General features: G+C 43.3%; 1 protein-coding gene and 3 long non-coding RNA genes across 4 annotated transcripts in view; 1 reads left to right on the top strand and 3 right to left on the bottom strand.

Annotated features, from left to right (window-relative positions):
* Positions 1-24,010: 24,010 nt before the first annotated feature.
* RASD2 (RASD family member 2) lies at positions 24,011-32,992 on the bottom strand. Its single transcript, XM_013947600.2, has 3 exons — positions 32,339-32,992; positions 27,979-28,258; positions 24,011-26,411 (listed from the first exon to the last, which is right to left on the bottom strand). Exons 2-3 carry the CDS (start codon positions 28,247-28,249, stop codon positions 25,882-25,884), a joined length of 801 nt encoding a protein of 266 aa, XP_013803054.1. The 5' UTR covers positions 28,250-28,258; positions 32,339-32,992; the 3' UTR covers positions 24,011-25,881.
* On the top strand, positions 26,101-30,661 carry LOC136993889 (uncharacterized). The gene is made up of 3 exons (XR_010886152.1): positions 26,101-26,178; positions 26,317-26,485; positions 30,462-30,661. It is a non-coding gene; the product is annotated as an uncharacterized lncRNA (long non-coding RNA).
* Positions 32,993-33,200: 208 nt separating the features above from the next.
* On the bottom strand, positions 33,201-38,322 carry LOC136993890 (uncharacterized). Its single transcript, XR_010886153.1, has 3 exons — positions 38,258-38,322; positions 37,461-37,612; positions 33,201-33,647 (listed from the first exon to the last, which is right to left on the bottom strand). It is a non-coding gene; the product is annotated as an uncharacterized lncRNA (long non-coding RNA).
* Positions 38,323-70,786: 32,464 nt separating this feature from the next.
* Positions 70,787-71,845, bottom strand: part of LOC106488665 (uncharacterized) — a 12,853-nt gene continuing 11,794 nt past the window's right edge. Inside the window, exon 3 of the long non-coding RNA XR_001293265.2 lies at positions 70,787-71,086. This is a non-coding gene — a long non-coding RNA (uncharacterized lncRNA). The remainder of the gene's footprint in view (positions 71,087-71,845) is intronic.

The following is a 71,845-nucleotide window of genomic DNA, read 5'->3' as shown; positions in this document are numbered from 1 at the left end:
CAGATGCTGCATACAAAGCATAGTAGCGTAAAGACCTGAACTTGGAATGAAAAGCTCTGGAGGTTAATGCACAATGGTATCGCTTGGGACACTGCTAATCTTCTCACTTCCAAAGCAGAAGGCCCTGGACTGAGATCATAAAGGACTTAAATATCTAAAACAGGCTACTGACAGAACTGAGGTCCCTAAATCCTGTGTAATTCTTTACATGCTTACATTTTCATCGGTAACTGCTCCCCCTCTCCCCTCACCCCTTGATTTCTAACATTCTGCTTCTGCTATGCCCAGATCTTCCACCAAGTTGGATGGGTCCAAGCCATCTAATGCTCATCTGCCTAAATACATTTATGATCCTCAGGTGTGACCTTCCTCTGCCTGATCCATCAGAATCCAATCATACTTTGCCTACATCTGACCTCCAAAAAATGCAGTTACAGCCACTTCCATATGACAGTGTGGCTAGTGAAAGAGGCTGAGGTGCTCGACTTTTCTTACATACGTCACTGGGTTAGCTCTGACTCCTCCAGTCTTTCAAAAATGAGGTATGCCTTGCGATCCATTTTGGAAATGGCTTGCCTAACTTCAGAAGAGGTTTGAGTGATGAATCTCTGCCTGACTTGAGTGTCTATGTGCTAAGAGAGTAGGCTTTAAGAAACACAGCAGAGCTGCATTCATACTGGCTATACTTAGATAGCCCTCCCCACTCAACACACGGCTAGCCAAATCCTTTTTGAATCACCAGACTCTCTAGCAGCATGCTAGAGTCCTTGGGCAACTAGCTCAGCCTGCATACACTACTCCAGCACCCAGGAGTACCTAAAATTCAGCAGCAATAATTGTGATCATCCCAGCCTTCACAGTCTTTTGAGGCCATTGCTATCTTGTTCAGTGTACTCCCTCCCCTGAAGGAATCTCTTTGAAAGGTAAAATGGAGATGGGAGAGAGAAAATATCTCAGGAAGAGCAGGACAGTTCATTTCACTGCCTAGGATTAAGTGATATACTGCAGGCCATGAAAGACTTAATAGGGAACAAGCTGATCTAAGAACCTGTTATATGGTGTTCAGAGTTTTTTTGTTTTGTTTTTGTTTTTCCTGTGTTTGCAGCTTCCCTTCTGCCTCATTCGCAGTAACATCTGGCTCTACCCACACTCGCAACTCTCTATGGAAGAGAGCTAGCAATAAGAGAAAGAGGGTCTTCTTTCTTTATTGTTTTGTTTTGAGGATACCTTGCAGCTGTGCCTGGCTGGAAGGAATTTACAGATTGCATGCATGATGGTCAAGAAACATTTCCTTTGCTAATTTCATGATGTCCATGTTCATACACATAGTGCCTCACAGCTGAGTAGGCTTCAGTCCCAATGCTTCTAGCAGCATACAGTGGGGAAAAAATTGGTGAAAATGGAAACAATGATTTTTCTTTTCCACCTAAAATCAGGTTGGAGATAGATAGACAAATCTCCAGTCTCTGAACACTGCATCCATCTCAGCAGCAAAGGGGTTAATTAGTTTTGTGAAGAAAAGTGTGTTAGAGCCTCTCAACATTTAGAAATAGACCAAAGCAGAATAAGCAAGTGCTGCTGAGTGCATCATCCTTTCAAGCACTGGTGTTGGTGAGATAAGAGATAATATGTACTTGAGAGTATATATTGAGAGAGAGAGAGTGAGAGAACATACACCTCTTGTATCTTGAGGGCATGGCATCTTAGAAGTAAATTTAAGGAATAACCTTTCTCCAGGCATTTAATTTCACTCCTGTTGGGAGTGCTTAGCTTACTATTAATTCTGTGATGAGATTGTGTGGATGTGGGTGTGAGTGTGTGTATGTACGTACAGCACAAAGCCCAGAGATCCTATAGTTAGTACACTGAACTACATGTTTTGTTCCAGAGCCCCAAAGGTACACAGCCTCTCAACATTCATTAATTTCAGTGGGTACGAGGCTTTTCAAAGACCTGGATTCATACAGTAAATTTTTAGCCACAGGCTTGGGACCACGCATTTCATTCTGCTCATGATGCAGTAGAAACCTGAAAACCAGATTTGTGTGTATTCATCAGCTGCAGTATGAGCCCCTTTTATTAGTGCCTTTTGTGATAATAGCTGTGATCTATTTAAAGTGCTAAGCCTTCAAACTGCAATTCCCTGCAGCAGATGTAGTGGAAGCAGCTATCCATGGACATGAAGTAAAATGAACTCGTGTTGCTGCTCAAAGGTTGGGCTCCATCCCAATCAACAACAGTTACTCAACTGCTGCCACTTGAAGGTGGGCTTTAGTTCCTTCTTTGGTGCTTTGGGGCTTGGAGGGAAGTTAGGTTTCGTGGTGAAGCTGTGCTGCAATTTATATTCCCTGTTTCATATTTGTTCTCTTATATTTCTCCCCCTTAGAGGGTATTCAAGGAGAAGGAGACACTGCTGATCTCATGGCCTAGTTCTGCATCCTCAAAGACATCATGGCTAAATCCATGTGGCATGACTGCCAGGCTCAGTCCTAAGTTAACAGCAGCAAACTCATTCTCAACTCAGCAGTTGGTCCTTAAACATGAACTTTAAAGCTGCATGGGTGGGTAAATGTTGTGGGAAACCAGAGGGGCTCAGACAGCTCCTTTTATAGGAGAAACTGCTGAGATTTTTTTTTTTTTTTCTTTAACAACCTTGTATTTAACTCTTCTCCTCTGCTCTAGACTTACTGGTGTCAGTGCTGGCCAGGTGTAGGGTTTTTCTGCCTGGACAATAGCCTGGTGGGATACAATGGAGGGTTATTAAGAACTCTGGATAGTTAAAAGTTTGGCTACAAATTTCTATTTAAACCAAGGCTCATATCCATCCAAGTCATCCTCTGTTAGGCTCTTCCCATTGGGGTGGGAAAGGCACAAATGGAGGAAAGAGCAAAAGTAGTACTAGGTATGGACTCTGTGGAGGCAGACTGGTGTCCTCTGTGGTGTGTCCTAAACATGTCTCCGCTTCCCACTAGCTTGTCACTCTGCTATTCCACTCTGCCCGTCACATCAGTGTCTGAATGAAATCATCTCACCTCCAAACAAGAAGCAAGAAATAAAGCATTACAGTACTATATACGGTACTGAAGCATCATGACTGCAGTCCTTTTCCTGCAGGATATGTACAAGAGGAAAGATACGGCTGTTACAAGAACAAATATAATTTATGCCTGCCCAGGAGAGATGCCTGAAGAGCCTGTCTACCCTATGAAAGTCCTTTTAAATTTCCAAAGGAAAAAAAAATATGGCTGAGAATCAATTCTTTAAGCTCCTAGTTTATATATAGCAATAGTGGGGTATTTTTGTTGTTTGGGAGAGGAATGGGCTAGATGGGAAGAGAATAACCATTTTTCTCTTAAAGTAGCTATCTAGCTCTTAGCTAGTCCAAAGGCGCTTCTGTTGTCTTTTACCAAGCTTTGTGAGGCTAATTCCTGGAGACATGAGCTCCTGTCACTATGACATAGCCAGACTAAAGTGCCAGCTAGATTACCCGGGGACAGCTTTTCCCTTGCAGCCACGTTGCTGGTGTGTATGATGGTTGCTAGTAAAAGGGACCATGCAGTTCACAAACAAATGGTGAACATCCCAGACAGCTACAGAGAGGGAAACTGAGATCATTTGATGCTAAGCTGTCCTCCACTCCTTGAGTTGCAGACCATTGTCTCCGAAGAAAATTCCTTTTTACTGAGTAATTAATGCAAAACTACAGTACAGCCCAAACTAGTCGTCATGATTTCACTTGTTTTGTTTTGTTTTTTTCTGAAATATTTCTGAATAATTCAGATTTGGCCTCTGAGAGAGACAGGAATGAGAAACATATTTGCCCATCCAGGCTGCAGAGAAAGTCTAGGAGTGATGTACCAAACATTAGCCAAATAGCAGTCTGAGTCACACCTGGTACCATAGTACCACTGATTCAGGAAACAGTCCTCTGAGGAACTGAGCAATGAAAACCAACAGCTTATGAGAGAGAGAGAAAAAAAAAAGAGATTTAATTAACAATGACCTCATCTTTCTTCTCTTTGTTTCCTTGGGATGTTGTCACCTGCATTACTGGAGGAGACATTGTCTGGCTCAAGTACAAGAGATTTCTTGTATTCCCCAAAAATCCTGAAGTCCTTTTCAAATCAAGATATCCATGCTGTCAAGACTCTTTCTCCCACTCAGATAACTGTTGCTGCCAACATCCTAAGTGTGAGACAGCTGCTCACACTGCAACATCTAACCAGATCTTACACTGGAATAATTGGAGGGGGTGAGTTTTTTGGATCTTTAGGTTCAACCTGCTCCTTGACCACAGACAGCAATGGGCTGTTCAGATCTCCACCTACATATGACTGGCTTCATAATTTTATTATACAGCATCTTTCCTAGCCTCCTCAAGACACCATTTTTTTGTACAGGAAAGAAAACCTGTGCTTTCTCAATGAAGGACCTTCAATTTCTTTGAGGTATTGCCTTTATTATAATTGGTGGAGGGCTGACAGTGTGTTTGAACAAAGTACAAGAGAGCAAAAATGAACAGCCCCTACACCAGAGAGCTAGACAACCTTGCTGAGTCAGCTTGTTGCTGGCACTGAAGGCTGCACCATGGCCATTTCCCCCTAAGGCAGAAGCAATCTGATAGTTATGTTGCAAGAGCTTCACACCACATGAGTGTGAAATAAGGTTAAAATTAAATGCGATCAGGAAGGCTGTCATTCCTTAAGCTATCTGCCTGCTAGCTGCTGTAGGTTCACCTTTGCATTGAAACAACTGCTATAGAAAAACATATCCAATTTTTGTAGAGCAATTTCTTGTGTACCTCAAGAAGACTTGGGTGCAAGCATAGCTTTCCCAAAATGCAATTGCTGACTCCAGCCATTTCTCTTCTGGGTGTAACCTGCTCCAGGAAAAGCCATTTAAAACTCAGATGAAAGATAGTCTTTGGGTCATTTGCTTCCAATTACCATGTCCTGTTCCACAAGGTAATGTGACATTATTTCACTACATAACCACATACACCCAACACAGCTTTAAACTGTACAGAAGCAACATTGGTCAGACACAAAATGCACTCAAATCATATCTACCTGTCTTCATGCAATTCCTTTTGTGCGTTAGTGAAAGACAATACACTGTCTCTGCTGGGATAGGCACTGTGGCATAAAGGACTTGAAAGACTGATTCAACTAGGCAGGGAGTGCCAGAAGAAGAGGCAACTTGGAGGGATTACAGAACAGCCAGGGGAAGGAGATGAAGATTGTAACAACACTAAATTCAGTTGCTGATGAAAAAGGTATGACATACTGAGCATTAGTTTAATTATGAGCTCAGCTCAAAGTTTATGAAGGGAAATTCTTCAGCCATGCAGTACTGGAGGACAGACAAGTTGACGTCAGACCTTAGAGAAAACCTCTACTTCTTCCTAAAGAAGAAAAAAAGAATCTTTTATTCTAGTTTAAGATAGGAAGGGCCACCATAGCACTTCCAGTGATTGTCATTTGAGGTAACACAGTGAGGACAGACCACTGGATGTGGACAAAGCAGATGTGGAACAGCTGCTTATGTTATCAAAACATGTGGGTCACTATGGGATGTGAGAATTTCCAGGGTCAGGAAAAGAAAAGTATCCAAAGAGATCTGATGTCCCAAGACATGAGGCTCACACCTAGTCACACCAGGATGTGTAAATCTACTACTATACAGCACACCAAACACAAGTGTTCCTATGAATGTTCTTACCAAGATTTGTCCAGGGCACATTTGCATTGAAGCCACAAAGAACAAAAATAGAAAGTTCAAAGACTTTTTCTATGGGTATTTTTTGGAGTAAATGTTGCAATTTGTTTCATTCTCTCAGGTTTTAAGGAAAAGGTTTTATTTGGATTTGTAATGGGGAAGAAGAAGCAACAGAAGGACATGTATTTTCTCTAGAGGATAATACACCTGATGCCATGCCATATGGCAGCCCATATCACAGCATGGGCTAAGAGAATTGTAGCCTCTCAGAGGAGCTGAACCCCAGATTTGGATCTTGGGTTGACAGGATGCTGCTCTCTGGTCTAATGCAGTCTTTTCTTTGCCAGGAAAAGCAGTATCACTTGTGGAACATACAGGCAGGAGGGAATTTGCCTTCCTAAAGAATCTAAAGCAAACTTCTGAAGAGATCAGATTTTTTTCTTTGCCTCTCTTCTGTTTATTTCAGACTACACAAGAAATTCCTTTGCCAAATCTGACTTATCTACATTGTCATCTTTGAAGACAAGGACTAGGAAAAAGTCTGGATACCTGCACTTGCAAGGCACACCAGATATACTGAGACAGACATGAAAGTCCTGTGACAGGTGCTTAGTCATACATATGATGGTTGATTCCATCACAATAGACTTTTCATTGAGTAGACATAATGGGCAGAACGGTCACATTTACTGTCAAGGCAAACAGCGTCAAATTACTCTTTGGGAAGAGACATTTTCAAATGCAGGTGGTCTTACTCTCTCAGCCTTAACTCACTGCATTGAGTCCAGTGACTAAGAAGGTCAAGAACTATTCATTTAAAATGAAGTTATTAGACCTTTCTTTCAATTCCACTGGTGCATCGATACCTCAGAATTATGTTTAGAATAAAGCTTAACAACTCATTATTGTCATCTTTTCCTGGTCTTTGGAAACTTCATCATTCCCCTGAGTGTCAGCCAAGCACTCTGAAGTGAGATAGAAGGTAATGTCTGCCTGACTACCATCCGCAAACAGTGACTTTTATTTTGCTTTCCCTCTTGTTTTGACCAGAAATTCCATGCTAGACCACAGAAACATTCCCATAATGTGGCCAGGGCAAACTGCATGTAGACACAGACCTTGCCCCTATCTAATTTCACAATATAGAATTCACCCACCTGACATGCATAGCAAATGAGTGTTTACTCAGGTTTTTAGCTACCAGTACATCACTGAGCTTTCCCTATGAAGTGGTAAAGCAGCTTTCCTCAAAAAGTATCAGGTTTGACAAACTGACATATGCTGATATGAACCATTTTTTGCTGGAAAATTCCTCCCTAGTCCCCTGGGAAAGATAGGCCCCTGGGAACTGCGAGCCAAGCTTGGCCTCAGGAAGAGAAATGCAGTCCCGACGAGCAGGGAGCCCACGGGGGAGGCTGCCCCAGGAGCTGCTGCTGCTGTATTTGTACAGCTGCACTCTCATGGGTCAGAGCGCACTAATGGGACAAATGAACCTTTGCACCCTGAATATATGTGCTTCTGGCTGTATTGACACCCTTTATTGTAGGGAATTGCTTTTAACTGAGCTGTGGTGAGGTAACGATGACTTTTTTCTCCTGTGGTTAAAAAAGATGAAAAGTCCTTTCCCAAAGTTTCTGCACTTCCCCTCAGAAAAATCTAGTCCCTCAATGTAAGAATTTGCTTTTTATTTGGCTCCCCTTGCCACACAGAGCCTGGCCCTTCCCTCCTGCCCCCCCGGAGAGGGACAGTGGCCGGCCTGGAGGGGCCACGGCATGCAGGGTCCGGCCCGTGGCCCTGCCGCTGCATCAGTGGGTCTGCCCGCGGCCTCCTGCCTCTGGGGATGGGGTGGCCATCACGGGTGGGGAGGCACCACGAGGTGGCATCCACGGGCCTCACGCGCCCCGCCGACTGGTGCCGCAGGGAGGAAGCATGGCTGCCCGGTGCTGGGGGGGTCCTCGCTGCCGGGCCACACCGCCTGGCCCCTCTCTGGCCCCCTGTGGCTTTTCACATCAGAGGTGGCACAACCACACCAAGGTGTCGGTGTATCCCTTTCCCCATGTGCGCCGGTGCTTAAATGGAGCCAGCTCCTGCGGCCGCTGGCCTGTCACCACTTTTATTTTGTGTGTGTGTGTGTGGGGGGGGGGTTTGGCCTCTTCTATTTTTAATCTCTCTCAGAGACAGTCCCACGGGACAGTGCCTATGAAATGTGAAATGCTGTCCAGGCGAGGGGAGAAGCGGCTGCAAGCTTTGCTGTGCAAGCCCTGCTCCCAGCTGCTGAGGAAGAATGTGAGAAACTTGGTTTTGGCAGCAGTCATCATGAGAAAAAGCACTGCCCCCTTCCTCAGCTTCCCACCCCCTTCCTTCACGTTCATCCTGCCCTGCCTCTCTCCCGCTGCTGGCCCAGCAGACCTGCTGCTTTTCTTCTGCATACTGACTCGTGCAGAGCAGCTCTGTACTGAAACAGAAGCCCAGCAAGGATTTTAGGAGGCTGATTGACTTTCGGGTAATGTTCTTCGACCTGTTTGTCGACTCCTAAGCATTTCTGAACTGGCAGCGGTGCTGAATTTACTGGCAATGTGCTTTTTTCTTTCTTTTCTTTCAGGGTAGTCTACAGACCGATAGGTGTCCTCAGGCTGGAAACAACTGCAGGAGAGCATTCATATTGAGGGTCAGCAGGCCAGCCCCATGATCTCACACAGAAACCCAGAGGGGCTTGGATGAGCTTAACAGTGGCACAAATCCATATTTTACGTGGTGCAAAGGCGACTCTGCCCTCTCCTCCTCACCCTTCCTCTGGTCCCCTGCTGATGCCTCCAAGCCTCTGTCCTCTTCTCATTATATCATTGCCCTGTGAACTCTTGCTCAGTGCCACTCTGTAAGGTTGTGCCCAAAGTCCTGAGAAACCTTGCTTCTCTGGAGTACCAAGGCCCCCTTTTTTTTTTCAAGTGCATTTTGGAACTTCCAAACACCCCCCATCAAGTCTCACACACCTACTGCTTGCCACGCACTCTCCTGTGGCTGGATCTCTACGTCGTTCCCTTGCAGCACCATGCCTTTCTTGTGTGGGTCAGGCAGCTGGCTGGCTGTAACTGATGCCAGCTAGAGTGGGTGCATGGCTTCTCAGAGCAAGAGAGAGGCCTCTGTGCTGAGCTGAGTCACATGGTAGGACCCCAGTCAGAGGAGTGCCGCCTTCATCTGCAGTGAGGCCTTCCTCCTGCCATGGGACCTTGCTGTCCCAGGATGCCAACCCTCCTGCACTGAAGTCTGACGTATTGGGGGACTGAGGAGGAAAGAACTGAAATCCTGGTGAAATCTGATGCCAGACAGCTGAACAATGTGTGTCCAACATTGCTCTCTTCATCACAGCACTTCTGCAAAGCACACTTCTCCAGGAACCTTTTCAGTTCCTGCTCAAGGCCTGGGAAGGATAGCATTCCTCACTTCCCTCTGACTCAGCACTTACTGAAGAACCATAACCCAGAGACACTGAGGCTCAACAAGTCCAGAGAAAAGAAGTAGCACCCAAACATCCCAAGCAATCAGACCACTCCCAGCATGCACCCTGCTCCAAGCAGCTTTGCCTTCCTCATGCCGTATGTCCTGTTGTCTTCAGCATCTCCAAGGAATGATTATCGTGAGGTAGGGACTCTGCCTTTTTGGTTGTCTGCCCAATGCTATCTATCTCTGCAGGGATCTCTGCTGCAAGTAAGGATCTGCACTGTGAACTCTCAGCCTTGGTAATTTGATTTGATGGTGGGATTGTTGGATGTACTTCTTATGGGTGTAAATTAGATCATTGAACTGATCTCTTCTCATCTTAAAACTTTTGGCTTATCTTTATCATCCTTAACAGTACTGGAAGACTCACAGGGCCTGCTCTTGAGGTCTTCTGAGTCTCTGGAGCTTCCCTTAAAAACAGATCATAGCTCCACTGAATCACAACGGAACGAGAGAATTTTGGGCATAGAGATAGAGTGGAAAAAGTGATAGCTGTTCTGCTATTAAAAAAAAGCACAGAACAGCAGAGACTGTTCTTTCTAAGTAGGGGCTTTGGTGTATAGGAGTTTACTGACTCAGTTAAAAATAAAACAACCCAAAATTGACTGACATGAAGAGCCATTTAAAAAAAAAGAAAGTTTATAAACTGTAGGAGACAAAATGAGTTTTGGAAACATATTTTCCCTTAATTGGACATCTATTCCTGGATTGAGTCATTTGTGTATGGAATCCAGTTTTATGGCTTTTGTTTGACAGAGAAATGATCAGTTCCTCAAAGAGTGGGTCTCACATGAAAGAACCCCAGCACTACTTTAAAAAGGACCCCTGCCCTGACAGAGTTTTGTCAGCGATTTTGGAGGGCGCAGAATCAAGCTCCTTTATAATTTCTAGCTCTATGTCATCTGACAATGTCCTTTTGATGGTAGCAATGGTTTTGTGTGTTGTATTTAGAACCCCAGGGAGGGGGTGGACTCTTATGTGCTAGGCAGTGTATAAACCCACAATAAAAAGATATTCCCTGCCTCCAAGAGCAGTCTGGGAGTATAAGACAGAAAAGCAACAGGCTGCTTCTAGAAAAGCCTGAGGATATACAGGCTGGCAGAGGAGGGCCAGCATGGCACAGGAACTGTTGCTTTTACATGCCCTACAGCAAAAGCAAGTTGAGGTGGATCTGGTATAGGCAACACAGGCAGCTGTCTAGAGCAGCAGATTGCTAGAAAGACATCAGCCAGCCCTGATCTGACTGCTGACTTACTTCCACCAGAACCCTTGAAGGTTAGGCTGACTGGAGCTGCTGACAGTTTGGTGTGTGGAGGTGATGACTAATGTTGGGAAAAGTAGCTCCTGCACCCACTACTTCCTTTTCCCTGACTGCTGGAGCATCCACCCCAACCCTTAAGAGCTCTCCCCCAGCTGTCCATTTCTTTTATATCCTCTCTCCTTAACTCTTCCCTTCCCACAGCAAAATCTACCTTGTCCAGGCCCCTCTTCTGGGAGATGGCAGACTCAGATGACATGGCTCTTTTAAAAGCCCAGTCCAACAAGTTAGCAAGGCTCCCCCCAGCTTCAATCCCACTGCAGGCAGTGAAAGTGGTGGGTGCTCAGCACCAGTCAGTACCATGCTGACTGTTGTTTGACTTCCAGGTGTCTCTTGGGACTGAGCTAGCTGGTGTCCCCTTATCCCCCTTTTCAAACATTTCAAAGCCTCGCAGTGTCTATCTCAGCAGTATTAATAGCCTAGTTTTGCAGAAGGTGGAACTGATACTAAATGATTAAATCTCTGTGCTGTTTCATACAGGACTTTCCCTCCTCCTGCCCCGAAATTCCTTGCTCCAAGTGCACTGAATAACCACTAAGCAACAAAGATGTTTCTGTCTCACCCCAATCTGAGGCATAAATTCCTGATATTCATCTTCAATCAAATTCCATTTGGGAACCACCCCCAACCCCCTCCAAACTCTATAATATCCAAATAAATCCTTTCCCAGGTTGGGGACCACAGCTCCAATTTTCCATCATGCTCATGCTTTGGAGAGATTCCAGTCCAGATCATTGCACCTCAGCATCATTTCTAGCTACTGAGTGTCACATCTCTTTAGACCAATCTTTGGCAAAAGCCTTCTGTATAGAGCTTCCAAGATACTGACTGTCAACATGCAGACATGGAAATTAGCCTCCCACCTCCCTCCCATTCTCCTCCCTACCTCTGTATCTTACTGAAAAGTCTCTTGAACTCCTGCCATGTAGATCTAATCTCATAAAAACAATCTAGCTATCTCTGGCAAAAGGTTCTTGATCACTTGCCTTCACAGGGACCCCCTCCCCCCTGCCAAAGGAGCATAATTTCCCAGTATATTCCCCCAGCCCCTGACCTTGAACCAACTGATTGCCAAAACATTACACATGCTCCTAACTCAGCCTTCCTCCTTGGCTCTCCTTTGGTAAACTTGACCATTTATTTTTTACTAGCAACGAAAGCAGCCATGAGTTCTTCAATTGAAAGATGTTTTCCTGTCCTCCTCCCTCCAGCTACAAGGCATGAATCTTAGGCGGTATTTCACAGACTTGATTTGAAGCCAGTCTCTTACTGCTGGCAGAATCTGCCTCCGCGCCCTTCCTGCTCATTCAGTGAGTGACACTAATCAGTGGTGTGGGAGGTAGGGACAATATCAAGCACCAAGGTGACTGACAACTCGTTCAGAGTTTAGATGTACCCCAATAGATATGTGAGGATGAAACAGAGCAGATCTATCAATCTATTTATATAATTGCCCATTGCTGGCTTCAGTTCTGCATTGAAGCTAGTGGTTCACTGAGTGGAGAGGAATAAACAAGGCAAGTTTCCCCCTCCAAAAGCCCTATTTGGTGAAGTTTCTAGTTTTTATTTTTTTTGCTGTTAAATGAGCAAATGCCTCCATATTAATCACAATATGTAATCGACACAAAAAATCAAACCCTGCTGGGCTGGGAAAGATACGCTGAATTATCTCAGCAGGAGAGCTGGCACTAATTTACTGTTGTTTTGCTCCAAGTACTTCTGATGCAAAAGATGAATGGAATTGAAGGTTTGAAACTTGACTTGTTCAACTACATTTAGGCACTTTGTGTAGCATCAGCAGGACATTGTAAATTGGCATGAGACCCTTAAAGCATGGTTAGAGTCAGCAATCTAGCCTTGTAAGACCTGCCCTTGCTCCCTATTTTCTATTCCTTCTGACCACCCTTCTCTTTCTCCTCCCCACTGCTTTTTGGTTTTTGCCCCTCCAGAGAGCTAGATGTAGAAATGCACTGCTGTTTCTCTTCAGTCTCTGAAAAAAGGTGAGTTCCACAGACTGGTCTAGCTTATTTTCCAGTGGGCGAATGGACTTATTTTCCAGCGGGATGAATTTACCAGTGGGTCATTTTGCAAAGAGAGATAGAGCTGAAGTGAGCATCCAGGGCTCTGCTAATCAAAGAAATAGGAAGGATGATGTTGTTTCACACTACGAGCAGGTTACATCAGAGATACTTACATACCCTGTAACCTTTCCTTCCCTTCCCCTTGCATGGTACTATAGGCTACAGCTATGCTAGCAAATTAAATGTAGGATCTTTCTCTGGCACTGAAACCAACTGGAATGGAGAGGTCTGCATCCACTCTGTTAAAACTCATTACCCTCCAGAAGTGGGTGTCTGCTTGTAAGCTGCTTATTAAGAATTGTTCTTGGCCTGGGCTAACTCCCAGACCACTTGCAGGAATTGTCTGGGAGACTCCCCCTTATTCTGGGTCAAAATTGTGACTGGGAACATAAAAGCAACTTAACATGATGGATGATTCAATTCCAGAGTCCAGGATAATACCCTGTCACCATTTAGTTTATTAATATAGACAAGGTCAAGATATCTCTTGTCTGTGAATATTTGATTTTTTGAACCCTTTATGATATTTTGAACTCCTGTTTCCAATCCCTTTCTTCTGTGTCGGGTTGAGAGGTGACAATGGACCAGGGAAGAAGGAAAGATAGAAACAGCATATGCTGATCCCCCTTTACCTCTCAACCCTGATGGAAGGGAGGAGAAACCAGCAGCAGGTGGGAATCTCCCATATAATCTCTCCATCTCTGCTGGTCAGAGGCTCATGTTGCTCTACCTCCTAGCTGGAGAACACCCAGAGCCTGTAATTACCCAGATGGACATCCCTCTCTCCCTCCCCTCCCACTTTTTTTGGTTGCTTCCATTTCTTAGTCTCCTGCCTGAATGCACATTTACTGCTTCTGTGAAAAAACAAGAGTTGGGAAGCTGAGTTCCCCAGGTTAGGGGAGAAGTCAAGACTTCAGCCAATGATGAGACCTGTCCTTCCAGTAAATAACTTGGCACTTTTACCACTGTTCTACTTCTCTAGTTTTCTTGTCAAATATAAAAGAATGAGTCTTTGGAATATTAGTTTCTAGTGTCTTTGGCTAACTCTCAAAGATCCGAGTAGATTCACTGACATTTGTTCAGTGCCTCCTGCTTTTTGGGCTTGCTTCAGATTGCATGCTAATATGGGCTCATCTTGACAACACATGCTCACAGCTAATTTGGAGGTGCAGGCCTCTGTGATATCTTGCATGGATTGGTACTTTCACATCAACCCAGCAAGTTATAGGCCATTAATGCCCAACTACTAATGCTGGCCTGCTGTCAAATCCCAGGCCTCAGGAATAGCACCACTAGTCAGTTAGTTAAAGAAGATGTCTGACATAGCTATCTCCTTGGACTTTTTGAGGAAATACAAAGGCCCATACAGTTGAACATAAAGGCACTTGAACAGATTTAAAGTTGAGAGGGAAGGTGTGCTGTCACTGGCTAATTAACTTTAACTTGCTTGTCCAAAGTTAAGGTTCAGAGTTTTGGGAGTCCTCTGACCTTGCTGAATATGAACATATATCTCTATAAGTGGCTTGTTGTAAGCCCCTGCTTCATCATAAGTGCTTAGAGTGAGATGAATGCCACATAACCTTGCTTCCTCATATTCAGTCCCAGTCTAACACTAGAGGTGTTAATCTGTGTTTGCTTCCCAAAGTCTTCCTTGTTTCCTCAGGACTACCTCTGCCCAGGTTGAAATTAAAGCCTTTCTTTTCTCTTTTCTTTTCTTTTCTTTTCTTTTCTTTTCTTTTCTTTTCTACCTCCTTCTAAGAAAGAGAGAGTGAAACTTTGCAGATGACCTGAACCCTAGCTCAGGAGCACAGTGCTGGAATGCTTCTCCTGGGTCAGGGTGTCCGTTTTAACTGTAGCAGGCAATCATGTCACACAAGGTCCTTCCTAATGCGTCAGACTGCATCTTTAAAAATAGTCAGGCTCCTTGTCTCTGGCCTCTGGAGCAGAAGCAGAAAATGACACTTTTAAAACAATCTCAGAGAAACATTTCCTGTTCTCAGGACAGACCTACCCAGCAATGGGTCTGTCTGCTTTGCTTTTTCCAGCTTCTGCAAACTTGTCTGTACTTTCTCTTCTCTGCTCTCTCCAGATTTGAGAAAGCAAATAGACTCTAGCTGAAGATTAACCTTTGATGCCTCTTGGCTTGACCTTATTCAATATACTCAGCTGCTCCCTCTCTGCCCCTCCTGGCAAACAGGCAGGCAGAGGCAGTATATCTTACCAAAGAGCAGTTTCTGGCTAAGTGCCCATATTCAGCTGAAGTCATGTCAAGGCATAGGCCACTTTGACTTTTCCTGTCACAGCAGACAACTGTTGGACCAGCTGTCACAGAGCAAGCCTCTACAAAAACATTTCACTGTGTGGCAGTACATCACACTGGAATACATTCCTTTTCTCCATTCTTTAAAGAAACGTTTTTTCTCTGTTTTCTAATGAAAACTAGTAGGAAAGCAGAAGGGCCTCTCTCAGACAGTTCTTGTTTTATTGAGGAAACCTTCCCTATTTGAGCACCTCTCATGCAAAATCATTTATCTTTTCAGTTTTCTCTTTCGATGGAAATTTGCTTCAAAACAACATTTCTTTTTGATAAATCTCAGCCCTGAAATGCTCCCTCTTCAGGCAGGCAATTTGGATAAATCTGGGAAAGTGCTTAAGTAAGCCTAAATTCATCTCATTTTCAAAAGTCTATTCAGTCTATTCTAAAGTCTCATGCAATATCAGCAGAACTAAAGGGTCCTAAATTAATGAGGTGTTTTCAGAAATTTTCCTCTTTTGCAGAATTCTTTTCTGACAGGAGAAGATGCAGTGGGGAAGATGTCTCAAGTCCCAAGCAGAAGGAATGGAAAACATCCCTAAGGCTCCCCTCTCCACCAAGGGTGTTCACTTGTTATGCATCTGCTCACTGTCTAACACAGTGAAGGGTCCTGCTACAGCTGGATGCTCTCTGTCAGACAGGCTCTGCATCATCTGGGAAGGTTTTATCACCCATCTGAGGGCAGATCTTTCTCCCATGATTGTGCTGTGAAGGGAGGAAGAGGTTGTTTTAAGATACTGTGAACCGTCTTGCCAAAGCCTGTAGCAGAGGTATTCCTCTCTGGGTAGGTCAAGGACAACCAACAGCTCTTGCATGGGCTATAGAATTACAAAAGGGCAACTGAAGAGACCCTCCATCCTCTCCATGTTTTCTTCACTGCTTTCAACTTTAGATTCTGTGAGCAGCTAGAACTGTCTCCTGTTCCACAGGCTGTAGATCAGTGTGAACTTCAGAGGTAGGTAGATGTCCTGCCCTAGGAGTATATGATGCATTTCTTTTCTCTGAGAGCTGTGGGAGGTCCTGGAGTGGCTCACAGGCAGGACAGGAGTAGAGGTCTCCTGGGGCATCAGCTGGTCGCTAAGGACTGGAACACTCCACAGGCCTTTGCCATGACTTGGCAATGTCAGCACAGCTGCCTCACTTCCTTGTCCTGCCCAGATTTTTCAGTCAGCCCCACTGGCTGTCACAGGACACAGTTCCAGCCATAGGAACCATGTCTGAGCTGTCCGTGAGCCACAGCCTGTGTGTGGCTTACACAACCACAGGAGTCACCTACAAGGCATAAGGAATATGCCTCTACCTAAGACACCTCTTGGCAGAACTGCAAGAGGCCACATCTCAGGGCAAGAATCGGAAAGAATTTGCCCATCTCATGAACACTTTGGAGACTGTGTGTATCCGTTACATCCACTTTCACTGTTTCAGCAAGTCCAGCTGAGAGAAGAGCACTCCTAAATTGTACTAGGTCTTGGTGCTGCTATTGCCACAATGTAGTTGGTACAAGTTCTCTACAGAAATAATTAGCTTTCAGATGTAATTAGGAAAGTGACTGATTAATATCGCAAGTATTGAGCTTGAGCTTAAAGGTAGGACACTGATAGGAAACAGGTAAATGGCCATTACAGGATAAGACAGATGCTGTGAGGCACAAGATGGATATGACAGATGTAGTTAATGACTAAGATTCTGCCCTGGCCTTTGTGTACATTGGGACTGTCTATTTGTTGTGCATTTGTATATTGTCTAGTATAATTGGGTCCTGTTCTGTGGGCAGGGCTCCAAAATACAAATAAATACCACTATGACTAATGACAGACCTTGTGTAACTGCCCCAAACTCAACAAAAGTTGCATGCAGTCTGAGTCAGTGTCATTGTGTAAGGGGATAATTTCTGTTTTGGCAGTGTTGTGACCAGCTGAAATTGTTCTCTCTGATAATTGCCAATCTGGATTTCTCCCAGATGGCAGCATCTCATAAAGAGTATCTGAGAAGAGCTCCAGTCCGCTCTCTAATAAGGCTCCGCGAGAGAGCTGTTCATCCCTTTCACCCCTTATCCATTGCCTCAGGCAAGTTTCCTGTCAATTTGCAGAACATGCCATTGCTCTGTGTTTATTTTTCCTTTTTATTTTATTTCTTTTGAGAAACTTGTATTTATTAGCTTGGCAATGAGCCATCCAGCAAGGAACAAGCTGTCTTGTGACAGAAAGGATGAGACATTCTGCCTTGGACCAGCCAAAAGCAATGCCACTGATCTTCCCAATGTCATCCTCTAACCCCTCAGGTTATATTTATCAAGATTGTGTTTTCCTGAGGCACTCGGTTCTCCAACAGAGAGAGGATGAATGGGGAGCTTATGCTGTGTGCCCATCCAAAGGTCTCTGAACCAGAACTTGTCTGCAGCACACTATTGCTTAACACACAGGTATTCAGTGATTGAAGATCTGGGGGCAGCCAGTGTGTAATTTTAACCCCAAGGCTCCTGGAACTTGCCAGCTCAGCAGATGCTCAGGAGAAAGACCAGGATTGTAGGTGGTGCAGAAAGCAGGGATTATGCAAAATGTAATTGTTCTCCTGGCACGGCAGCAGCTCAGTTGCTGATTGAGGTGATATTTATTTCCATCTGCCTTTTCACCCTTTAACATGTTTATCCATCATTGCAGTACCCAAGTGCCTCGCAATCTAAAAGGTGTTTATCCTCTCTCAGCGATCCTATGAGTGTTATTGGCCCCATATTAGGGATGGGAAACCAAGATGATGATTTTTACAGAGTACAGAAATTGGTGGGAGTTACATTTCTAGGTGCTGTTAGATTTTTGACCTGAGGAGGAAAACACCTACCCTCGGTACCTAGCACCCATTTATTCTAGCAACTTGAAACCTAGCTATTGTTGAGGATTGAACCATTTACACAGAAGACCGTCAGAGGGAAGAGGAGTTTTTTAAGGCTTTACATAGACTTTGAGGAACTGGGTGGGATCTGTCACAGACCTGACATTATGAGTAGGGCCTGAAATGCAAGCCCCCACTCTCCACCTGGCAGTGCATTTCTTTGTTGCTTTGGTTCCCAATCTAACACAAGTCCCAGTTTAATAGAGTTGTGCTGTTTCAGATAAGGTTTCAGTGCATGAAGGACTTGTTTCTTGGAGCCTGAAATTTCCCTTTTCTTTTCATTTCATCCACTGACACAAACTTAGAGAGTTTTTATTCTTTTTATTTTTTTTTGTAACTTCAAAAATAGATTCAAGACATATTGCTGAAAACAATCTAAAATATTCAGTGTTTTCATGTGTGAGCTAGTGTTTAACATTAACTACTGAAAGCCAAGGACACTCTTGAACTATTATAGTCCATGTAAAATCCCTCCTCCAAGAGCCTGGAGGGGAAGAAGAATGGGCTGGGGAGAGAGAGCAGCCCCTTGCTTGGTTCTAGGTCAGAGTGATGGGAGGACACACAGTCAAATTGTAAATTTGTTTCATTTATATTCTTTTACTTTGCTACAAAAATGTTGTGAAACACAGTGACCTCATCCCTCCTTGTCTCCGTGTTCAATCTGAACTAATCATCTCAGCTATCCATCCCAGCCACAGTGTGGGATACGTTTGCATAAATCATTCATCAAATACTTCTGAATAATAAACAAACATGCAAGAGACAGTTCATGGATAATTCATTGAAGGAGCTGTTTGCTGCAAACAGTCAAGGGATCTTTGTGGAAATGATCTAAAAAGCAGGGCCTGACATAAGAAGTCCTGTCTATATTGTTATTGATCTGGCTGGAGGGGACCAGAGAACTACCAACCCTCCCTTAGGGGTCCAGGAGAGTGCAATGAGGGCAGGGCAGTCAGGAGATTTCTTTGAAGCAGACTTTGAATCAAGCTCCATCACAGAAGCGAGTGTGGGCATCAGAATAGCCTACTGGCTCAGCAAGTCCATTCCCCTGCCAACGACAAGTTATCTCCCATTGGACAGTATAAGTTTCAGTGTTTTTCCTAGTGTTTTCCTAACGGAAATGTCACTTTCATGACATCTCTTAGAAAATTTGCCAATAGATTGCACTGTTGTGGTCTGCCCTGCTCTTTAGCCTACTATTTCCCTCTTAATACTCTTGTTCCCACTGAGATGTTCCCACTGTCCAGCTCTAAACAGTGTGTTGTCTCAGTTGTCATCTCCACCTTTCAAAAACATCTAGGGGTTTTCAGGCCACAGCCTCTCTCAGACTTTGTTTACCTACATGGCACAGAATTATTCTTTTCAGACTTTTCTTAAGGCTTACTCAAGTCAAACCCTCTAGGCTCACAATTTTTTTTTTTTTTTTTTCTGGTGTTTGGCTTCCCTCCAAACTCTCAATAACTTTCTAGGAATGTGGTGCCTGGGACTCACGGCAGTTCTGCTTACTGTGGATGGCTGCTGATGATAGAGGCAAGGAAAGGTCTTAGTCTAATGTTTTCATGATAGCAACAGGAAGTGTTTCTCTGGAAAGTTTTAGGCTCTGACCCTACCAAATGGTGGTCTGTAAAGACACAGGGAAGAGAAAAGTCAGACAAGGCCTATAGCTCTAGCCAAATCTGAGTACTGAAGATGGGATTATAGCAGTTTGAGATGTGTATTCCTGTAGCCAGTTACTGTGCCAGGAGCAATGCCCCAGTTTACAATCGCTTTATGGAAATTACTTTCTTATCTATGGTAGCATTTCCATCCCACAGCTTTATCAGATATATTGAATGGTCTAGAATGTGGGTCTGGCTGGTCATGCCACAGAGACTGAAGGGTGGAGAACTTCCCATGAGGACTCAATGGTGAAAGATCTAGGGCAGATCCACTGTTTCTCTCCGCCCCGCAAATTCTCTGCTCTTTGCAAGTGCAGAGAAAAGACTGTTGCTATAGAGACCAGTGGGGAAATGTACATTATACTACGTTTTATATCTTTTTCTAAGGACACCCTTTAATCTGGGCCTGCCTTCATGTATTTTTACAGAAACAATAATGCTAACAAAAAACCCAAGAGTAGCAGTGATATCACATCAAATAATCGTCACTTACTTCTAAAGCACCTCTGCCTATAACCCTCTACTCTGGCCAAGGCACTGGGACATGGCTAGCAATATTAGCCACCTATATGGCATGTGAAAGGATGATAAAACTAAGACAGCAAAAGATGCAACAGGAGGCGGGGGGTGGGTCCTGCATAGGGATAAATAGAGGTTAATGCTTGAGGAAGGACAAAAACAGCTAAATAAAATGTCTTCAGATTTGACTTGTTGGCGGAGGAGGGTCCATTTCATAGCATACAGCACAGCTAGGACTCTGCCATGCTGTGGCATCTCACCATAGGATGTCCTCTGGGACATACTGCACATGTGGGTACCAGTGGAAGGTCTCTGAACCAGAGTGCCCATGACATCCTGAAGTGCTTCTCATGCTACTTAAAGGGCCAAAAGGCACCTGCCCTTTTATATCTCCAGCTGACTGGCAGACTTCACTGCTCCATCTTTCACCAAGACCTCACCTCAATAGCTTTCCTCTTCTTTACCCACCCTACTGCATATAGCTGTCCCACCTTGTTGAGCTCATTTCTGAAGCTCTTTTCTCTTCTGCTGTCATTTTTAAATTTATCCCACCATTTCCTACTTGTCTTTTGTGATGGTGACAAACCCTTTGGCCTCTCAGACAATCTGACCTACTGCATGCTGGGCTTTCAAGGAGACGATGGTCTTTGTGAGACTGCACCATGACAGGGCTGAAACCTTGTCTCCAGTGGCTACTAGCCTGATGGCAGCAGTTCTCCTGGGGATCCTTTAGAACAGAAGCCTATTTAGTCCTCTGGATGTCAAAACAGGCTTTCACTCTGCCTTTCCCACCCTCAATTTATCTTTTCCTTAATTCACCATGACCACTATTTCCTTCCTGATTTGTACTGACCCCGTGGCTCAATTAGATTTTCCTCATTATTTATAGTAGCTCCTAGAATGTGTTGAGTTGTAATTTCTTCAGGACTGTGTAGAGCAATGTTCAAAATAAATCTCAGCCCGGTCTTGTTCCAGGGCTGTGACTGATCCTAAGTCAGGTAGATGTACCTTCCTTGTCCTGGAAGTGAATACACCAAAAATGTCAGCAATGGATCACTAATGTTGGGTTTTATAGACTGTAGTGTAGAACAAGGTTGGAATAAAGCAACTTAATTATGCTGGGTCAGACCAACTAAAAGTATATGGTTTACAAACAAACCTGTCCGACTGCTCGCAGCGTCTTTGCAGGATGGATCTCTTGCTACCGACTTGTTCTCAGTCCAGTGCCTTTTAGTGGTTTCTTGGGTTACAAGAAGCTCTGTGCAGTCCTCCTGAATCCCCCATGGGGGGAAAGAATCACCTCTCTTTCCATTGCTTCTTTGGCCTGGCTGTGTGTCTGCTTTTTGCTCCTTTCAGGGTCTCCCAAACTCTGCTCATACTACAGTTCCCATAAAGCTCTTCTCTACTGTTTTACAGCCAGATATGTTCAGCAGTTAGCAGGGAAGAAACATTTCCCCTTTTCTCTGCTGCTTTACCTTGTGCACCCTGTGCAGACATACTGGTAGCCCTCCTCTTTGTTTTCCAGTCCCAGCCTTTTTCACTGGCTAATAGGCTTTTAATGGCTACTAGCTGTGAATAAACAACAGAGACACATACTGTCTGTTGCAGGGGCTGTAAGCACTTTTAGACCCCAAATAATATATGACTATTAATAGAATAACCGTAATGATATAATAAAAGCTAAACAATAAATATGAGAGTTTCTGTCCTCAGGAGCATGATAATCTTACTTAAAAAGCAATTATCATCAGTTACAAAATGCAGACAAAGGACTAGTATTACTTTAATAAGATTACCTGCTTTTTTTCATTTGTTTCTGCAGGTGACTGTAATGCTGCTTCATCTCACTCCCAGCCTGTTTCTCAGGTGCTTCTCCCCCTGAGCATGTGGTAGATCAAGTCAGGCCCTGGGAAGGACACTGAGGCTGGGGCTTACAGCCCTTCCTGCAGATCCAGTACATCTCCATTAGTACTCACTCCTTGCCCTTTGACCATGCCAACTCTTGCCCTCCTCACCCTCTGCACAGCGTTTAATTTTGGTGCCTGATGACTTTGTGCCCAACGTGGCAGAAAAGACAGGAACGGGAGGACATGGACAGATGAGGAAAGCTGATGTCTTTATGGAGATTGAAGGACAGTGGGGAAAATAATTGTAAGGTCAATGTTGTAAAACCAGAGCAGAATATTAGTGATTATGAAGGCACTTACGAAACTTAGCTTTATGCAGCATGCCAGAGAGAGCTGCTGTAGGCTCAATAATGCAGCACATTAGCTGTAGTGTGAGGAATTCTCCTCTAGCTTTCAGGAGCTTGGTAATCCAAGTGGTGGCCAGTGCTCATGCCTTTCTCTCTCCATTTTCACAGCCTCTGGCCTGGGTCTGTGTGGCACATGAGTCCCAGTGCTCGACCACGGGCACATTCAATAGTCATACCCATGGGTGGAGAGTCTGTAGGGAGGTGAACATGTGCTCAGGGGGATGGTAGGGAAGCAGAATGTTACAGCAGCATCTTGAGCAGAAAGTGTTTGTTTATTAGAATGCTATTAGATCAACAGGATCTAATTGGATGTGGATTTTTGCACCTGTTTTAAATTCATATTTCTCCTATTTGGCAAGCTGGCTGAAGAGGGAACTACTTGGTAGATAAATGAAGATGAGCACTAGCCTTGTAGCAGACTGCAGGGCATCTCTATCGGGATGCACTACCTTGGCCTGAGTGTGCATGCTGAATTTGATCGCTGGTGCTGCTCTGTTTCACCTCTGCTTTCCTACCAAATGTGGATGTGGTATTCCTACCCTCTCCAGGGAATCTTCACCAGGGCCAAGGCTCATGTCTTCCTCATATGAGCTACATAAGGAAGATTCATTCTTTCTCCTCTGGAGACAGAGGAAAGGCAAGTAGCGCAGTGTTAAGCTGCTGCATGATCCATATTGCTAAATGCTCAGGCTTTATGTCTCCTCTCCTGTCAGGATCTTCCCTGACAGCTTGAAACCCTCTACAGCTTACCAAGGCTGGGAGGGTGAGGCACAAAAGGGGGATTTGCTGGAAAAGACAGTCAAGTGTAATAGAAATGAACAAAACAACCCTAATAAAAGCAGTCCAGCAGATTACTCAGCTGACTGTCCAGTGACAAGACAAGAGGCATCAGGCACAGATTGAAACACCAGAAATTCTGTCTGAACATAACACTTTTTCTCTGTGATGTTTGTTGAATACTGGAACAGATTGCCCAGAGAGGCTGTGGAGCCTTCAGTCTTGGAGATATTCAAAACCCAACTGGCACGGTCTTGGACAACCTACTGTAGGTGACCCTGCTTGAGCAGGGTAGTTGGACCAGATGGTCTTCAGAGGTCCTTTCCAACTTCAACTATTCTGTGATTACTAGCCACATTAGGCTCATACTATGCCTACCCCTGGAAAGTGCCTCTTCATCTGCCCTGTATCCTCTGTCAGCACTTCTGTTCCATTTTGGTTTGAACAGGGTAGCCTGTCTTCCAGCTCCCAAGTCATTGCAAAGCAAAGCCCAGGTTAATGCCTTTCAATAGCAGACTGCCTTATGCAACCAAGGCTCACACAGCTGAGAAGTGCAGATGGTGAGATTGAAAGACTGATGACAGCAATGGTGATGTCTCTACAGAGATTGCATTAAATCCCAGCAGGGATGAGCACACTGGCCCTGTGTGGGAAGGAAAGAATTGTTGTCCTCTTGTGTCAGATGCAACATGGGAAGAGTAGCTTTCTGCTTCTGCTTGGGAATATATCTGTATATATATGTTGATATAGATAGATAAATATAAATATAAGTATATAGATATAGACATAGTTCTGTTCCAACAAGGGCAATGTCAAGCCTCTGGAGTCTGGAAGACAAAAAATACTCCTCCAGAACTTACTGTCTCATCAGGGCTCTCAACTCAGAACTCACCTGCTCAGCTGCACTTGCCCCCTTACAACAAAAAAACTAGGACTTTCTCCACTATTCTTGGAGACAGTAAAAACAAACCAGGACACGGCTAATAAATAAGACAAATTTAATCATAAACAGTGTACATATTTATAGATAGGGAGGGAGAAACAATTAGAAAGGTGTTGCCCTGGCACCAGGGATAAAAGAACAGTGTATTTTACCAGTCGATAGACAGTACCCGTGAAGAGTGGAGCTGACAAGTGATGATAAGATTTTGACTCTCAGAGGCTAATTTTCACAGACATTCATCATTCTTGGTTTCCTGTCAGATTACAGAATGAACTAGGTCACAGCTCTGACCAGGATACAGCAAGACAGATACAGCCAAGAAGAGAATTTGATGGTGAGGGAGGGATAAGAATATCTGAACACTCTTCTGAGGTATATATAACATATATGCTCTACTCTTAAGTACAGTCCAGGGGCCATGCTCTATCCACAGTTATGCATGCATGCCTCATTCCAGTCAGCGAGAGTGGCAAGCTCATATCTGAGAGAATATACTTGGCTTTAAGGGCATATAGAAGCCTAGCATACCGAGCAATAAAGCCAGAAGTAGGACAGGGAGAGACCTTAAGACAAGGAAGCCTGGACTGGACTGAGAAAAGGAAGAAGTAAATGGCAGTCCCAGGTTTATTTGGCCAGTTCACCCCTATTTAGACAGCCAGCACAAAGCTTCTGTTCTGAAGAACTTCTGTAGTGCAAAGGTTTCCACTGAGGCAACCTTTATCAGATATCAAGTAAAACCATGAACAAAATGACTAGATGTTAACAGAAGACATATAATGGAGCTGGTCCCAGATCAAGAGGCCACATCCATTCAGTTCTTAATTTTGAAGGAAAACCCAATCCTGCCTCTGAAATGGTCTAAGTCAACATGCGAATCTAGTCAGCCCCAGCTGTCACAGGCAGACAGAAGGAACGATTCCTCCAGTGGCCAGCAAGGCAAAGGGTGGCATTTGTACTACGATGTTCAGAGTTGGTATGGCTGCCGTGAGAAACAATACCACACCAGGCTTGCAAACCAGTCAAATGTATTGGCTTTTTACAGTACAATTTCACTTTCAATCAGTGTACATATTATTTAGATTTACAGCTGAAACACACCTTTTATTTCTAAAAATTAGACACTTTTCATTTCAAACACACTTGCCATCTGGTTTTGCTAGGAAACCACCCCCAGACAATAAAAAAACAAACCCAAACCAAAATCAATAATACAAAACAACATTCTTGTCAATGCCAAATTACAGCTGTCCCAGCAAACGTAAAAACAAGACCTTCTGAATGCAGGTTGCAGAATCATGTGTTTGTATACAGAGTCCACTCCCAATCTAGGAAACCTCAGTAAGATTGTTGTCCTTAGAAATGTAAGTCCCATTTTTTTAGAGGAGTGCTCCACGCATGCATGCAAAAACATACACAGATGCGCACACACACACACACACACACACGCACGCACACACATACACATCCTTGCTCAAGGAATCTCCTGCCCCACAGCTGCACCTCCAGTACTGCCCTATGGTATCTTTCTCTCTCTCAGCAAGAGCTGCACACTGGGGTAGCTGTTAATGCCTTTTGTGCATTATTGACCTACTGTCTTTGTAGGGATGAGGTTGAAATTTCTTTATTTCTCAAGTCTGTGTTCTTTAGACAAAAAGGACAATGAAGAGGAACTACTTTACAAAGACAAAGAAATGCAGTCACATATCGGGCATATGATTTTTCCCAGTCATTTACAAGAACAATATTATTTACATTCATGATTCAGTAGAACCCTCAGGAAGAGTTATCCTTTTGCCATGCTGGGCATTCTCGATTGGATGAACCCAGTGAGCCCATTCTGGGCTTCTGCAGACCGTTTTTCTTTAAGGCACTACATATGGATGACAACTTCAGAGAGACTGGCTAGCCGCCTTCACTGGATAGTGCATTTCTCCCTCTCCCTTGATTGACCTTCCCTGAGAACTTTTGATTTGATATATTTCAGATCGCTGTTAACACTTGGCCGGCGAGCAAAAGGAGAGATCATGCCATAGGCGTCCATCTCCTTGACTCGGCGCATTCGGAAGGATTTCTGTTGGAAAGTGTCACCATACTGGATGGAGATTTTTCTGTGGAGGGCAGGGCTCATCTCATGAGGTAGCTTGGCCATGCTGAAGAGGACATAGAACATCTCATCCACGTTGGTGTTCTTCTTGGCTGAAACTTCAAAGTAAGCACAATTTTCATCACTGGAGACGAGGTTCTCACCTTCGTCTGAACGCACCTTGCGGAAGATTTCACTGTGGTCATTCTTGTTGCCACAGATCACCATGGGGAGGTCAGCTGATTCCTTGGTCTTATTCTTCAGGCAGGATTTGACCTCAAGGATCTGTTTCTGGAGTCTCTTGACCTCGTCGAAGGATTCTCTATTGTCCAAGCTGAACACCAGAATGAAAACATCCCCTGCAAATGAAAAGGGAAACCATAAAGGTTTGTTCATCGCTGCCTTTGTCAGAGGAGCTAACTTTAAAAAAGCGGTAAGTTTGCTGCCATTGCCTCCCCCACATTTTTTCCTGTTTGGTCCTGTTTGTCTTTTGAATCTCTTCACTCTGAGGTACTTTAATCCCAGTTCTTCTTCTAATTCAACTCCCTCCTCCTTTCTGTAGTGTTGTGGAAATGACTTATGGCTGTGATGTTACTTCTAGCATATCCAAGTATGTGTTTCTAGGTTGCACTGGTCTTGCTGCTATTGCCTATTTATATTGTCGTTTGTAAGTTTCTACCTCAGCTCTGCAGCACTGCTTTTCTTTTTTATTCCTTTCATCTGTATCCCTCTCTAAAACACAGTGTGTTCTGATACTAAGAAGACTGGAGAACCAGTAGCCACTCAGCCTTGATCTTTTGATTGTACAAGACAAGAAGCAACACCTGAACAGAAGATTTACATGTAGTCAGTCCTGAATGCCTGAGTCAGGCTTGAGAGGTTTCCCAGTGTTCAGTGCTCTGCTGCCGTTTCATTTGCTCAAGAGAAACAGACCATGGAAAAAAAGAAATGTATAAATAACACAGATCCCCTGGCATTTCCTTTTGACATTTCCTGACTTACAATTCATTTTGCAAATATAAAATAACGCAAATCATTGCCTGTTGAATGGCATTCATGTAGAACGTGCTAAGAGAGCTTTCAGGGACAAAAGCTTGCATCCCCACACCAGAAATCAGCACTAGGACCCCATACAACACAGACTATAGCCTGGTCTGATGTGAACCTCATGTTTCACTGGCTAGTCAGAAGTGTAGATAGCAGGTCCGGAAAGTAGTTTTTTCGTGAGCTGTGGCTGAATACATCTCCACCGTCACTTTCACAGTTAAAGAATACATCACCTCACGACAGGAACTGCTTGGCAATGAGAACATTTAAAATAAGCCCACCATTTTCCCTTTTTCCTCTCTAATTAATTTGATTAACTATAGGCTAAGGAGAAAGGCTAAAAGTAGACACAACCTTAGAGTGATTTTTTCCACTGGAATTTCAAATCAAAGGAATCAAACTGGAACTTTTAAGAAAAAAATCTTTGAGCTTTTCCTGTTTTGAATTCCTTTTCTGTGCATTTTACATTTGCTTTTCACTGCTTGTGTCTTGTAATGACAGGCTTCTTTTGCCCCTTGCTGCTCTTTATGCCTATGAGGTTTTATTCAACCACTCATTTGTGACTGCAATAAGAAATACTCAATCAGGAGGAGATGGTAGCAGAGGAGGGAAATAAACTAGGTAGGAAATCCTGATTTCATAATTTCATTCAGTGAACTCCTTTGTGGGACCTACAACATCTGGAGCATCCCAGCCATGAAATAACTCTCAAGAGAGGTGTATGTTGCAACAACATCCAATGGTCCCTTTAGCTACCTCCCAAATGCTTCTTATCGCCAAAACCCAGTCATCTTAAGGCTACAGTTTTCAAGCTAATGTCTGTTGTTACTATCTTTCACTCATCATTCCCCATCTGCAAACCTTCCTCCACTTTCTTACCTGTCAGGATAGAAAGCCTCCTCATAGCAGGGAAAGGGTGATTCCCAGAGGTGTCCAGGATGTCCAGCTGATACATGTCTCCCCGAATGTTGTAGACCTTGCGGTGAAAATCCTCAATGGTGGGAGTGTACTGGTCCTCAAACCGGCCATTGAGAAAGCGTGAGACAATGGAGCTTTTGCCTACTCTGGAGGCTCCCAGGACTACCATGCGGTATGAGTTCTTGGCTGGCACATTCAGGGTGCAGTTTCCACTGGCCACAGTCTTCATCATTGCTTGCTCCTGAGACAGGAAATGGCAGAGTTGGAGGAAAGACCAGAAACTAGGTGGAGGACACAGCAGAGCAGCTCCTTAGCACAAGCTAGTCAAAGAGAACCCTGTATTTCTCCCTTGTGTAAAGCAGAATGCCTGGTCCTGGTTAGCAGATCAATGGTCCATAAAAAAATCTTTTCACTGGAAATGGCTTCATTTTTTCAGTCTTGTTTCCAGGGAGTGGTTTGTTTGTTTGTTTGTTTTTTAAAATCATATCAAAATGAAGACATTTACACTGAAAAGATTATGTTTTTGAATTGTATTTTGCTATTTTTGTTAAGCATTAAGGGCTAATTTTATCAGCTGTGCCTGAACTTGGGCACCAGGTTCCCTCTCACCATCTGTGTCACTTAGACATTACCAGATTTTACAGTAGAACTTGGTTGTCCTTTAGATGCATAAAGACAGAGGTCAGATCTCCCAATATGTTTCATCCACTGCAGCTGCCATTAAGACCTGGACCACTTTGGGTGCCTAAGTAGAAACTGTTTGTGATACTAATTTTCTGACACCAGCCAGAAATCAGACAGACTACAAGAATCACATTTGACATTAGTGGTAGCTAGACATCTCAGTGACTTTAAGTAAATGGTCTGTCCCACACAACCTATATTGCCAGTGCAGGGAACTGGAGGCACAAAATAGCATTGGCTGATGATAAATTCAAAGATCTTCACCTTCAATAACCTTTTGCAAACCAGATTTTAATCTAATTGTTTGGTTGGGAACTCCCTATGAACAAACTATCAGTATTTCAAATACCATTGCCTTGCAACAGAATAGCTGGCAGTGGACAGCTTTGCAGAAATGCCCATTTCATGGAAGGTTCAGTCTTTATACATATGCAGCTGTTCTAGGTATCACAGTTTTTGAGGGTGCTAAGTACAGGCAGAAGAAAAGAAGGACAGCCATGTAACCATCAGACAATACTTCCGACCCTTGACAAGTAAAATGAGTCTCAAGACCTTGGAGATCACATTTTGATGTAGTGCTCAGGTACAGGAGACTTTGATAGGAAAAGAAAAGATGAAATGAGGATTGCGCAGCCATTTTTCATGTACAAGTGCAAGTGCATTGTGCCCTGAAAGGAAAAATATTACTCCAGTGTGTGGAAAGCTAACTGTCAGATCAAAGCAAAGAAGGCACATTTTGGACAGAGTTTATTTTAGTTATTAGGATCTTATTAAAGAAAAATCAAGTTCCCACTATGTTGCTTATTTAACTTAGGTGTTGTTTATTTAATATTACAATTTGAGCACTCTGTGTACACTGGAAGATCATTTCTCAATCCAGACTTGGATTCCTGTTTTTCTCTTGAGCAAATTTTATCTCCCAAGCTTTTATGTAGCTGATACTTATCTGAGTCAAAAGCGTAAAATCTTTTACTTTGTTTAACACGTGCAAAGTACCAAAGCAGATACAGCCAGTGCTAAATAAAGAAGCCAGCATCCTTACAAGTGCTGTACTATAGCCCAAGGCAACAACAAAACATTATTATTTATTATTATTGCTATCATTTGCTGCACCCTGGCAGCATGTTCAGCCCCATATAAAGCACAGAAGAAAATGCAATGTTTTCTTTAGGGAAACTTTTACACTCTAAATTAAATTCAGAGGAGAGTACAGTACAATATTAGAGGCCAACAGTAATGTCAGATTGTAACTTCGCACGCACACACATACACACACACACACACACACACACACACACACAGAAGTACAGGCCTGGTACTATAGGTGAGAATGCTATAGCAGGATAGACAGCAAGGAGCATGCCCGGTATTTGGACTGGACTGTATGTTTTGTATAGGACAGAACACATCATTAGTGCAGAAATACCACATTTCATCTCTGAAACAATGCTGTCATGTCCACTGGCTCTGTCCTTTCCCCCATAGCCAGTCCAGTACTGTCTTGCTTCCATGGGCCAGTCAAGTGGTGACAGAGCTGCTCTGGGATAGTTCCTTAACTCCCTTGAGCTTTATTTAGCAGACAGAGAGAAGCAGGGAAATAGATTTTGTGAGAAAACCCTCGAACTTCTCTATGGCCCAGGTTCAGTATTTAAAAATGTGTCAGCTCTTCCAAGTGAGTTGAACTGGTATAGCTGCATGAGAGCAAGTGGACTATGTTGATTCACACCTGCTGAAGATCAGTTTTGTACAACTTGCTGCAGGAGCATCTGGGAGTGAACATGGATATGCTTTTTAAGCAAGCATCTTACCTGTCCTGTACAGAACCTGCACAATGGGGGGACCTGATCCTGTTCAGCACCTTTACAAGCCAGAATCCAACAAATTATACTACTGACTGACAGGTAAGCACCGAGCTGCGAACAATTACAGAAATACCCATCACACAGCAAAGGAGATGAACTGTGTCATTGCACCTGCTTGGAAGATTATTTTTGCACCTTTAATTCAGTCCCTCTAAGAGGCACTTCTGTCCTCTACCTTGAATTAAATTGCACTGTCTTGAATTTCAGTTAATGCCATTTTACAGTGAACACCTAGGAGAAAGACTTGACACCATCACTGATCCACAGATGGGGAAAGTAAGGCACAGGGAAGCTGGGGACCACCCAAGATCATACAAATAAGGACCATAAACAGACTCCGGGACTCCTATTGTACAAACTCTTTCTCCTTTCCACCTTTCTTCAGCCTTGCATTTCTGGTCACTAAATCACACTGCCTCCCATCCCCATTAAAAACAAAACCTTATTGACAGATGTGTGTTTGTTTCGGGACACTTTGCCCTAAAGATGTACATGCACTGAGGAGGAAGAAGGGGTGTGAAGGCATCCAAAGTTTAAGGTATTAAATAGCCACTTTATGCTGCCCTCATTCTGTCTGTCAAGGCATTCAGTCAAGAAGATTCCTGTACTTTCCTGACTGCATTTCATTTCACATGGAGTTAAAAGATGCTTTTCAGCACTTTGATTCCTAGAGTTGCTACTCATCTCATCACCTCTGCTGCAAATCTGACTCAAAGTGTGCTGTTGAACCAGGAGCTTAGTTTTGTATTTTGTGCTCTCTCTTCTTATCCCCCCGCTCCAGTTTCTCCCTAGTTGAATACAATCTTTCTTATTCCTTCCTCTGAAATGGAGAGAAATTTCAACTCTCATACCCGGGGTGGTGGGGGAAGCACAGGGGACTTGTGTTGCAAAAGATTAAAGACAGAAGAAAGGAAATAGAAAAGCACCACATGTTCATGTACTAAATAAAGTAAAATCAATCTGAAGAGAATGAGGAGACAAACAACCTCCAGCTGGCTTTAATCTACATCTTTTCCTTCCAGTTTGTTAAATGCTTAAGTATAAATTAATTCCCATTGGTACCTTTTGGTTTGTGTGCTGGCTTGATGGTAGAATCTTTACATTAGTATTTTATATCACAGAGATTTCAAAATGTCATAGAAATGCAGGCAATGAGCATTATCTCCACTTAATAAAGGAGAAGGCTCAGGCATACAGAGAGTGCTGAAACAGCTCTCCAAAATCAGCATTAAAACCCATTTCTTTTGATTCCCTGTGTCTCCTTCTACCTGCTAACCACTACGGCTTGGTTTGCAGACACACTTCAGACTGAATGACAATACACCTGCTTTTGCATGCTCTGAAGAGTGCTTGTCTAAATTGCAGTGAGGTGCTGACAAATTTGATCCTGAGCATCTAGAGAGAGATATCTAAGGAATAGATTCTTCATTCAACCTGCCTAAAGCTTTTATACCTTAATTTTCAATCCTCCCATAATGAGATGTCATGACATCTGGGTATGTTCCCTACCTGTCCCCATCCATTAGTAGCCTTTTGAAGCACCTCTCTTGTGCTCCACAGTTTTCACCTACTGTTTGTGTTTCTGCTTACCATCCCTATGTAATTCACTGCATCCAGCTAAAAAAGACATAGGCAGAAGCAAACTGTACCATACATAACGGACCTTCCACTTGTGTGTCACTGCTAGCATCCCCTGAATTTTCATGCACACAAATGTTACTCCTGTGGGATGTTTTTTTCTGACTGTTATCCCAAACTACATGCTACTTTCTTACCTCTCTTTCTTTGAAGAAGTCCTGGGTCTTGGTGTAGTCTGATGAAGCTGATGGTTTTAATCAGGGGTGGCTGCTGCTGTAAAAGGTTGTTGTTCTCTGTATCCCACGTTGCTGCTCTGGGCTTAGTTCTTTACCAATATTTTCTGGGACCTTAGCAGGATTGGGAAGGACTGCAGGACTGCAGGGGACGGTCCCCCATGGATAGTAATTACTGGATCAGGCGACTGACATGAGCTCAAGACGGGTTTCAGAACCAGTGATAGCTTTTCCCTCTGACGAGATGAGCTCTTCTCCTGACAGCCTCAGTTCAAGAGGAGATGCAGAGTGTCTCCCACTCCCACTGTCTTTTCTTGCAAGTTGTGCTTCTCAGGCTCCACTGGGTGAAAAGGGTCTCTGGAGCGACACCTAGTCGTACAGCGTTGTGGGTGCATCTGTCTGGCCCACCCTGCCTCTATGCTGCCTCAGACCCTATGGGGAAAAATCATGGGGGGCATGGAAGTTGTCTATGGCAGTGGGGCTAAACCTATGCTTCCCTGAGTCTTACCTGGCACTCCCCTGCCACTAGCTTGTTTTTTTCTGATCTGAGATTTGTTTAAAAATGTTCTCTTTCCAGGCGAAAAGGGGCTTTTCTTTACATTTGCCAGTTACGTGTTTCTTCTTCCCTCCCTGCCTTTCTCTCTCTCTTGCTCTCACTACTGGCAAATTGCAGATTTTCCTTCTGTAGGACTCACTGATAATTGGCTCAACTCCTCCCTTGTAGTCAGTGTCAGACAAGGGAAGGAGGGGTGCTGAGGGGGTGGGATTTTGTGCCTATTGAAAAATCTTTTCTTTTTTCCTTTAAACAGAAAGTTGATATGCATTCCAGACTGCAAATTCTCCATCTTTCCACAAGAGATGTGTACATATGTGTGTGGGGGGGATGAGTTAGTATATGTGTGTAACAGAGACAGAGACTTCATTTACTTTGCAAGCTGTAAATTCATAAGCTGTTCCTAAAAGCTCTTTACTTCTGTGCTAATATTTTCTGTTAGACAGAAGTGAACTGACTCATTTCCCGTGTAAGGGCTTTCTGTCCATAATTCCTGTAACTCTTTTGCCGTATGGAATATTTTCTCTTGTTCCCTCAACCTCCATGACATTATGTTAGGAATGCTGGTTGGCTTTGATCAAGAAATAAGGAAACTCTGTAATTCCTATTATTTTATTAATATTTAAATAAATAGAAAACTAAATTAGAGTTGGGTAATAATGTTTGGGTTTGGTGAAAAACAGTGAAGAAAAAGGTCAGACAAAGTGAAACTAGGGAGCACTGGTGGGGAGCAAAATAAAAGAAACAAAAAAAATAGGATGAATTCAGGGAGCTTGATTCAACTCCAAAGTAAATATTGTTTGCAATATATTTGACCATTTATTGACTCCAATTTTTCTTCTGTTTGAACTGAAGTTATAGTTTAGATCTACAAAGCTGTTTTGAAAGAAGATATCAAAGAATTTCAATTTGACAGTGTTGAAATTAACTATTTCAACATTTCCCACTTACAACTTTTAATCAGAAAAAAGAGGAAGAAAAATACTTTGAGATTTTGAAGATTCTTTGGCAATAAAAAAATAGAAAGGAGAATGATCTCCCTAATCCACATATAGTTTCAGGTCTCTCAAAATACTCTCTCTTTTTCTTTAAGCCAATTTACTCTTCTTTGAACAAAAAGATTCTTGCCACCACATCAGGAAGCGTGCCTCATCTTGAGACAACCCTCCCGCCTGGAATTCCTGCTATTTTACAAAGAACTCCTTACACTCTTTGCTTTTTTTCCTCCATGCAGCAAGATCACCTTCTCTGCACACCACAGCTCAGCCTCAAAGCACAGTGAGATTTCTGTTGTCATCCTCAGAATAACAGTTCCTTCCTTAGCCCATGTTCAGGCATTATGCATGAGCACAACTGTCTATGTCGAGTGCCTCTAGCTTTTATGTCTCCACTGCAGTATCTGCCTCTCCTCTGCCGGTGCTGCACAGTGGTGATCAGCAGCTGTTGACAAGGATGCCATGTCTGTCAGTATGCACATGTGCACATCTCTCTGTGCAGGCAGAAATTGAATGCCGCAATACAGGCTATGAGGTGGGTCCTGCTATAACAGAAGAGAGCTGTTTGTGAGAAGCAGCAGCTCCTACCAAGGTTATGCCTGAGCAGGAGGGGGATTTGGGACCCTCAGGCTAACAGAGGCAACACAACATTGATCACATTTAGGAAGCGACATCTCCTGGCTTTTCCCCAGTACAGACAGCTTTAAATTTGGGAAGGATGAGCATAGCTTGGCACAACACCATTGAAATAGTGCTGACTTCTTCCAAGGGTTACTGAAGGGAACTGGTGATGAGCCATAACCTGAGCTCAGCTTTTTTTAGAACACAATACTAGGACTCTTTCATCAGTTCCTGAATCTTTTCTCTTTGGCACAAAGTGGAGTAGCCATTTTATGGCTCAGACAATTTTTTGAAATAAGATATGATGTTTTTCATTGCTAAGTCATTGGTTCAGGCCAAACCTGGATCAGTATGGACCAAGAGCTGCCATCTTCTGGTGGCTGGTCAACTGTATATGCAGCTTATATTCAAACAGCAAGGGACCTGAATCCCAGTATCATTGCCATGGGAGTAATTGCTGCTGGCAGAATTAGCAAAGAGGTCAAGTCCTGTTGTGCTACAGAGAATAAACTCCACTTTCATCTGTATAGCTGAAATACAGAGTGCACAAGTTCTCTGCCAGAAAAAAAAAGAAATGTAGTCATCATAAAGACCATCTCATCTGCTTGGGATCTCAGCCTACTCAAGTCCTTTTATAAACCATGTTCAAAAGACTTGCCTAGCTGGCTTCACCAAGCCCACATTCACACTGAGCTATCTTCTCCAGCATTTAAATTAGCCAATCAAGTTCCTCAAGTTATATCAAAATAGGAATGTACTTGACTAGGCACCTTGGTTTTATTTGATCTTTCAGCAAATGGCTAGTAAAATAATAAATTACTGTTGAAGTAAGCCTTCGAAACATAATTGCCAACTATGACCCTTGAGACTGCTTGAGGGCTGTTGCTGTACTTTTTTTGTTTGCTTGCTGTGTTTTTCTGGTGTGTTTGCAGTTCAAGAGTTGACAAAAGACCAGGATTTCATGCCTTCTCTCAGTGCTCAGGAGACCAGAGATCAAAATTCCCTGCTTCTCCAAGACTCCTGAGGGACCCTTGTGGAGAAGTCAGTTTAATTCTTTTCTGTACCTGCCCCCATCTGAGAAGTAAGGATGACAGCACCTCTTTGTTTTTAGTGTTACAAAAGGAATAAATGGATCAGAGATGATGTGGTGCTCTCCTATTTTGATAAGGAAGGCCTTATAAGTACATTAGACATGTAAGTAGTGATCCAGATCATGAAGTCACAGAAGTGAGCAAAGAAACTAAAGTTACATTGAGTTGTAGTGCTGTGATATTGTTTTCTGTAAGTACAATTGCTGTCGTACCTCTGTGCATAGGCAGGTAGTTCCCAATGGAACGAGTCAAAGCCATTGTCAGATAACAGAAAATATTTCCCATCTTAGCATTTTTCTCTAGCTAGTCAGAGACTATCAACCTTTCTTAGAGCTTACAGATATTTAGCAATTTAAAAGCCAGTCATACAATGAATTACTCTTTGGAGGCATTTCCTTCTCCTACTCCCCAGTTTATAAAGAAAGCCTCAGCAAGTAGTCTAGATAGGGTTTTAGTTGGTTAATGCAATCACAGAGGATTACAGGCTGCAGCTGTAGAGAACCACCACTCCTATGAGGAGCTGTGCATACCCCTCTGGGTGACACTGGCCATGGCTTGTGGTGCAGTCCTGCAGGCTGGGCATCAAGTGTAAGAGAGACAAGAGAAATGGAACACGTGGCAGATGGCTAAACAGCATGTTTTATATGGGACTAACTGAAAGGAAGTGACTTTGCTCTATATACTGGATCAGAGGCAGAGACTCATTAACATGAGCTGTTGTCTCTGAGGCTGGCCTGCGGGTCCTGCTGGCTCATCCACAGGGCTGCCTTAGCTGCAGAAGATGTTGCAGGTGCAGCTGTTGCTGGTGGACTAGACAGCTGTGCTTATTTTGGCTTTGCTTAGACCATGGGTGAACAGAGAAGGAAGACCTGAGAGGGCAAGTCAAGGGAAGAGGGAGAGAGGTTTCAGGGAGAGGCTGTGTAGATTTACAGATGAACAGGGAGGGAGAAGGGAAAAATACTACTGACTTGCCTAGCGCCAGCTTCCTGGCTCCAAACACAGGTGAAGACCAAAAATGAAGTGACTTGCTCTCTGGTGGGACACACAAACTGGCAAGTGCCTCAGAGCAGACCCCTCAGAGGAGCTTCCTCCTCTCTGCAGAGAGGTGCAGCCTCCTCAGACCAAACTGACAGCCTTCTCATTGGGGTCATGGGGCCAACTCTCCTGGGCGGTGCACACACAGAGTGATCACCACAGCACCAGGATCTATGACTGCATGGGCTCATGGGGCAGTGCATCACTGTCATTAGTCTTTTACACCTTCTGCAGCCCCAGGTACTGGGCACGGCTGGAGACTGAAACTGACGTGATGGGCTGATGCAGCAGGACCAATCTGTTTCTCTCTGCCTTAAGGAAAATGACAGGAATGACAATCGCATGCCATTCAGCTTTGGTCAGAATTAGTTCAAGACAAAAGATGTTCCAAGGCTTTTGTCTCCTCTTCAAAAGCAAATGCAAGAGAGATTAAATATTTAAACCAGCTTTTCTCTCTCTTTTCCCATTCATTTTCATTCCCCTCATTACTCAGTAAAGCAGGCTCATTCTTCCACCCCCTCACCTTCCCTCCCTCCCTCCCTCCTACATTCATTCCTCCTGCTTGGTACCCCTCCCTTCAAGCAATGCTGAAAAGTTATTGTTCAGGAGTCAGTAAACTGCAGGTTCCAAGCCATATTCTGAACTGCAAGTAGATTAGCAGCCATGAGTATTACTGTCCCTGCATTGTCTTCACCCCCTGGCATTTAAACTTGGTGAAGGGGTCTCCGGTGGTCTTACAGTAATTGAGAAAATAAGTGATAATCATCAGTTATAAATGAGAACAGCAATACCTGGGATTCAGAGGCAGCTGGAGAAAGCACACATTTGAGGAAATGGTGGCCTGTCTTATATTCCTGGTCAATTCACAAAACTTGTTTATGACTTTGTGTAATTTCTCAGTGTCCCAGGGTGCAAAATGGGTTAATAATATTTACTCAGATCCCTGGAAAATGGAAAAGCAGTGTTATGAAGAACATCCAAGTCACCTGTTATTTGCTGTGTTTGCTATGAATCATTTTTTAATTACATTTTTAATGAAATATTTTTGAGAAGATTGCATTTCCAGTCTCCCTCCTTTCCTTTTGCCAATAAGAACACATCATGTCCAGGTTTCCTCAGCAGACACACATGCACCCTTTCATTCTTATCCCACTATTGAAACTTTTAAAAGCTTTCTCCATCTTTGCAAAATTACTAATAAGCAAAATTAAAGCTGAAAAAATATATTCAAAAAGCTTCAGGGTAGAACACACACAAAAAACCCCCACTGTTAAGTAATTTCTGTACCTTCAGTGATTACCAAGAGGGGCTGGTTTATAGTCTTCCAGGCCCTGATGGAGGAAAAGCGGCCCCCACCAAATCCATGTAGCCTATGATTCTGTTTGAATTGAAGGACAAGTCATGTACTCACCTGACAATGACTACAGAGTGCTGTATCAACCCTTAAGGAAGGAGTGGGTGTAGGTATAAATCACGACATTCAGTCTCTGTTCAGCATTCTATTTCTCTAGGTGCTCCTGGACCCTGTGTCCAGACAGATAGCTGTATGCCTAGGATGGAGTCAAGGTACATCTCTCCTGCCACTGACCTGGATCAATGATGCTGGTACGAAGGGGTCCATCCAGAAACTCTCTTCTGGCTGATACCGTCCCAGTGCTTCTAAAAGAGAGAGAGGGAAAATGATCCCTTTTTGGCCATTGCTATAGCTGTTTCCCCACTGCTGTTACTTGGCCTCCCAAGATATGCCCTCACTTTTCCCCTTTTACTATCTATCTGCTCTGTCTTTCTTACCTGCAATGAAGATGATTGTCACTAGGTGCCTGTGATGGGAATATGAAGAACTAAGGAGAGCAGAGGAGCAGGAGGAGTTGGGAAAAGATGAAGAGGACTGGGGAGGAGAGCACTGTAAGCCTTCACAGAAAAATCTCTGAAAAAAAGGATAATGAAAGCTCATTAGATACAGCTGAAAACAAAGACAAAACAAATGGCATAGAAACAAGAAGAGATGCATGAAAAATGCATGAAACATAGACTGACAAGCCAGAGCCCTCTGTAGCACACGTGATGCTGCCTGTGACCAGCAATTCTATTTTGGTTCCCATTAAGAAGTGGCTGTTATAGCCCAGGCAAATCTGACTCCTGTCACTATATGTGGGATCACCTTGGTCCATATAATCACACATGTTCGGAAGCCCTGCTTGCTTTGCAAGCTGAGGAACTGTACATGGTTGGGAGGCTGGTGAGGACAAAAAATTGCTACTCTAAGAATCTGGTTTCTCACACCTATCCCAACACCACCAACCCCTTCCATCTGTACTTGTCTCTCCAGGAAAGAGATGGAGGAAATTCCTCCATAAAACTTGAAGATCTTTACAGACAGGTCCTCCTAGCACAACTCCACCAATATCATAGTCTTTTTGTGCCTGGGAGACAGACTTCTCTAAATCCCACCTCTGTTCATTGAAGCCATGGTGTTGGACTGCACAACCACAAGCTAATTGCTTTGATGATTCCCTTGATCATCTTCCTGGAGTCAGAGCCTCAGGACGAAAACTTTCTAGTACTAAGATGTTTTCTTTGGCTGCCTCCCTGAAGCTGATAGGACTGGCTTTACATCTGCATGACTCCACACAGTTTTTATATGGTACTTGGTTTCACTGTGATTACTTACAGCAAGAACAACATGGGGATGATCCGTATGAATTAGGGCACTGTGTCCTCTGTACAGGGTTAATTACGACTGTGCCCTCCTCTTCCTACTGGACCAGTCCTATGCTAGAGTCTATGCAATTACAATAGCTGTTCTTTTCTTAATGTTCCTTTCATTAAGAAAATAAGGAATTTTGGGGGATTGAAAAAGGCCTCATTCCTTTGATTTGAGAGATATTATACACCTTTATTTATAAACAAAGGAAGTCAGTGAATGAGAATAATTCCAGGGAGAAGAATGGGTGAGAATGACAGATTGTTCTTTTATATTTCTTTTTGTTCTTTTTCTGTTTTCGCCTCTCAGAGGACTACAATCATGTACTCACGATTAAATCCATTATAATAATGGTAATACTATGTTCTCTTAGTGTAACTTTTACTAATATCTCCACATGCTCTGCAAATATCGGGGAAGCTAGGCTAGTCCCTCCTATGGAGCAGGAACATAAATATTTTATCAGTTTACAAATGGGAAAACTGAATGTTCAGAGAAGTTTAGGTGATTAGTCTAAGGTGACTCAGGGTGAGTTTCTCCAGATATGAGCTCCCCCTGCCCACTGCAGACTAACTGGAAACTGAGCAGCCATCATTAATGAGCTGCTGAGCCTGAGCTAATCAGCTCTGTTGAGAGATTATATAGCTTTTGGCCAGTTTGAAGCACAGGCAGAATGAGTTGTATCTGTATACAAAAGACTATGCAAATAATAGCCTCCAGGCAGCAAGCCTGGAAAGAAGAGTACTCATCTCCTCTTCCCCAATACTAGGCATTAGCTATATGGCCAGGAGGTGACACAGCACACAGAGACATAGGTATAACAAACACTCAGTGCAGAGTGCCAAAATCTTCCAGGGAGGTTTAGTTAATGGACATATTGAGAACCTCATCTGTGTCCTTGAAAAAAACAGAGCACAAAGCCACTTTGGCCCAGTTTTTGTAAGGGCAGTGTTGCCAGCTACAATTGCTGCACAAATATGTATCAGATCCTCAAAATCATGAAACTTACTTAAAAATTGCAAGATTAAAACAGAGAAGAGGAGCAAGAGAAAGAAGAAAGCTCTCAGGTTGCTGCAGGGTCAGATTTTTCTCTGCAGCTGAAAGGACTGGCATCTTACTTTTTAACTAAAAAACCCCCCCAAAACAGAGCTCTGACTAAAACTTCTGTATTTGCATGTATTTACTGACAGGGGCAAATTTCAATGGGCTCCTTTAAATAATATGAAATTGGAGAATTTTCCTGAATCAGCCTGGTTCCTCTATCTGCAAATCTGACGATGATCTGGAATCTGAGTCTGGGTAAACATACAGGTTCAGATTTTTCAGCGTCAGCTACAAATAGCTCTATTTGTATGGAGCCAATACTGCCACTGCCTACCTCCTTAAGGGCAAGTTTTCAAGGCGAGGACAATCCACCCTGAACTTTTGGCTTGATCCTCTGCACAGCATAAGCCCCGGAGTAACACCAGTCATTTCTTGCAACAAGCCTGTGTTCTCTGGTCAGGCTGGAGGCTGTGCTAGACTGGCACCCTAGTTTTAACAATATAAAAAGCTACTATTCTGATATGAAAGCATATCAAAGTCACTCTTACTCTGGTGTAAATGACTAAGCAAGCTGCTGAGCCACAGGAAATCAGACCCAAGGCATTTTCTATGTGTTTGTTCTGGCTGAAGGCTCAGAGAACGTGTACAGAAGTATAAATTTACCTATTACCTTCTCCATGACTCTATATGCTCCAAGCCTCTCTCCGTTCAAAGGAGCTTGTCCCTCTTCAGACAATTTCACAACAATCCAATTAGCAACAAAACTTTCTGTCTTCAGTGCCGGATGAGACTACCAGATTATTAGAGGCTCCCATTGGCTCTGACCTGTGCTTTACTTAAAAGCAGAGGGCAACTACATCTGTGAAATGAACAGAAGGGACACATTTAATTACTGGCAAACTAACCCATCAGGATTCCCACTCCTGATAGTGCTGGAGTATAGAGAAAAGGGCCTGTGATTTACATGGCAGGTGAAACAAAGAAAGGGAAGGGAAGAGAATAACTCCAAGAATTTTTTCACTGCTGGAAATCACTGCTAATTGGGATAGGATGCAAAAACTCAGTTGCTTCATCTGCCAGCCCTTTTCATGCAGTACGGACCTTACCCACTTTGCATTTTTGTTCTGTCTCAAGGATCTGACCCTTTTACTAAATTGTATAGTTCTATATATTGCCCTTTCTAAGGAAAGGGGAAGGGGAAGAACAAAAGGAGTTCAGATTTTTTCTTTATTGTGCCTGAAGGCAGTTTATAAGTACCTGGAAATAACAATTTCTCCTTATTAGTCTCTTCGAAAAGCACTTAATGCTATTTTAATCTCACAGAAAGGAAACCAGGCACAAAGGTTCATGCCACACTTGCAGTCCCTTTGGCTAGTGAGAGCACAGGCTCAATGCTGCCAGTGAGGACAGGAAAACAAATTCAGCAGTGAAGCTAACACACTTGGGATGCTGAAGTGAAACTGCTGAAAACTGTTCATGCTGGCATGGTGACTCTTTGGTGGCACAAGGGCAACAGGTGCATATGCCTCCCAGAGTCCTTCAATCTGTCCCACCAATGGAGCAAAACATTTGCTGTTGGTGGATCATTCCAGGGTGTGCTCCTGCTACTTCGGAACCATGACGTTGTACAGATGGGGAGACTGACGGGAAGAATTAGGGATGGAAGTTGGCATAGCAACCTCAGGCTCTGCAGTTTCAGGCTTATATAACCACAAGCAGGTTGGGAAGGTGTGAAAGGGCACTTCCCTCTTCTCACACGCACAAAGCCTCAACAAACCAACACTTCAAATCCTTGACGGTTAAGCAGAAATCAGAAGTCTGCCAGAGATAGGAAGGACCTCCAAAGCACCCTTCACCCTATCCTTGCCCATCAGGGGACACACAGGCCTGTCTTGAGAGAGGTTATTAGGTCAGTGTTCTTGGCCACCATCAGCATTCAAGCAAAGGTGCCTTGACTACAGAGTGCACTACTAAATAGGAATTATAACACCCTGACAGCTGTGCTGTAGACACTTAGTGGGCCTCAGAACACCTGCTCTTGCAAATCTCTGCACTCCAGACCCGAATCACTGAAACACAGTTCTGCAGCTCCAAGGGCACTGGCACAAAGACGAGAGCAAGTATGACAGTTTTTGCTCTCATTGCCAATAGGAAGCATGGAGGTTTTAAGCACTAACCATTTTCAGATGAACAGCAAAGAAGCTCTTTTCTCCGCCCATTAGAAGCAAAGGAGGAAGGTGAAGAGAAGCCAGGGGTTTTGTTTGCAGAATGAATCTCGAAGTGGCTCTTCCAGTATAGAGCGGCATATGGGGCTGATCAGAGGTCTGCTTTCACCAGTTGCCTTTGCTCATTGCATCCTCAGTTATGAGTTTTTCAGATACCACTATCAACTGTATCTGTCATGACAGACAAATTTTATTCCAGAATACTGAAAAGGACAAACAGGGAATAAATCTGATGTCCTCACTCTGTCTGAACTAATGTAAACTCTTGCCAGCAGGCAGAGCTTTAAAGTGGACAGACAGGCAGCTTGGTCAGATGTGCAAAAGGGCACTGCACTGAGCCTAGCATATGGCTGCTCAATATCCAGCGCAAATCCCTGTGATTTTATGATAAATCTCCTAACAGCTGATGAGATCAAGTCCTGGATTTGGATCTCTGTGATAAGAGAAAGAAATCTCAGCTTTCATTTAAAGCAGGAAAAGCAAAACAAACACAAACCAAAGTTTCTAGCCTTACTGCTTACAGAGAAAATTTGGAAGTATTGCTTAAATGAATCCTACAGAACCAAAGCCTCAGAAGTGGAGACAAGTTCTACTTATTTTCAATTAAATAATAAATATTAATAACTTGCAAGCCAGTCTCATGATTCTGGGAGAGGTGACTCATGCTTCAAAATGGTTGGTGAGGCAGTATCGACATTGCTGCAAATACCTTCAGTGTCTCATTAGCACCTAGTCAGAGGTGCTAGGACTTCTTACCTACCTGCCACATAAGCATAAAGCCTTGGCTGCCCAGGCCTTAACATTTTGATATCCCTCAGTGCCTTGGCCTGCCAAAGGTGCCCTGTTATGGTTCTCAATTAACATAGCCAAGCTTCTTTAAGTGTGGATCATCACAGGGTGTGAGGAGCATTTGGCCAGGCAAAGCTTAGCCGGTCACTACCTGCCCTGTGGCTAGACTGCTTTTTTCTTTACATAAATCATCTCTAGCTGGGTTCAGTTTTCCTGCACTCCAGGCACTGAGCTTCAGGGCATTTATTACATGGGTTGCTGGAGCAAAGCTAACTCTTACAAATTCTTTTGGAGTACTTCCAGGCATTTCTCATACTCTGGACAGGAGAGAGCAGGGAGAGGTGACAGAGGGAGATGTCAAGCTCATCCAGGCTATTCTGAAGGTATATGTCCACATGTGCATATGAGAAGTGGAGCAGTTACACAAGCTGTCTTGGATGTCCATTAACAGCTGTTAAAAAAAAAGTGCCTGAAAGTCCACCAGAGATACCAGCTAAAGAGAGACTTGAGACGAAACATAAGCAAGACCACCACAAATTCAGCTTGCGGTGATGGGCAGGGGAGGTGGAGGGCAAGGTCTTGTCTCACAGTAGCAGAAGAGGTCGTTCCAGTACCTTGGACTTCCCCTGCCCAGACTTCTGTCTCACAGCCAACCTGCGCATGGTCATAGCTCACAGGACTGGTGAAAAAGGATCTGTGAAGGGAAGGGAGAGGAGGGACAGTCACACCATGCACCACCACCTCCAGAGGGGATCATATCACAAGAAAGGTTGAGAACACAAGTCATGTCCCACCTCATCCCATCACCGCTGAACAGAAGATGAGTACGGGCAGAGGCAGGCCACACCATTTTCTTCCATTGCACGAAAGAACTTGGGAAAGGGAGAATGTTCCTCCTAGTGTAAGGTGACTCCAAAATGCCTTTGAATGTGGCCGTAGCTTAAAGGTGAAACCTAGGCCTCTTCATCTTTGACCCCTGTAGACCAAACAAAAAAAAAGGAAAATAAAGAAAAATAATGATGGCTGCTGGGCCATCACAACTGACAGACTTGAGCTCTCACTGTCAGAGGGTAGCTGCTAGAGCCTGCCCAGAGTAAACCCAGCCTCACAGGACTTACAGGAAGGGAGAGAGCTATGATCTTTTCACTAGCACCTGGGCTAGCTAAACCTTGTAGGCAGGCAAGCCTGCACTGACAGGTCCTAGGTTCAATGTCTTGGGTCTGTAAACTCCCTACAGTCTACTTTTTCGATCACCCCCAGGTTATGACACTAAGGTGAAAATCATGGGTAGCCATGAGAATGAAATGGCAGGTACTGTCACTCTCCTCTGGTTATTGCTGAAGGTAGCTAGGCAAACCTAAGACTGCAGCATGTCACTCCTGACTCCAGCAAGATCATACAAAGCCATAAATAGTTAAGAAATACATAGCAATCCAGTTTTTAACTCTTGCTTAAGCTAAAGGTTTTGTATTCCATAGCTGTCCTATTGCTGTTGTATAGAGAGGTCCTGGAATACCACATACAACCAAATATGGGGCTGGAGATATCCCTCAGTTTTATTCAAACTGTCGGATTATGTTACCACATTGAGACAATAGCCACCTTCCTAACCAATTAGGATCTCACCAGAGAGACAGTACAAAGAGGATGTATTGCCTCTCAGGGCTGTGATAGAGACCAATGCATAATTCAGGCTATGTTTGCATTTAGTTCTCTGGCTGATATACATAGACATACATCAGCCAAGACTGATTTGCTGCCTGCTATTTCTCTCAAGTGTCTCTTTAGCCACTGTTGCTTTGTGTTTCTTCCTGCTGTGGCAACAGCAACAAGCCTATCCCAGTATACGGATACAGTTATGAAGTCAAATCCTGTGTTTTTGAGAGAGTTACAGGAGACACTGTAAGCTCCTTTTCACAATGCTTCATTGCTGTTAGGAAGAAAGTGCCAGCTCTGAAGAGGAAGTTGTCAGTGAATAAATTTTAAAATGGGCTGAACGGCTCTTCCACAGGGCACCTTGCTGGGGTGACACAGGAACCTGTGGAGAACTGGCTTGCTGTTCTCTTCCCCTGCATCTACTGCCCTGAAATCTCTCTGCTTACACAGGGATTTACAAGCACTCAGTGCCAGCCATTTTCCTAAATTTGGCCTGATTGCCAAAGCAGCCTTCAGAAGAGAGGACAGCCAAATTCTTTCACATCTCTGCTGCTTTTTGTTCTCTGCCATTGTTAGGAATAGTAAAAGACGATCACGGATACAGTGCTCAGGCTTGATGGAGTTGTAGTCAGTGGCTGTGGGGAATGGTTGGCGCTCTTGCTGTGAGATCTTTAAGGACCTCTGTAAAACAAGAAGGTCCCAGACTGTGGTCTGACAGCACTATTGTCTTGCTAAACCATTCTTTGTGGTCCCTCTTTGGTTAACAGGATGCCTATGAGCATACACTTAACAGAGTCCTGTTTGATAGGACAGCATAGCATTTTTTCTTTGTAGGCTTTGTTTCCAGTAGGACTTGGGGATAGGGAGGGGGGAAGTTAGGAATATTTCCCCTACTTCATGCTCTTCTGCTGCCTTCCTCCACCCAAAATTTTCCTCTCACCTCCCCAGAGTAGACCCTGGCCAGTCCCATTCAAAACTAGGCACTAGTCAACTTGGTGTAAGGCTCTTCTCCCAGCACTCATTGTATCAAGCTGGCTACTGCAGACAGCAAGCGTCAGAAGGAGAACAACCTCATTAACAGAAATGGATTTTTCTCTCCACACAGATGGGCAGTGAATATTTTTAAACACAGTCTCAACAAGATGTGCTAATTGGTATCACTGTAACCCTATGATCCTTTCCTGTAAGCAAGCTAAAGAACAGGTGGATATTATTATGAAACTCTAGGGAGATAGATGTCTGTGTAGTGGAGTGGACACACCTGGCCCTTCTCCAGTACTTGAAAAGACCCCAACAAAGCAACGGATTTCAGAAAATCCATCCTGGAGTCACAAGTAACCCTGAGATGTGCGAACCAATGCAAGTTCAAAGGCATCCACCATGGCTGCATCAGCAGTGTAAAGAAAGAAGGTACATGTAGAGAAGAAGACAGTAAGGTCAAGTTTTAGAAAATGCTAATTGTTGAAAACAATAAAAAGGACAGATGCTCCATGGGATGGAGAAATGCAACAGTGGATAAAGAGCTACATGAGAGAAATAGCGGGCAGCAAATTGGTCTGGGCTGTGCAGTCCATGGATATCAGCCAGAAAACTAAGCACAAACAATTTGGCCTTCATTGGTTTCTCTCACAGCCTTGAAAGGCAATACCTACTCTTTATGTGACTCTGGCTGGCCATCTCTTGGAATAATGAACTCATGTGTGGTCCTTTCTCTACCAGAAAGATTTTGGGGAATGCTGGAGTGTTTTGTGACTCTTTAGACCGCTGTCTTCTCACAGAGGGCCGTGTCTGTCTGTCCTCTCATCACACCGGGGAGTCCACCCACAACAATCTGCACAGGGAGAAATTTGCTTTCAAAATCCCTATTTTGCCTTATTTAGAGGAGGAACTGAACTTGGACCCCTGGAGTGTGACCTTACCTGATCCCTGATAATTCAGAGCTGAGGGCCCTAAATTCTTTTGAGGCTACTCCTCTTTGCACAAATAATTTGGTCCTGTTGAAAGCAGGGATACCAGTACAACTCTTCCACAGACCCTAACACAATTCCTTTGTTTTTGTGTCTCTGGCCTATTGAGTTGCTCATGTGGGTCCAATGAGAATCTCTGTGGTACCTCAGTAAAACAAGGAATTAAACAGCTTTATATATGTGTTACTCATAATGACTTCCTTATAAGATGGTAGATAAGCTCCTTTATGATGTCAGTGACTAAAACAAGAGCATCTCCTACCTCAGATACAGATAGGTGTTTCTGCCCAAATCAAAGGCAAATGAAGGCAGAGAGGCTTTGTCTATTACTGTTTTGTGAAAGTCTGAGCATCAGACACAGCCTAAACAAATGCAGGGAGAATGGTCCTAAAGAAAGCCTAGAGAAAGAGCCCTTTGTGCTAAATATGTTCTTCAAAAGATTTTTGGACCCAAGAGGAAAGAAATTGTCCCCACCCATTTGATGCCTGCTGTGTGCAGGGCAGCAGGATTTTGTTCCTTCTTGGTAAACATACAGGATTGTGTTAAAAATCCCTAAATACATTAACAATTTCTTTGGCTGATGAAAATTGTCCAGACACCCCAGCTTTGACTGACCCCTTTGGTTAAACAGGGATAACAGCTGTATATCTATCCCTCTGTAAGTGGTAAGACCTTCCCACATGGGAGACACCTTAGATGGGGAGATTAATAGAAGATATAACCACAATCCACAAACACCCCAGGGATGCAGACATCAAGGAAAAGGGAGAACTGTTTGGCATGAATTTAAGAACAGAATATTTAGTCTGATGCCATTGTTACCGGTGACACCATGGTAGTCTCTGGATGCTGGGATCTGGCTGGCTTTGGGCTAACCTTCAAGGGAAGTGGTGAAAACTTCATCACCTATTGTCGCTTTTAGAATTTGACTGACTCAGACACCGGGAAGTGTCTCAGACTGTAGGGAAGAGTCCTCTTTGGCACGTAGTTCAATTCCATGTCTCAGAGCCTTTTGCATCTCTAGGCCTCTGTAGGAACATGCCATCACAAAGAACACAAGCTTTTCTGACCCCTAAATAACCCAAATAGCATGCACAGCCCTGACTTTCATGAAGAACACTGTGACAGAATCCCAGCAGTCCTCTCAGAACAAGCTGCTGCACATCTCAGCCTTCAGCTATAGCACTGCAGGGAACTCTCACAAGCACTGATTTCCAGGCCTGGTCTGCCAGGGGTCTGTTACAAAGGCAGTTGGGAGGCAATGAGGATAAATAAGGAATGTACTGCTTAAAATGGGAAACTGCCCATCTGACTATCTCTTGGAAGAATTTTCTCTGCTTCTAAAAGCTGACCCTATGCATCTCCCTTCCTGCGTTGAGGTCTGGATCTATTCTTGGTGTTACTGGAAGAATATTGCAGGAGGCTGAGCGATTATGTATGATGCTGTCAGTCACAAACAAAAGGGGTGCATGCCCTTCTCCCAGGGCAGGAGACAACAGTGAGGTGAGGGTGGGAAAGTGTCAGTCAACATTTGCCTCCCTCTGCAATGTTGGCCTCACAGTCCTCCAGCAGAAGGAATGCTAATCATTTGGGTGAGCTGGTTATTCTGCCTCTCTCAAGCTGTTTGATAGCAGTAATTAAAATTGCATTTCTTTATGGGGCAAATTGTGTGGTTGTTGCATCTTAGGAGCTGGAACATTTTGGAGGCAGAGTTCAGAACAGGCTCTGTTAGCTGAAGGAGGCTGCAGCTGGAAAGAGGCTGGAGAGGCCACACTGACAGCAAAGTGGGGACAGACAGTATTCATGTAGTACAGACCCTCCTACCATGCAAACTCAATTAGTTTTTTGGTGTGTTTTGACTTTTCATGCTACAGATAAATTATATTCTTGGTCCAACTAGAGTTATAGCTGTTAAAGCCTAGAGCACGACAGGCTGTTTAGGTTTTGAAAAATGTGACATTTTGCAGCTAAAAGCTTTTTCAAGAGTAAGCAGCATTATTCTCTTTTCTTGGCTGGGTGTTTTCCTTCAACATAAACGATAGATGTTTGCTCTCTCTGGCTGGACCCTTGGCTCACACCAGGGTCTGGGCAACTGGCAGTAAATGATTAGGTTCCCATGGCTTAGCAACCCAGTCTTCTCAGATCACCATGTGAGTGCCCCAGCCTATTACAAAGCAAGGTTGCACCCTTATTAAGCCATGCACCTAAGGTAAAACAGTCCCTGTGGAAACACATACAGAATGTGGTCAAAAATCCCCTAGGTGCCCCATTCCCCGATGGGCTGTGGCTCCCATTCATTTCCTGCCTACTCATTCCACCTCCCCAGTACTTGTTATTGCCACATATGGATATGTTTCTCTTCTTCTCTCCTCTCTTCTTATTCACCTCTCCCCGCGCTGCACCTACATGCGCATCTATCCACACTCTTTCCCCTTACAGGAAATTGCTGAGTCTGTCAGCATAGGGAAAACCTTTGGTGGGCCCCAGATGAGTCTGTCAGCGGCAATTCCTTTTACAATTTTAGCATTTAAAAACAAACTGGGGACATTCCTAAACAAAAATATTCACTGGACAGCATAAATGCTGAAAGTGTGCTTTCCCTGAACCCAGTTACCTCCCCTCCTTTCTCTGAAAAGCAGCATTATGCTTTACAGTCCTAAGCTCTTCAAAAACACCTCCACCTCAGAAAGGCTGGAAATAATTGACGGTTGTGACGCTAGCTGGTGTCTCAGTACAATAGATTGGAGAAATATCACTAGGAAAGGGTTGTTTTGGTAAGTTATGTAACAGTGCACACAGCACTGGAAAAGCTGCAGAATAGTGTGTGAGAGTTAAAATGGCTAAAAAAGACCATCCATGTAGACATGGGTGACAGAGCTCAGCTCAGTGTTGGGAATAATGTCACCTTAATAAACAGGTGGATTTAACCGAAGCCACTAACTGCCAAAATGGCCTCAAGCCCAGCTCCAACATGTGTCTAAAAGGCCATGAGTGCATTGCTGCCTGAGCTGTGGCCTCTCCAGAGTCTTGAAAACAAAGTGCCATAATACAGAGAAATAGGCATCCTCATCACAGAGCTGATCCAGTCTGGAGAGGGCTGAGAGTGATCTATGGCAGCAGTTACTGACCAGTGTTCCCATGTGGTGGGCTAATAACTTTTCTGTGTAGAACCCACACTTCTGCTGTAATAACTATCCACTTTGCAAAACCTTGTGTGTCTGCTGCCAAGGTTGTTTCCAGGCCCTGCTTAACCTGCTCCTTCCAGCTTGTACTTCAGCCAGCACCTAACTAGAAATGAGTGTGAAGTGCATGGAAAATGAGGCTGAACCAGTCACAGGGCAGAGTCTGTTTTAAGGGCACAGTCTGATAGAGAAATCCCAGTGGCTCCATGGGTGGACACACACCAACAGAGCTGCAATCTCTGACTCTGACTGTTCCCTGGCTCACACCAGCTGTAGCATGTGATACTTTGTTCTTAGCCTCTTTCTGTGTGGTTCATGTGAGAAACAGTAATTTGCAGAACTCTTGATTATGTGTTCAATTCCAAACTGGCAGTATTCCTTCACACTGTGGCACCCACTGAAAGAATATCCTTCTCTCATCTTACCTAAGTGGATTTTTATTTTGCTGGCAAATCACAAATGAATGTTTGATAGCAGGCAGCTATCAGTTTATCACCAGGTATGCTCATCCTCATGAACACCATGCCTCTTCCTCTTCCTCCTCTGGCACTGTATCCCTCTGGCAGGAGTGGTTGCTGTGAGGGACAGATAGCTGGAGGACAGTTAGCTGTTATAAGGACACCCATTTCCACCTGCCACTGCTCAAGAACATGTGCAGAGGAGTCAGTCCTTGATCACCTGTTTGAGCAGGCACTGGAAAATTGTCAGATATAACTGGCTGGAGAGCCCTGCCATGCAGACTTCCCCTTTACAAGCTGTTAAAAGACAGCAGGTCTCTGACTGACCTCAGAGCTCCTGGTAATGGCCCTCAGGCTAACACCCACTGAAGCAAGGGGATTCCTCTCACACCAGAGCTGTGTGAGGTCTCCCAGGCTTTCTCCCTCTTCTCCTTTAAAAGCTCAAGATATAAAACCAAACTGGACTAGAGCTATCTGTGGCCAAGGAGAACAGTGCTTTAAATAATTGCATTCTGCTTTCTTTACCCTACACTCAACCCAGCGCTACCATCCCTTTTACTTCCAGCTCTATCTGAGGTCCAGGGACTGGATTTTGAAGTCCTCCTGATGGTCTCTCCATTCTCTGTGATAGCTAGTCCAAGTTTGTAGTCATTGCCTTTAAAATGCCCAATCACACTTCATGCTCCATTTATTCCTTATCTCCTATCTGGCCCTTTCATGATAGCAAGGCTCAGGTTGTTAATACTTCTGCTGTTCACAAACACCTCTGTCTATGCTGACCCTTCTGCACCAGAAAGAACTTCCTCTTCTCCTCACCAAGGACTCTTTCCTCTGTTTTCACTAGAAGAGAAATCTGTGGGCCAATAGTGGGTCTATCAGTTGGAGGAGTCAGTAGGGCTGACTGAATTTTAATAAAAATAATATATATCTGTACGTGTGCATCCATTAACATAGCATATATACTACCACAGTGCCATAATTATTGCCATGGTGAGCAGCAAGAGGAAACATCATTACAGACTACTGACAAGTGTATTTCCTTAGCTGGAGGTGAATCTGGTTCAAGACTCTGCTTCTAGGCCTGGTTATGTATTTTCCAATAGTGAGATATGGGATAAAATTGCCCAGGAACTCCTCTGAGCTTTCCCTGCCATTTACAAGATCCTTGAGACAGACATTGGTCCTTGTCCTAGCTGGTATGGGTCATGGTACTTCCTAAATCATAGGAACAGCTAGTGGATCCCTGCAAACAGTACTTTTCTGTAGATACAGGCTCACAGCAAGATCTTGACTTTTGGAAGAGAATGGAAATCAAATCCTTTAAAATGTATCTGCTCTGAAGATTAAATCATATTCAGTTCAGCCTATTTGTATATTTAGAACATTTTTTTGGCACAGATATGGATGCAATTCTCATTTCGTTTACACAGCTGCAAATCCCCATCAGAGTTAAAAAGAGAGGGTAGAGTCAGATCCTGTTAATCTACCCTGGAAGAGATATTCAAACTTGCAATTCACAGTTTACTCTGGACTTTAACTACAAAGGACTAAGAGGCTTTTTCCTCTTAGAAGCCAGACACAAGACCTATGGACAGACTAACATGGCTTACTTATAGAATTTAGTTCTGTCCTCAGCTGTACGTGATACGGGTACCAACAAATGGTGGGGAATTAGCTACCCAGTGGTGAAGGATTGCTGTGGTTTCCATCTGGCACAGTCTAAGCAGTACAAAAGCCTTGTATGGACTTTACAACCTGGCATCATTGTCATAGCCTGGCTCATAATTAGGTCTTTGTATTGGTACATTAGACAGTCCAAAAATACTATTCTGCAAGGAGGGTTTAAGCAAACAACTTTTTGGAAGAGCCATATCAACAGACACATGGAACCATCTGAGACACTGGTTGGAGTCCTTTCAGAGAGTGCCATTTACACTTTCTTAAAGACAATTTGAAGGAGATTCAAAACTGCCACTTAGATCCCAGTCCTAAGTGGGATGTGGGAGTCGGCCAGGCCTCAGCAGTTTCTTTCTCTTCCTTACTGAAAAAGCCTGTTAGATGTAATTTCTCCTCTCTATACTTATTACTAGTAGACCAGCCTATTCTTTTAAGGTTTTTCTACTGAAAACACAGGACCAAAATATGGCATCTCTATATGGTTGCAAAATACATTAGCCATCTTTAACAGGAACATGGATGTAAAGTTAAACATTAAAGATAGGATAAAAATATGCTGCATTTCTGAGACTTCTGGCTTCCTTAAAATGTTTTCCACATGCACAAAGCTGTATACATTAATAAAAATATCTGGGATATTTACACCTCTTGATGGAAGCCTGGATCCAGATTCCAAGATCTTCCTGGGAGCCTTCAGACTTGGATTTGTTTTTTGACAATGAAAATAAATACCTGGGGCTGATGGATGGAATAGTTCTGTTCAGTGCTGGTGTAATTCTGAGAACTGTGTGTGCATGTGTGAGGGAGACAGGACTCAGCATTTTCCAAACACTGCACAGAACACTGACTTTGTGCAAAGGATGCTTTAGCATACAGCTCATTCCCAGTGGGAGAAGGGTATGGTGGGGGAATCATCCACTAAGGCAACATTAACGTAATAGTTACCACCTCTTGGAACAACGTTGACTTAGTCAATCTGTGCTGCTTTCTCAGCACTGGTATAAGCACTAATAGCTGTCCTGTGCAGGGATCAGGGCTAGACCCTGAACTGGAGGTTATTGCCTCAGTAGCACCAAGGGCAACATCAGAGGCAGGAAAAAAAGTCACATCAGTTTTTAATATTTAGAGGCATTTCAAACCCAGACTCCATCTCTCAGGCTGCGAGACGTCAACAAGCGGGCAGTCTGCCTTTTTTGGCTGTGAACTCTTTTGCAGCCTGGAGCAGCAGTAGGAGCAGGGTGATTCTGGGTCAGCTCTCTGGACTCCACTGGAGAGGACAAGAGAGGGCATGTCTGTATTGCCTATAACTTAGCTCCCTGCCTTGCTCTTCAGTCCTGGTCATGGGATCATCCACACTGCATATATATTAACTCATTCCTGGCCTCTTTTTTGGAATGAACAAACCAGCTGCTTCTGAGACAAAAGTTGGGTGTCCTTCTATGGATATTTCACTTTGCCCTTTAGACAGCATGGGGGACACTGCACCTGGTTTGGCTTCCTCAGCCTTATACAACCCTCCAATAATGTCTCCACAGGCACTGCATGCTCACACATCCCTTATGCTACATTCCAAGGCATGCAACATATGCACCTGGCATGGGGCTATAAAGGATACTCTTGTGGGCTGTAGTGCAGCCCTCATAATTTCAGACTCCAAAACTAGGGGTGGGAGGAGAGACTGAACACAATAGGAGTAATAAATGCATCTTTGGTGTACATGGGTCCCTGAGGAGGCTCCAGGCCAAGGGCTAAGTAATGCAGATGCAGCCAGAGCACTTTAGCGCAGGTAGCTCTCAGCAAGACAGATGCAACTCACATCGTATTACATGGCCAGGGGACAAGGAGCTCTCCTTGAGATGGATAACTTCACAGTGTAGCCATAGCCTTGTTCTGCCAAGGGCACTTTTATGTCGCTTTCTTTGACCTAGCATGCTGAGTGACTGGTGTGAGCCTTGAGGGAATCCGTGGGCATTCTTCCCAGCCCCCACAGCAGTTTATGCACCTTCCAAATTTGCTGGAATTACTTTTGACCTGATGCCCTCAGCAACTGATAACCAGTGTTCTTCCACGAAACTTGGTGATGAGATACTATGAAGTTCTCTTCTGAAACCCATTTACCAGAGGAAAGCACAAAGATGAGGAGTTTCCAAGTCAAAAATTCCTTCTTTAGGAATCTAATGATACCTATAAAGGCATGAAATAATAGCCTTTCATTAGGCCCTCCTAACTGCTACTTATTTCCCTGGAGAAATTGGCTATTTACAACTTTGCTGATTCTTCTATACTCTCACTTCCAAACAAATGGAGGTTGTTATTTTGGGGCTGTTTTCAAAAACACCCATATGGGAAGAACATAAGTTGCTTTCAGAACAAAAATAAGTTGTGGTTATGAGCATGCTTTAAAATGCAGTCAGTTCCTATCTGCCTCTTGCAGTGGTATTTGAGCATCTTGAACTTTGCTGCGTTTACCCATCTTTGTGAGGTGGAGAGGAGGACAACACTATAGTGGGGGTACTTAGGTAGGTTATTTGAATTGTTTGTCTGAAGCAGCCACTGCATAAAGTGAAGGAGCAGGGCTGAGAGTCCAGGCAATCCGCCTTTTGAGGTGGGACTGTAGCTACAGGCTCAAGACATCCTGCTACTGTTGCTCCCCTTTCCTGGCAAATTGAATCTTGAATTCTTTTGTTTTTTGCAAAGAAGCAGAAGTTTTTTAGGAGAGGAAGAAAGTATGGAACTTGAAGTTGCCTCCACTACTGGATAAAAGGGGATCAGCCCTTGTACTGTAACAGAGAATTGATCCCAGCTTTGTTTTGGATAAAGAACAGCTCTGGTGTCTCACTCCAAGGAGCCATGATGTGAGTTTATATTTGACTTAGATGCATCCCAGCAGTCCTGGCAGCAAAGCACCTGAGAGGGACAGGATTTAGCCATACCTCTCTTTGCAGTCATATATTGGCTAATTTAGGCACTGTCTTGCTCAGTTCATGAGGAAACAAACTGCAAGACCTAATTCTTCCAATGAATTGCTTAGGCATCTAACTCAGGGTGGACCAACTGGGCAGCTATGCCCTCCCCTCCTACAGCATCTGTCTGTAGTATCTTCTGCATCTTTCTCCTTCCCTCTCCTCTTGCAAGAGCTGCCAGTTGTACCCTGCTATACACTAGCCAGCTGCCTTTGCGGCTGCAAAGGCTAGCACTGGCCTTAAAGATCTGGGCTGTTGCCTCCAGGGAATGAGAAGGGTTAAGGGCCAAGGTTTAGAAATTATAGTTTTCAGGAAATATAAACTACTTCACTTTTTAAAAACTGGCTGAACTGGTTAATTACTGGGAACAAGAATTTACTGAAGTGATGGATCAGTTTTTGACATTTGAAGTCCCTTTTGCAGCTGAATAAAATTTTCTTTATTTTTGTTTCCAGTTTACATCAGTCAAGCAGTTAATGCAATCAAATCTAAGAAATGGAATAGACATTGAAAAAGGGAAGATTTTTTCCTCTTCCAAGCTTTGACTAACAATTAGACTGAGATCTACCACTTCTAAAATCCTGATCAACACCAAGGGGAAAATGAGTTCCATTCATTATATGATATTTTCTTTGCTAAACAAACCATATGATTTTTAAAAAATATTTCAATAAGCAACTTCTAGCTAGTGCATGTAATGTAGTTTTACATAGCTAGTAATATAGCTAATAATATCAGCTTAAATGTTAGTTTTTTGGATTCTCAGCTATTTCCTAATTTTTATCTAAATGTTCTTTACATAAATTATGAATAAAAACTTAACTATGTGGAGAACTGTGAATGGCAGTTCCAATATATTACCATAATAAACATTAAAAAAGAATAAATGCATGTTGAGCTATATCATTGTTTAAACATGTGCACAGATTACCCTCTTGGTTAGCAAAAGGCAGTAACTTACTCATTCTTCAGAGCACAACTGGTCGCAAATCAACAGATCTTACTGTTTACAAGTGAAAAAGAAACAACTTCTCTTTTTTCCAGAGAAGCAATTTAAAAGCAGAAGTGCAAAAAAAATTAATAATAATATTAAATTTTCTTGTTTGCTAACTTTAACCATAGCTAAGGGGAGGTGATCTTAAAATCACTTTCATTTCACCCAGTTGCCCTTGAGAGTGGCAAACTGGCATTTCTGAGGGGAGTTATCAAATATGATCTTGTTATTTGGTCTTCCACCTGTTACAAAGCACGGATAGACAGGTCCTTGTGTTGAAGCAAGATTGAGATTGTGTGTCCTCTGGCTCAGCCATCTTTAACCTTGTGTGTACCATGTTGGCATTGTGCTCTGTAGAATCATGTTCTTGCTAGGGAGATTCAAATGTGTGTGTTTGTCTGGATTCTGGAGCCCAGTTAAAGGAATGTAAGAATTGTACAGCTTGTGTGCATGATCTTTATGTGTGGTCCTTTCTTGTTATGCTGAGCAGTTGTCTCTGTAAGAATCACTCAATAACGTCCCGTCCAGCTTTGCTCTGTACACTACAGTTCAGTACGCTGTGGACTAAAAATACCTTTCCAAGTACAGCAACCGTATGATGCAGTGATTAATGTTCCTTGATCACATAGCCAAGTAAGTAAGAAAGATTGATTGTCTTGTCTTCCCATGTTGCTATAGCTCTGGGTTGAGTGATGGGCGATTCCTGGCTCTTCTCTTCTAGCTTCTCCCTTGGAGACTCTGCTTGCCAACCTGTCTGCCCAGGGCCTGTGTTTCAAAAAGCTGCCTGTGCTCAGCCTGACCTCTTGCTACTTCCACCAGCTCTTGCCACTGATGGGCCTTCCTGTACAGGTCTTCCTTCCTAATGGGTCTTCCTTCCACAGGCTCCTAAAAGGCCTTGGCTAAAAGTCCCCGGGTCAATGTCAAACATGGAATTTTTTCAATATCTGAGAAAGTCACTGCTGACTTGACTTCAGCTGTCACTTGCTGGTTTTGTAACCCTGGCTCCTCATCTTAGACATGAGCAGTGTTTTCTCCAGCCCCCAGTGAATATGTATTTCATCAGCAGTGTGGATGTGGAAAGCTCATTCATGCTCTCTAGGTAAGGATGCTTCCTTAGAGCTATCTTGCAGATGGATACAGTGTCCTAAACTGCGAATACACTCTGGGGCACTGTAAAAAGAATTTGAAGAGGAATATTTACACCTACTCAAAAATTCTGTGCTCTTCCTCTCCTAATATACACTGCCAGAAAAAAAGTAAAGTGCCTTATAATAATAACTACAAACCAGGCTCAGCTAAGTCAAACCAATATTTTAAGATGTGCAGTGCAAGCATACATCTGGCTGACGCTGCACCAGAGAAGACAAATCAGGGTTATCATAGGTGCAGTTTTCTCAGGGCATGCCCTTTTCTTCAGCCCTCAGAGTGGCATCTGGGCAGTATGAGTAAAACCTCTGCACGGGTTAAGGAAATGCCTGTCAGAAGTGCATCCAGGGCTCTGCAACCATGGGGAAAGGCAGCAGAAAGGCTGGTATCTGCAAACTACCATGGTAAATGCAGGCAGGGCACAAAAGGCAGGCAAGTTAAAGGCCTCAAGGGCAGGAGATGTGGGGCAGGCTATCCCAGCAGGCTTCAGTGGACCCCACTCTTCATCTCAATTCTCTGCTTTGCCTCCATTCCCAGCAGAGATATCAGCACTTTCCAACCTTGCAGGAGCACTGGGGAGCTAAGCACACAGAAGACTGAAGTCTTCAGATACCTCAGAAAGGGGAGCTACAGAAATCCCTCAGAAAGATAGATAAGTGTTCTCATAAATTAGTCAGTATCTAAATATAGTAGCTCAGCCCTTGCTGAATGACATATAATCAGACCTTACCTTAATGCTGTATTGTATTGTTATACTTCATTATCAAGAATAATCATCACATAGGTATGATTAATATACCAATAACAACATAGTGTGTTATAAAGGTATCTTTTTTGTTTTTTTCCAGAGGCAACAGATATGGGTGTATGAGGTGGTGAAAACATCCTTTAAAGGCAGGCTTCAAACTTTCTCAAAAATGAATCATCTGGGGGGGGGTCAAAAGATTGCTAAAAATGTGTCTTTTACAAACATCTAAGATAGCTGCAGTTCACTTACTTGCTTTTTAGATGGAGACAGTTGTTCTTTCAGTTTTCTGCATTTTGCGGGGGGAGGGAATTGGCCAAAAGGATACTGGTTTTGAAATTATAATTCTTGAAAATGTGAAGGGTCTGCTGAAAAAACCACAAGACTCAATGACTCAGTGATCACAAGAACCTTTCCAAGAAGTTATCTGATATTCTTATATTTCATAAAATATTTCATGGCATCATAACAGAAAAAAAAGAGGCTTTACAAGATATCTGAAAAAAGCAGAGCTTCTTAAGATTTTTTTTGACTCCCCAAAATAGTTTTGAAGAACAACAGCATCTTTGTAGGAACACAGGCCTGGGAGACCCCACTAACTCCCTTGTCATAGACAAGCATATTGTAATATACCTTTCACAAACTGTCCTAGCTCCATTTTAAAAGTGTCACTAGTTTTGCCCCCACTAGCCCTAACAGTGGGGACTACTCTAAGATTAAACACATTTGTGTAAAACTTTTGCTCGTTTGCTGTTTTGTTAATGTCATCCTTTAGCTTTATCAGCTCTTCTCCAAATCTGCTATTTTCCTCCTGCTGTGTTAGCTGGAGCCTGGCTAGACAAATATGACAGATTTTCCATTTCCTTGATCGTCCCCAAAAGCCTCCCTTCTCCACCTGTTGAATTCATCTTTCCTGAACATGGCTTGACTAGGGTTGAATGCAGCCTGCCAGGTGAGGTTTCATCGCAGCTGATACCTGCTGTTCTTCAAATGGTTTTTTTTGAGTATTTGCAGAACAATTTATTATTTCCTGTAGAGACACCCACATATATTCTAGGAATTTTTGGACTCAAATCCTGTTCCTTTAGGAATATCTCTTTCCACACTTGGTTCCAAAAGGCTTTTCATTTTAAGGGGTGAAATCAGAACAGGTGAATCTTTGAGAGTTACCTTATCCCAGCTGCTGTCATTTCCCTCCTCATTTCTGCCGGGATAATGTCATCAAGATGAGATTCCTTTAATGTAAAATGGGAATCCCTGGAGGTAGAGAGCTTTGGGAAATGCTAAGCTTAAACAGGAAGAACACTAGGATTTCTGGCTCTGACACTGATTTAATATGAAGCATTAGGCTGATCCTTTCTTCTCTGTGTTCCCTCCAACCATATGTCTATTTTGTCTGTTTACACTTGGGCACTCCTTGGGGCAGTGACTGTGTATTATAATGTATGGAATAAAGCTAACACAGTGAAACTCAGATTTGGTGACTCCAGTTGCTGCTGTGTTTTAAATACTAATAAATGTAATTCAACCCAAAATGTTCTTAAAGTCTGAATTTTCCTCCCATCCCAGTGGCTGATTGCTCTGATGTTATCAGTGCACAGTTTGTTCTGGAATGATTGTAGTCTAGCTTTACCATTCAGGCCAAAGCTGGAATAGTGCATCATGGGAGCTCAGAGCTTTAAGAATAGCATCTTTCCTATAAACATCAGATCGTTCACCATGTAATCTTTTTATCTCCTGCTGCAATTGCTTCTTGTGGCAAGTCCAGTCTTTTATTGCAGCATTATTTGAAGTGATTAGCTCTGACAGATTCTTAAATTCTGACTCCCAAAGTTGATTTTTGGAGGTATCAAGCCTCTGTGCTTCATGATACATTTCCCCCCAAGATCATGATCAAAAATGGGGCGGGGATTGTTATTTGTTTGAAGCTGAATTTTATTTCCCTTTAGGCATCTGAATCCTTTATCATAAGGCGGTTTCCTGGAGCTTGATATCCGCAGAGGAGACACAAGATTAAGAGCTTAATCAAACTGAGAAACAATGCCTGGCAGGAGCTGAATACCTCTGAGTCTCCTTCTCAGTAGTAACTTCTGCCTAGAACTGTCTGTAACAAAATTCTGGGCCAAGAATTTTCCTAAGAAGCATTTTCTTTTTTTTTTCTGGTCTTGCCCATCCATTGAAACTGAGGATTTTTTGCAGGATTATACTACTTTGGATGAAACTGTCCTTGACGGAGTTTAGTTGTTTCTCAGCTTCAAAGTGCACTTTTGCCTTGTCAAAACCAAAGAGAGAGACAGACAACAGCTTGATGACTAGCTGTCTCATCTGAGACACATGTTAGACCAAAGCAAGTCCTTGCAAGGCTGTTCTCTCACGCTTCAGATGGGTGCCTTGAGCAAGGGGTTCTTCTGGGCTGTATGTGTTTGGAGCCGTTCTGCTGTGTGTAAGGAATTGCTCATTAGGCCACAGAGAAAGGATTTTATTTCCCATTAACTCTGACACTCACTTGAAATGGGGCAGACCAGATTTATCAAGTGAAGCAAAGATTGAAACCTATGTGTTGGTCAGCTGAGGCTAATGTGCTCCTATCTGACTGTCCCTCTTTCTGGGACATGCTCATTCTCCTCAGAAATCTTTGAAAGGTCTTTGCTTTGTATCAGTGCAGAAACAGAAGAACATCTGCAACTTCCAAACTTTTGGGGGATGGAAAAGTACATTTGCTACCCAGATCTAGTCTGAAATACATCTCTCATTGAAGAGAGCAGGCAGGAGATTCCCATCTTAAATGAATCACAAACTTTTCTACAGGCGTCTAGTAATGTTCTACATCTATGTGGTCTTCTTATCCCAAAGAGCTTGCAAATATCTTTATAGCCCATACACATATGATCCAAAATCAACAGCAGGTCTTACTATTTACTTCAAAGGCTTTGGATTAGTCCACTTTATACAGCAGGAATTACTTTAGGAAATTCACATCTGGTATGAAATGCTGCATCTGTTTAACAGCCTGCAGAAAGCTTTAGGATTGGGAGTGAAAAAGAATATTCCAGCCCAAACTGCAATTAAAGTTTGCCAGATTGGAATTTGGCCAGGGCTCTTTGAGAAGGTGCTTTTAGTTTGCAAATGATCACAATGGTGAGTAGCTTGGGGTTTTTTTGTCTGATCAGAATTTAAAAGGCTTTTTGATACCTAAATGTTAGTCTCTTATTTAACACATTATTTAATTTCCAAGAACAGAAAATTGTACAGTTACTCAAGCAACAGAAAAAAAGTATCTATATTTCATGAATCAGAGCTGGACTAAAACCAGTCACTCACTCGTGCTAATACTGTGAGTGGAAGTCCAGAAAAAAAGGCAAAACATTAGAAAAAAATGCCAGGGGTCATACAAAAAAAGACAGGTTGTTTCTTTAAATGGGAAACAAGAATTGTGATAAACCAATGTATATTTTTAACTTTTTGAAAGTTATTCTAGTCCATCTTTCAGACTAAGTAACTCACTAACTCATTTCAGTAAGAAGTGAGATAAGTCTATATTCTCATACTGAACTGCTGATAGTTTCTTTTGCAAAGAACATGACAAAAGGCTGCACTTCATTTTAATCACTCCTGGGGCTCTAGCTGTTAGTGAAAGCCACCTAACTGGCATCCTAGAAGAGTGAAATCTTCTATTTATCCCCAGAAAAGGTATGGTTGTGGTAGCAGTGATGTAAGCTACTCACTGCCAGGGAAGGATCCTGAAGGAAAATACCTAGACAAGGTGAAAGAGGTGGTGTTCATAATCCATTTGATCCATCCTGTTGAAAACGGCATTGGAAGTTGTGATGTTGGCCATTGGGTTAAGAAACCCCTCCATTTCACCTCCCTTTATATAGCTCAAAGAAAAATCCAGCAGATAGGAACTGCTTCTAGTTACTGATGACCAAGGTTGGGTCTGAATGAGTGGCTGGCAGAGAAAAATATTAGCAGTCCCTGGTTTGAATCCTTTTCATATGGAATCTCTTAAAACTGTAATCTCTTGCATAGTTGAGGGTCTGATTATCACTTTTTTTAAAAACAAAGCTTTAGTCTGAATATGACTTTTTTGGTGAATATCTATAGTGAGGGAAAAAATATGTCAGGGAGGCTCAGCAGTTTTAGGAAAATAGAGGAGTTTAGCAGTTCAGCATCTAGATCAGCATCAAGGCTGTGGGGCAGTGTTCCCCATCCATTGGGCAAGTATGGTTTGAAGCATGTGGTTTCAAATCAAATGGCTACCTGCCTCTGGAAATGTTGTCCTGCACCCAGCCGCATGCCTCTTGCCTCTTCTCTTGACCTGACACTGCTGATCCTCTGTCCCCAGAGTGATCTGCTAGGTCAGCACAAGAAATAAATGATTAGTTCTCTGCTGCTTTTGGTCTTTAAATCAGCTTACTGAAGAATCAAATGAGCACCAGTCCCATTGGAAAGGAGGGGAAGGGAATTGGTAGCTGTTGGTAGAGAGAAAGATAGGAAGATCCCTTATAACATATCTTCAAATGATACTTGAGACACAGAATGTAACCAGGGAAATGACTACAAAAAATTCTTTTTTAACCTTCTCCTCCCACTCACCATTTTCCTGCTGTAGAAGCCAGAAAAACACATACAAATGGAGAAAAAAAATATCAGGCATTTCTAATGGATTGTTACTGGATTGTGAATGAAAACTACTGTGGTGAAACACAGTATAAAATGTTCTTGGAGCCCTTTCAGAAAGAAAAGGTGGTCCTTGGATTTTAAAAGCTTGTGAAACTGCTTAGGGTATTTTCTGTTTGAGAAGATCTTTAGCTGTAGTGGCCTTACACAATAAGTGGGAGAGAGGCATCTCTTTGTCACTCTGAGGAAAGTGCGACCATCAAGGAGATGCATGGGCAGAATGAATGGTAAGCATCACGTCAAGGTCTCCAGGCAACTACAGACAATCTGTTAGGACTGACAAAAAGAAAACCCTCTGGTCTGCCAGTGACAATAAGGCTTAATACCCACAGATAACAGCACTGGCAGAAGCATCCTGGGATGGCAGGGAGGGGACACTGCCAAGCCAGGCAGAATAGCTTAAAGTCATGCAAGGGGGAAGGTATGTGTGAAGGACAGTGGTAGTCTGGTGTGAAGATGGGAAGGGTGGTCTAGAATGTATGTCCTTGCTTACAAATGAAGGTCCTGGTTAGAGATGTCTGGGTGGAAACAGCCCCCCACCCTTGACTTAGTGTTTTTTGTACATTAGAGTCCTCTGCTGCTCATTCATCCTCCCCCAAAGCCATACATCTCAGAGATCCCTGTGCTTCCTAATGCCCATGTCCCATCCTCTTCTGAAACAAACCTCAGCTCTTATCCTTCCCTTGGTAGAAGTCAGTTCAGCTCAGTAGCTTAACAGCAGACTAACTATTTTTGTTGTTGTTGTTGTTGCTGAGCTAATTTTCTGACAACCTAGTGAGTCAAATCAGCAAACCAAGAAGTCCAATGAGTACCCGAGCATGTTGGGCTGCAGGAGTGCAAGACTTTCCCCTTTCAGTGGAAGGGATTCCTTAGATCCACTGCATAACAGTGCTGGACTTGCATGCCTCTGGCTGCTGTCATGATAGAAAGTGCTCCTGTGAATTTAAGCTAAGAGACTTGCCCAGGGACTCAGCTAACCTCCTGGACTGCAAGATTGGTTCTTTAGACTTAAAACCTTCCTACCTTTTTGCTGGATCTTTGTACTTTGTTTCCAAACACGTTGCTTAGACACTTCATTTTAACCTTGACATCTTTCTATCAGTTCTCTTTTTTTTCAGCTGGCATCCCCTGCTTGCAAAAGCAGAATGAAACACTATTTAATCCTTCTTCACTTCTACATTTCCAGAGAATTATCACTTAGCTCAGATTTTATACTGTCCCCTTCCCCTACTGAGGCGATCATGTTCTATGATCACCCGTAGCCTGCTTCCTCCTCCTTAAGAAATCAGCATTGTGCAACATGAACCTCTGCACAGCCTAGCTCCGTGTTCCAGCTGGTGCTTGTGAGAGCCTCCTAAGTGCGCATTTCCTCTACCTGTATATATGAGGCATCAGACAACCAGGGCAGAAATGGACTTAAGTACCTGCTGGATGAGGTGGCAAATGAGTGAAGATTTTGAGACTCTCCAGCATACCACATCACTGGGCTTTTTTACTTCCAGATGCTATTTTGATAGAAGGGTATTTTTATGGATTTAAAGCTAGGAGACTTGCTTGGAGAGCACTGAACAGAGACTTGATCATGGTCAGGAAAAGCTGCAGCCCTCGTCATTTGGTCATTCTTCCTCTCTAAGCATGCCCTAAAATTCCCTGTTTACCTTCTTTGTTCTTTTCAATAGAAATGTATTCATATAATGAAAAGTGGCCTGTGAGGACCAGGGAACTAAGGACAGAGTCTGTAGAACATATGGATACCATACGATCCAAGCCAAAGAGAGCCACTGGAGCAACAGCACTGTCATGGATTTACAGATTTTGTCTCATGTAGAACTCATGAAGGGATGCTCTGGATTTATTGGCAGTGGAGACTCTGCATGAAAACATCTTGCCATACATGGTTAGGGATGCTCAGTTGGGTGTATGACAATGCTGATTTACTCCAGTTGAGGATCTACCCCATTATTTCTTTATATCTACCCCATTATTCTTCTATACAAAGAAGAAATTATTGCTTGCAATAATTTTCTCCATTTAACCCTGGAGAGACCAATAGCGTTGTTCTTTCTCCTTTCAGTAGAAGGCTCTACCTTCCTTGCCCAGACCTCTCAAGCATCCTTCTGTGTAATGCTGGAGGGATCATGCTATGAAGTCATGTGATGAGCACCATGTCGAGCATACCAAGGAAGATGGGGAAGAGCCCACAGTGAGAAGCCACAGCCATGGAAGCTAGTATACTCCCTGCCACAGTGCATTACTGGAACATCTCTCCCATGCCAGGCACCATGGACCAGAAGCACCCAAGGCTGTCCAGCTGCATCTGGCACAAGGTGTCTGTGGTGAAGGAGAGAGACAGAGTATTATGTCCTACACATAACACATGGGATACCAAGGGAAAGTGAGGCAATTACAAGTTTCACATTTTAATCACAGGGCTCCAGTGTTCTGCCTCACTGCAGCTCTGTCCTAAGATGCCAGGCTTCCTTTATTCCTGGATATCTTCTATATCCATGTGGAATACTTGTAATATGTGGTTTTCACCAAGCCCTGTGGCCGAGTCCTCTTTCCCATGGTAAATCTCTTCTGCTCAAATATCAGAGAACAACATAGACATGAATAGAAGGAGATCTGCAGTCATTTATCATGGAAGCCAGTCCAATGCTTAAATAATATGAGGGAGGACAGGTCCCCATGGGCCCTGAGAATTTGCTTGTGTTTGGCTTGGCAGTAATCGCTGTGACATTCCATCACTGTGCTTTGTGCTGCATAACCCCACCAATAGGTCCCGTCCCAACCCTCTTGCTTGACAACCTACAGAGAGGGATGGGTTGCAAGAAGAAAAGGAAGAGTGGAAAACTCATTGTCAGTTTTTCAGATCTCTTTTTCTGGAATTTTTTCCTAAGATTTTCTGTTCTTAATGTTTTACAGCTCTCCTGCTCCTGCTTTCCTTTACAGCTAGCAAAGACAACCCTATTGTCCTCTACAATTGTGTTGTGCTGCCATGGAAATGGCTGGCGTACCATGGAGCTGGCACTGTGACCTCACTGCAGGAGGCTGGTGGAGACGACAGGCTCTGAAGAAACTCAGCTAGTGTCTGAATACAAAGGCTTTAACTTCAAGAAGTGTAGCATTATCAAAGAGGAGATGGATTAGAAGGATATAGTCAGTGCTTTCAATGTTTTCTTCTTCTGACACCATACAGAGATAGTGTAGCATTTCTCATCTCCTGCTCTTGAAAACATCTGGGCTAAGGGAGGTCTGGCTTCTCCAACTGAAATAGCGATAGTCATGCAAATAGAGCCCAATTTATTGCAAGGGGGAGGCGGGGGTGAGAGGTCACAATCTTAAGACTGGCACGCTAACAGGCAATGAATTTAGCTACCAGTTTTGTCCCCTACTTGAGAAACATTTCTGAGCCTTGCTTTCTGACTTTTCCCTTGTCTCTGCTCCAGTTTGGGCCAGTTTAAACAAAGATATACTCGTACACTGACTGAGCTTAAACTTCTGTGCAAACCATCCTAATTGACTCTGAGCCTGCTTTAGATCAATTTTGTTACATTCGATTCCTTACTGAGCTGGGATAAATTAGTGCAGCTTTACTGTCACCAGAGAATACACTAACTATTTATTCTGATTGTTCCCAGTTAATTCTCTCTGTTTCCTCTCAATTCTTCTCCAGGCACCTTCTACACTCCAGGTGTTCCTCCCACTCTTTTTCCCAAGCCATGTCCTTGTTGTGACACGCTTTGCTAAATTTAAGCAGTCTGAGTGAGGATGGTGGCCAGGGCCCTTAGCAACTCTGCCTTTAGCCAACCATACATTGTTGCTGCCCCTCCACTCCTTTCTCATGCAGCCCTTGTTGTTGCAGCCCATGTCTTATTCTGGCCTCTCACCACAGCCTATATGGATTATCTGCAAAATTTTTGACAAATACTAAATGGAACTACTTGCAAAATCAGCTCAAACTCAGCAAATAATTTCAGCTGGAAAATTAAAAAGTGTGAAGAGAAGGAGGAATTTTGAAAATGCCATATGATGTCATTTAGACATGTGAAAAATGAAATGTTCCATTTTGGAAATGCCCAAATTACATCAACATTTTCCAGATTGATTTTAGACTTTCAAACAGCATTCCAAACATTTGGTTTCAAAACAGCATTTTTGATTTGAAAAATTGACTAGCATTTTTGTTAAAAAAAAAAAAAGATTTTCAAAGACACACAACATAACAGTGTTTTCTCTGGGCTGAATAAAAAGGCTTCAGGATGATCTGAAACATCTGAAATGTTTTTTACATTTTTTTGTCATGAAAAATATATGTAAAACTTTATCTTTCAGTTTGACCTAAACAATTCCTTCTACCTCTCCTCACTAATGTTGAGACAAGTCAGTATTTACCCCAGTGAAAATGCATGCTAAGAAAGACACTTCTTTCACACAGTCCCAGTCAGGGTCTTGATTTCCACCATTTTAAACAGAATTTTGGAACAGCCTCTTTCACCTTTGGCTACAGAGGCAGCTCCTCTAGAGAGAGTAGCTTTGCTAGGCTAACAGGAGCCTTTTCAAATCTACCCACTATGAATGCCTACAAGGTAAAGAGATTTCCAGTTAAAATGCAGTTCTTAATACAGCCAACCCTAGAGATAACAGTTTTCAGCAAATGGTGGGTCATTCAAGGAGTGAAGCTGGTGATCTCCTCCATTGTGCGTTAAAATTAAAATGAACTTCTCCATTATGACATTCTCACCTTAAAAAACCCAAGACCAGCAAAAAAATGCTTCCAGATGCTGCAGGGGGGAAGGGAGGGAGGGAGAGAATGAGGGGAATAAAAAAGATATAACGTATTTTTAAATTCTATTTCCATTATGCTGTGAGTTAGTTTTCATGGAAATTCTGAGAAAGCACTTGGGAGAGAGCCCAGAAAAAGAAGAAGGGGGGGAAAAAAAAAGGGCAAATCTTGTGTGGTTTATGGGAATGTAAAAGAGAAGACTTTGTGTTTCATTTCTGAAGTGGGGTGCCATTTCCTTCAGCCAGTATCGGTTTTAGTAGCCTCCTGAAATGCCCAGAAGTTTCCAACTGGGACCTGCTGTGCAGAGCATGTGTCTTGCCTGGCTTGCCTGAGGACATCCTAGCTGGCTGAAAACTAGCTTGCACTAGCAGAGCAGCCATCACAGCACAGCCTCGCTGCCTGTGTACTCACCTGGTGCCTACTGCAGGGTTTTCAGGCTGTGCTAAGCTCTGCTCTGCTGCACGTATAATTTGTATGAGCCTGTCTGCATCTGTTTCTGCTCAGGAAATATTGTGTATGCAACCTCAGTGTACAAAGGAGTCAAGAGTAATGTGAATTGAAGCCTCACCTACAAAGCCAGGAGACCGCAGGATCTGACTTTGGCTTAGACCAGCATGGCCTGATCCTGTGAATGATTTGCAGCATTTTTTCTCCAGTGCCTTTTCAGGCTCTCCTATCAGCACTGCTTGCTAATTAGCATACCTGTTGTGGGTTGCTTCTTTTAAAAAGTGCTAAGATATATAGTTCTAGAAAAAGTGTGCTGATAAAATTGCAACACCTGTAATTATCTGCAGTAATAGCTACAACTTGGGTCCAATGGCAACAAACCTCACATTATATAACATCATCTGCCTATCAGCACATAGACATCCTCTGCCTACCTAAGAGCTTTCTCCTCAGCCAAGCTATAGCAACCACCACTCCATAACCTAAGACTGTTCTTCCCAACCAGGCAACAGGTGTAATTCCACCCCATGCTCAGGAGTGTGTCTTTTGCTATGGGGGAATATTAAGTACAGCTACCAAATAAAATAGGGGAATCCAGAAACTCCACAGTTAAGATCACGTCATTGCCTTCCTTGTCATTTCCTTTTTATATCTAAATCTGCTGTTCTTATAGGACTTAAATCCCACTCCATTTTTCTCACTAGCACACTCCTGGCACATAGTGCTGCAATCAAATGAGCCCATTCTAAAACCTGAATCACTCCATGTCTTCTGAAGCAGATTGCAAACATTGGGGCACAGTCAGTAAGAAGCAGAGAAGCCACTGGTCTGGAGAAACCAAACACTGTGTTAACCAGTACCTGGCTTCTGGTCTGATAGGAGGAACACCAGTTTGCAGGGTCTTCCACTTTCTTCTGATCTACACATCAGCCCCTGCATCCTAGATCAGATAACACAGCAGGTGTTACAACTAGGGTTTATCCATGCTTTGCCACATGATTGGAGCAAACCCACACATTTGTCACTTGACATATCTGCATCTTAAGGCAGGATAATGGAAAGACTAGCATGTTAGGCAATGGTTGGAAGCATGTCTTCTGCTAAGGCTCTCGTGGGACATGGGGACCTAAAGAAGCTGGTCAGGCCTCCAATCAGCTCTGGACAATAAGCGCACCAGTCACGTCAGCAAGAAACCAAATCTCCTCAACAAAGCTTTATTTCAAGCCCACACAGAAGAGCAGGACAACTGAGCCCAAAGACCAAAAAACCTTCTGTCCACCTTTGAGATGGGCAGCAGTGCTCTTCAATCAGTCTAGAAAAAGGAGGGCCATCTCTACCCTTAAAAGAGTATCCAGTCTGCCTGCCCACCCCGGAAGCGAACACCTAAACCCTCTCTGCTCCTTTAGCTGGATCCCTGCTGCAGTGTGTTAGCTAGGCTTGTGTTAGGTAGGATTCAGGCTCTTGGGCTGATTCTCATCAGCTATGTATTGTCTCCTTACAGATTTTAATCTATTCATATGCTCCGTTACTCTGTCAGGTGCAACTTTCTGTGACCTCACAGGGTACTTGCAGCATGCTGATGAATTGCACAGTTCAGACCACCTGTCACACAGGGGTCACAGTGTGGCAAAAGTATGAGATATGGGAAAATGTGAGGTGGGAGTCTAACATCTGAGACTTGCAAGTGCCCACTGGTGAAACACAGTGACCTGGGAAGAGCTGATGAGATTTCTTCATCATCCCTAAACTATAAATAATGTTTTTGACTCTGGGCTCGCCTTACTCATGTCTGAATCATTCCATGCCGACTGTTTCTATTCCCCTTCCTGATCTGTACCTGCTTCTTATCTGGTCTTGGGAGCAAGTAAAGATGTCAGTCTGAGTGGTTTCAGACCCAGTTACCTTGTATGACAAATCTTGCCTTTACAGCATCATTACTAACATCAGTGCAGATTTCATGTTATACATGCACAGCTGTGAGGACTGGAGGCAGAACATTTCCATTGGGGGATGTCACAGTCTCTCTGCTCACCCAGGCTGTCTACCCCCCTGTAGCCTGACCCAATGTCCATTGCAGATGGAGGAAAGACTGCTGCACGGTGCAGAGGCAGAATGGAACGTACCTTGCAATGTGGAGTAAGGCAGGAGGTTTTGAAGGTGCTAGGCCACACTATTTCTCTCCTTGTAGCTGTGTGGCAATAGCTAATCTACAGGATCTGTGAGACCCTGGCTCTCAAAGAGGCAAGAGGCACCAAAGAGCTAGTTTGAGATCCCTTGCGCCTGCACCTGCAGCCTATAGAGTTCAGGGCTGAGCTGGAGACAAGGGCTGGGACCTGCTGCCTCTCTCCAGTGGCTCCCGGCAGCTGGCACAACCTAGTGCCCTCAGGCCTACTGGACACCTGTCCACAATCTCTATCATCTTCAGTCTTTGACAGCAACATAAGATGCATCCTTTTAGCCAAAACTATTTTGGAATGTGCAGATTTAAGGATCTGGCTAAAATAGGTTAGAGACAGGATCTCATCATGTCACCTCTTCTCTTAATATAATTTTATATATGCTGTGCTTACTTACTGTGGGCAGAACTCATTCAGATTCATCAAAATAAACAGAGACAGCAGACATTTGGCAGCCATTCCTACAGATGGCATAACTAAATTTCGTTATTCTTTTATGTTTGACTTCAACAGAGAAATATGATTTAATTGCACCAGTATTTGCATGGCAGCTTTATTCATTTTATAAAATGAATGGAGTGAAATTCCTTTACCTAAATTACATGTGGAGATTAATTTTGATTCTTCATCCCTGTTTCTTCTCAATTGCTTGTTCCCTTGCTTCTTTCTCCTCCCAAGTTGACTTAAAATGTACTTTTTCTTGTTCCTCATATTTGTCCTTCCCTTCCTCCCTCCCTTCCTCTCTTCCTTCTTCTTTTTTTTTCTTTCTTTAGCTTTCTGAAATTAAAAAAAAGAAAGGTAGAATTTTTCTTTTTCATCTGGTTGTCCTAAGGAAGTAAGACGTGAGACAACAATGTGTGTCCATCAGCCCCTCTACTTTCTACAGTGAAAGTCTCAAAGACGTCAAATTCTTACAAGCTTCATGAAAATCAATGAGCAAGCAAAGAAATCCAAGCTACGAACTTGCTGAGGGAAAGGCCACAGTGTAAATGTAACAGTTATTTTTCCTTTTTGGTGTGTTGTCAAGTCAAACTGCAAATGGATATCAGCCAGATGATCAGCATATGTGTCATTTGGGCTCTGAGTGGAGATAGATACGGGGTCATTGGGTACAAATTTATAGGAAACCACATTATACTCTTTCTGCTGTTCACAGGACAACTTGCCTTCTGAATTTCCGAGAAGACATATTTCAAAGTAAAAATAAACAAAGCCTCTAAATACAACTGGTTTATTGAAAAAAAGCTAGCATTGAGAAAGAGAAAACACAAGAATGAAAGAACATAGAGGAAAAGATTTTGGACTAGCTACTGGCCCATAATTGTGATCAAAGAAATTCTCTCCTGCTGTTTCATTCCTGTTTTGTCCAAGTAAACCAGGTTTCATGTACCTTCTTTGTAAATAAAGCAGGGTTGCACTAAAGAAATACTGGGCTCCATTATCAGTTTCTTCTCCTAAATGAAACAGTCCACAGGGCATTTAAAATTGGCTAACTGTGCAAGTCAAAAAGGGATAATAATTTTGTGAAGTGAACCA

The sequence above is a fragment of the Apteryx mantelli genome, chromosome 1 (assembly GCF_036417845.1).
Source record: "Apteryx mantelli isolate bAptMan1 chromosome 1, bAptMan1.hap1, whole genome shotgun sequence".
Classification (NCBI taxonomy): Eukaryota; Metazoa; Chordata; class Aves; order Apterygiformes; family Apterygidae; genus Apteryx; species Apteryx mantelli.
This window is presented reverse-complemented; position numbering and strand designations above follow the sequence as displayed.

What these genes read in the sequence shown, in the direction of transcription:
- RASD2 (XM_013947600.2), bottom strand. Translation starts at nt 28,249, where the DNA reads ATGATGAAGACTGTGGCCAGTGGAAACTGCACCCTGAATGTGCCAGCC. An exon ending in GAGGCTTTCTATCCTGACAG is followed by an intron (nt 26,412 to 27,978) that starts GTAAGAAAGTGG and finishes TTTCATTTGCAG; the next exon opens with GGGATGTTTTCATTCTGGTG.